This window comes from Diadema antillarum, unplaced genomic scaffold (assembly GCF_040938485.1).
Source record: "Diadema antillarum isolate AM-2024a unplaced genomic scaffold, OU_Dant_1.0 seq00000702_RagTag, whole genome shotgun sequence".
In the NCBI taxonomy this organism is placed as follows: domain Eukaryota; kingdom Metazoa; phylum Echinodermata; class Echinoidea; order Diadematoida; family Diadematidae; genus Diadema; species Diadema antillarum.
Window position 1 is genome coordinate 76,623 of NW_027271607.1, and position 72,089 is coordinate 148,711.

General features: G+C 38.4%; 3 protein-coding genes across 3 annotated transcripts; 2 read left to right on the forward strand and 1 right to left on the reverse strand.

The window, feature by feature from the left end:
* The first annotated feature begins 12,788 nt into the window (after positions 1 to 12,788).
* Positions 12,789 to 41,991, forward strand: LOC139737737 (melatonin receptor type 1B-like). Its single transcript, XM_071648414.1, has 5 exons — positions 12,789 to 13,179; positions 14,599 to 14,735; positions 38,461 to 38,730; positions 41,295 to 41,552; positions 41,872 to 41,991. Exons 1-5 carry the CDS (start codon positions 12,789 to 12,791, stop codon positions 41,989 to 41,991), a joined length of 1,176 nt encoding a protein of 391 aa, XP_071504515.1.
* Positions 41,992 to 42,031: 40 nt separating this feature from the next.
* LOC139737738 (uncharacterized) lies at positions 42,032 to 59,546 on the reverse strand. The gene is made up of 4 exons (XM_071648415.1): positions 59,427 to 59,546; positions 58,481 to 58,549; positions 52,396 to 54,821; positions 42,032 to 42,074 (listed from the first exon to the last, which is right to left on the reverse strand). Exons 1-4 carry the CDS (start codon positions 59,544 to 59,546, stop codon positions 42,032 to 42,034), a joined length of 2,658 nt encoding a protein of 885 aa, XP_071504516.1.
* Positions 59,547 to 65,617: 6,071 nt separating this feature from the next.
* Positions 65,618 to 67,589, forward strand: LOC139737739 (uncharacterized). Its single transcript, XM_071648416.1, has one exon. It carries the CDS (start codon positions 65,652 to 65,654, stop codon positions 67,587 to 67,589), a length of 1,938 nt encoding a protein of 645 aa, XP_071504517.1. The 5' UTR covers positions 65,618 to 65,651.
* The last annotated feature ends 4,500 nt before the right edge of the window (positions 67,590 to 72,089 follow it).

The window sequence follows — 72,089 nt, forward strand, 5'->3', positions numbered from 1 at the left end:
CTTTGTTTGCAGGCAGGTTTAATGATTACAATTTGAATCACTGATAATCAATAAAACGTTAGGCTAGATACATTCTTTTTAGCGACATTATACCTGGTGAAGGCTACAAAAAGTTATTAACTTTTGGGCCCGAAACCAGAAATTGACTTCATAACCAACCCTAGACCTCCCGCCCACCGCCCCCCCCCCCAAAAAAAAAAAAGAAAAAGAAAAAAAAAAACAACGTGCAATGAAAAAAATTCATTTGCACTAGAATTGCTAAGTACATTCCATTCCATTCCATTCCATTCCATTACATTACATATAGCATAAACATATCACCAACACTTCTCGACCTTTATTTTCATTACCTGCAGGAGCAGCGCGCTACACAAGAATCAACGAACATACGAAATACTAACCAACAAAAAAAAAGTTTGCCGGAAGTACTACAGTCTCAGAGCACAACCGATCGTGGTTGCTACAAATTTTTTTTTTTCTATAATCAATTATCAATAATCGATAAATGGAGCCAGAGTTACGTCCACCGATTGCTAGGACACGATTGATCATCACAACATTCTGTCTACCCACTACTAAAATGGGGATGGCGCTTCAGGAATTAGAAAAAAAAAAGACTCGTATGCATACCGTCGAAATTACTTTATGTCTTTGATCTCAAATACTTCAAAACAACTCTGATCCAGGCTTTCTCTGACGTAATTCTCTTGTCCTTACTTGATTGGTCGCTGTTATTGCGGACAACAGTGGTAGCCGCCTTGCTTGCAACAAGATTTTCAGACCGAATAGTAGTGTCAACAGACGCTTATCTATAGAAAGGTTACAGTTTGTTAAACCACTTTGAGAAGAAATCCGACTTGGCCACGCCAGCAAATTTAGATAAAATGTGTCGAGTGATTTCAATGATTTATCGTGTCGGCATCGGTGACAATATAAAAAAAAAAGAGATTTTTTTTTTTTTTTTTTTACAGGAAGTTGCGTGTGTGTGTGTGTATATATATATATATATATATATATATATATATATATATAAGTGTGCCTGTCTGTCTGTCCGTCTGGACCATGTTCGTTTGCCAAGATGAGAGACTTTGTATTTTGCTATTTTTGTTTTGTACGGTTACATCATGAAAATTACTCACCATAAACACATTTCTAAACTTTCCAATTCCATTTGGTATTTTCCTAGTAGATGCTGAAATGCCGATATCATCGTCGATAGAAACAATTCAAAAGATTGAAGAGAGCTGCGGGTAAACTTGATAGGTTCCTCGACGGTGCCTGGTTTTTGGCGTCGACAACTTTTAGGATGTAGCTTCGTCTGCTCAATCGTTGCTTAAACTTAAGTTATTCGCCAAATTTAGCTTGAAAGTTTAGGTGACGCATCATTCTCAAATTCAAAGTGCTTCCGGAAAGAATGAGAGTCCTGAAATGGAAGATGTTTGGAATAAAGAAATTGTACGGGAATAGATAATCACAGTCAAATAGTGGCGGATTAAGGAGAATGGGGCGGGTTAGGCCCCGGCTTGCGGCCCCGGCTTGCCATGTGAAAATGCGATAGAAAAACACTACTTAGACTTTGTCCTATGTTCCTCGGACTCTTTCTTAGGCTCAGCGCAACTTTGCCAGAGTTTTCTTTGTAGCTTGTCAGCTGATTTGTCAAGAGGAGTGTCCTTGGGTCACTCCATCATCCCCCTCCCCTCCCTGACCTTATCAAAAAGCTAGGTCCGTTCCTGTCAGGTTTATAATTGCACGTTAACGAACCCACTTCACTTTCCTTCTTCGCAGAGAGCATGACGAAGTCCTGCAACGCGCACGCATACACTGACGTTCTTTTACGTAGAAATCAGGGCTTCAGACATTTCTTTTTGTTACATCTTGTTTTGAAACGGAAATTAACTTTCATCTCAGTTTCTTGTCTGAACGACATCATCATTAGGTTTTGTGATAGGCCTAATGTAGCAATCATGCGGATTCTGAGAAGCCATATACTGTACTCAACCATTTTCTCATACCGCTAATCACGCTGAGAACAGAATAGCAGAATTAGCAGGAGAAAGTGACTTTTTTTTTTCTTCAGAATGATGTTATCTACAACGAAACTAAGATCGTAAAGGAAGCCATTTTAACAATCGTTATGTCATGGATTCCTAGTACTACGAAGATTGCATTACTGGAGCAAAGTATTTTCTGTTCCTCCTTTGTCCTTCTCACCCCTTCCCCGCCCCCTCCTATTATAGTCTACTATACTGGTCTATACATGTACGTCTTTCTATCTTTTCAATCGATTAAAACAAAAAAAAAAGTTTTTAATATCGTTCAGGATATTCCGCAATATGCGCATGTTTCGTCGTTTATCGATCAAGTTTAAAACATTGTGATTCAGTTTCATGCTTTTAGTTTATCACCAGTTTTCGTCGATTCCAATTCCATTTCGCCGTCCGCGGTAGCTGATAACGAGACAGCAAGAGCAAGATTTCGTCTAATAGCACTCATTTTTATCAAACGTCCACTCAGATCATCTCCCAGATATTCGATCAGGGCCCTGTTTTATGAAGGGTTAAAATTCATTATATAGTTGATTTCAACTGTAAGTCTATGGCAGCCTGTGTGATAAGGAAATTTAAAATCGATTTTATTTTTTGACAAAACGGGGCCCTGATGCTTTAATTATTGACTTTATAATCGAATGCATTCGGTACCAGAAGATCCCCCGATTTCTCCACGTTTTGACCTAAGATCGACCGGCGACCGACCAGAATAAAATCGACAGGGCATCGCTTGGGCATCGTTAGCAGACACTGAGGCTTTACAGCCCGCTCGACTTTTCCAAAAATCGTTGGGCGATGACCAAGTTTTCACGACGACCGAGCAGGCTGCAAATTGGCCAGACGCCGCTCTGACTTATGAGCTTGTGCCTTGGACAAACATGTAGGCCTACAGAGAAAAATCATGCCATTGAATTAAAGTGATAACGACAAAGATAAGGTTAAAGCATTAAATATGTTCGTGGGTTGTTGTTGTTTTCCTCTAATGTAGACTTCACATCTAGAGGCTACTACAGTTCATGACGTCATGTAAGCAACAACAATATTAGGAGAATATAATAACGTATCATCAACATTTTCTCTCTTTTTTTTTCTAGAATGATGAAAGAGCACGTGACTTACCTCTATCAGAAAGCTGGGGGAACAATATCACCATTAACTTATGTCAGTAACAAATTAATGGAATGTCTACTCTTCAAGAAAAAATGAAAATAATTCAGAAAATTCTCCTTATATCTTCATTATATTGTTGTCTATACATGACGTCATGACCTGTAGTAGTCTCCTTATCCAGTGATGTCGGTACCGAGACTTTAAATACTCAGTACATTTGAGTCCCATGCCCAATTTCTCTCAAACTCAGCTGTTCATAACTGGTTTCAGGCAAAATTTGGGTTTACATTTCCAGTCATAACTCTCTAGCTTGTTGAAGACTTATCTGTTTACTCAATCTTAATTATGTTGTTGTTGTTGCTGTCGTTATATGTACATATTGCTGTATTTCACCTCAACATTATACTATTTTTTTTCCCGGATTGACGGGCTTAGAAACATCAATATTTAGCGCTATATCAATGTTATTCATTATCATTATCATTAGCGGCCGACACATAATTCAGTGACAATCGACTACTTAATTTCTAAATTTGCTTGACGATCTGACGATTTGAACTCGAAATCAGACACAGATGTGAACATAGTATGCCCGTGAGGACGAAATTGAAATGAAAGCTGATGAAATTAAATGAAAGGGTGAGGAAAATATGCCCGGTAAATCTATACTAATCATACTGTTATAGAAAGAGTACATAGAAATGGACGTTATCTGCAAACGTATATATATATATATATATATATATATATATATATACATATATACATATATATATATATATATATATATATACATATATACATATATATATATAAACATATATACATATATATATATATATAAACATATATACATATATATATATATATATACATATATACATATATATATATATATATATATATATAAAGAAAATTAAGAAAAGTATAGAATTCCATTTCATTGTCATGCTCATAATATGACGATGAAAGATACGTATACGTACAAAGGTAACAATAATATTAAAAGATAGGAGGATCTGATAAACAAATTTCATGAAAGTGAAAGAAGAGTTGCATCTTTCATTGCTGCTGTCATTGTAGCTGTAATCACGACGTCATCATTATCATATCATTGTCAGTGTGATTTATGCCATTTTCAGTCAAGAGCGTCTTTCCTTTTCATACATCCCATTGCCTTGAATTGTAGATTGCAACACAATGTATCCGTGACACGTGTTGCTTCCCTGAATGCCGATCAATCAAGATGAGAATGCGATTATTGTACTCTCTAAAAAAAATCGAGTGAAAATTTTCACTCTAAAAAGAGTGAATACAAAAAAGAGTGAATTTCGAGTGAAATTTGAGTGAATTTTGAGTGAAAATGCTCATTTTCACTCATTTTGGAGTGACGTCAGGGATCACTCCAAAATCTTCGAGTGATCCCTGACGTCACTCCAAAATGAGTGAAAATGAGCATTTTCACTCAAAATTCACTCCAATTTCACTCGAAATTCACTCTTTTTTGTATTCACTCTTTTTAGAGTGAAAATTTTCACTCGATTTTTTTTAGAGAGTATATTGTGACGTATGGTCCTTGTTCCAGATAAATAGCAGCAGCGGGAGTATGTCAAATCAGCATTGCTTTGCGACGACCTTTAAAGACATCCTCTGGTACCTTTGATTTTGATAGTTTCTACAGCGTGGGATGCAAAAACAATTACTATAATAATACATATGATATAATATCAGAATATTTAAGTGTCGACCTTAATGTTCATTCATGCTGAAAGGAAAAACACACTGATTGTTCAAACTTATGACTGTCGTATGAGAGCAAGATCACATGTATCACGATATGTAAGTAACATTAAAAACTGACATACACAAATTTACATTATGAAAACTTCGAGATTTTATACAATATGCTCAAATTGTGTCTTAATGTGCATATCATATCACTGCATCATGGCTTATCGATTTATGATGTCATATTATAATATAATGCTTTGTTATCACCGTAAGTATCATTATATTACTTCATACTATATCATTGTACCCTATATCATATCAATATCGTTATAATTGTTATTATATTGAATTTGTACCAGATTTAATATATACAAGACTGCCATCCTTTGCTATAATACTCCACACTAAACATGACGTGATGATAGTTTTGGGAAGCATCATAAGACTCTATAACCCATGATGTTATAGATTAATGCGAAAGCAAACGTTTTACAAATATTTCTGTCACCCTGAAGGCTGAAATCATTTCTAGGCGCCCTTTTCATTCCAAACAAGTTAAAGCAATCTCTTAGCATAATTATGCAAACGTTTATTCATTCATTTCTTTTTTTATTCAAACTTTTTTATGACATTCTCCTGCAGTTCAATAGAGTTCCGTAATTTGTCTTTTGAGCAGCAGATTATACGATTCTTTAGTTCGAGTATGCATTAAAGAATCCCAAAACTTCATTGTATGTTATGATGAATAGTCGTATATTTCATAAAGATATTGCCAATACATTTATTGTTTAAATGACTTTGTGTTACATTTGTGCATGAAAAATAAAGGCAGAAATAAAATCAATCAAGAGTCGAAATCTTAAAAAAAATGTCAATTTATCTTGAAAAGAAGTGTTGAGAATCTAAATCTAGATATCAAAGTATAATGCCTACGGCGACACTTCGTGGCGGACGCATAAAAAGTGTGATTTCAGCATTACATACTGTAGGAGAATTTTAACATTTCAACCTGGCCTTAAAACTTTGCTATAGAAGTAATTCATGAATGCACTAAGTTTCAAGAAAGTACCATCTGGCATTGCATAGATATGGAGGGAAATAGAATGCAGTTTTAGAATTTGACCTTGACCTTTTACCTTGATCATCCAGAAATTGAAAAGCACTGCTTCGTCCACTCATACATACATTTGCCAAGTTTCGTTAGGATACTTCAAACCGTTTTTGAAGTTATGCATTCCTCTAATTCATTACGGACGGACAATTAACACGAGAGCAATTTCCCCGGTGACGCTCCCTGGCGGACATGACGGAGGTATAAAGAACAAGGCCCCGAGGAATACATGGTAAGGCGTTTCATAGCAAAGCAAATAAAGGCGAAAATTAATTATTGCCATGATCACACTGACTCCTACTACCCGTCGCAATATACATAAGGGACAAGATCAGGAGGGACAGAAGATCTCTCGACATAGAAAACCAACAGACTGGTTGCATAACGTTTTGTAACTGGTTAGGGAAACAGATCACGATTGTGAATTCTGCGGGGAAAATCATTTCGTGCGAAACGTTAAATCCTTCACCCTGTTAATAATGACTTGAAATATTAACGAGCCATGCCTGTCAGTGCGCATCTCCGCTGCGCAGCGGCCGATTTATTGAATTGGAGATCTATACGAATCTCGCGTTATGTCATCAAGTGCACGAGTTGCATTTGCTTTTTTCCAATGTATCACCTCGCAGGTATGATCCCTGACAGTTTTAGTGGCTCCTAGGTTTCGGAAGAGCAACACAGACAAAGACAGGCAGGCAGACGGGAATCTCCGTTACTGGTAAGCATTTCATTTTGCACTGCAGAAAGGTCTAGAGATCTGTGTGTAATTACTTTTGTTGTGTGTATGTGTGTATGTGTGTTTGTGAATATGTGGGTGTGTGTGTATTGAATGATTAGGATGATTTTGTAGTTAATTTGGTTTATCTGTGCGCGATTGTCTAGTAGATCACATCAGCATATACCTGCCGTTGCCACGGGCCACATTTTTATTAGTATTATAAACCCGAACAAGAAGAGTAGTAGATAATTCGTATTCCCCATATATATTGCAAATGGAAACAAACAAGGTGATTTGCTTCTTTATTTGCTGTTATTGGAGGTGGTAATTTTTTTTGCTTTACTCGTCTTATTTAGTTCTTATTGCTCTTCAAGCTATCTCCGATTTCTACTTACCACTGCTTCCCTTGATTTTTGAGGCGTATAGTAAAATACAAAATCACACTTTATCAGAAATAAATGTTTTAGTCAGGAATTCCTGAAGGAAGAACATTTTTATATTCTTAGAATTGTAAGGTTCGCACAAGGCTCAAGATGACTAATACAGCGTGTACCAGAAAAAAAAAAACGAAACCGAGTTTCCTTGCAACTTTTTACTATCGAAACCATACATTTTCTATATGAGATATACATCAATGGAAAGATAAACTTTTCTTCTTTTATCTGATGTACAACTTAAAGGGATTGTATAGTTTTGGTTGAGACCTAAATTTAGGTTTCCAACCTTTTTGGGTGAGATAATGAGAAACCTTTAATGAAATATGAAAGAGCATGTAATTCTATCAGGAATTCAACGTTTATTTGATAAAAAAAAAATTGGTTTTGAAATGGCTGAGATATCCAAAAAAAAGAGCGATTCTAATAAAGTGTGGGACCCACACTTTATTACGATCGCTTTGTTTTACTTTGTTTTTGGATGTTTCAGTCATTCCAAACCCGATTTCCATCTAAACTTTGAATTCCTCTTAAAATAGTATACTGCTCTGTACTATATCATAAGTGTTTTCTTGGTATCACGCAAAAAGTTAAAGGGGATGGCTATATAGTAACTGATCAGTGGGAATCAGTGGGAATGCTGGGGATGATTGTTCCAATTATTGTGGGATTCATTTAAGAGTACATTATGTATCTATTGTTGTGTGAAAATTGTTTGCTTCAGAACGGTCTCATATTCAAGTAATGTGCAGTTTAATGCTCCGTCACTGTACAGGCATGCTAACCTGGAAACATTAAACTGCACATTACTTGAATATGAGACCATTCTGAAGCAAATTATTTTCACACAACAATAGATATGATTATAATGCACTCTTAAATGAATCCCAAAAGGATTGGAACAATCATCCCCAGCATTCCCACTGATTCCCATTGATCAGTTACTAGCCATCTCCTTTAAAAGCCCGCTTTTCATCTCCACCAATACTGTACCATCCCTTAAATGTTCATCGTTCATGCATAACTGAGTTAGAGCAACGAACAGTGGTGCTATCAAATTTTCATTTGCACGAGCAAATGGTGATTTTAAGTGATTTCTTCAGACTTGTAAAGTTACGTTTCCGAAAAACAAAATGCATAACCTAAATATCCATATTTTCTTCTTTCGTATGAGATCTTATGCGTCAAATATGAATAACGCGTGCTTGAGAAAAATCTGCATAAAAACATGCTCCATTTCTACCAATTCTACGGAGAGACGAAAAACAAGCATTCAGCTCTCCCGACTTAGCATTAGACGATAGGCTCGCCCGCGCCATTGACATGATTGAATTAACACAAAACAACGACAGTGCTACAGTGAATGTTGCTCGGGGGGGGGGGGGGGGGATACAAAGAATGATGTATGAGACGGAAAGCCCTTTGTTGTCATTTATTGAGAATAAGCTATGAGACTTAACCAATAATTGGAGACGACTATAAATCGTGTGTATTCTCAGGCTGCATGAAGTCCAATGGCTATCAGAAATTAACGTTGCAACAATGGTACACATTTTGATGATTTTGTACCTCAAACTTATCTCAGGCTACATTTCCCTCACGAGTGGTTCATCCTTCATCACTGACAGGGTTTTGAAGTTTTTGAAGGGGGCGGCGAAGCAGAAAGAGAGGGTAGGCCTACATCACTTTATTTATCACTGAACTAGCGCTTCTAACATTTCAAAGGTACAAGTGCAGGGCAGAAAGTCGTCTTTTTTTTGGGGGGGGGGGGGGCACGGAAGGCTTTTTCGGTCGGTTACTCCCCCCCCCCCCCCAAACATTCGCTGGTGAACTCCCTTTGCTCTGTATTTTGCTGCATGGTCAGGCAAGCTCATGATCAAGTGCTAATTTACGACCCTATTCCGAACCGTCTGTATCAATCCTTTTAAAGGGGCATTCCAGATGATTTTAATAATTTCACACCATGTAGTACATAAATCTGTTGATTTATGTACTACATGGTGTGAAATTATTAATATCATGTATAGCTTTGTGGAATTTATTGCAGTTCGTGAGCAGAGAGATTTGGATGATGATACATGTATAGGAGGCTCACATATTTCAGAAATGTAGTAGTGTAATTCCATTACAATAATGCTTGCTTGTGAGTTCACCTGTGTATAATCTATGCATGCCTTCTTCTTTTGTGCTGCTTCCTTGAGCCCCAACTCGTGCATGGTGACTCTGCTAATTATGTCATCATCCTTGTTCATTGCAATTTCTTAAAAATTTGAAAAATATTCATATTCTTCATCCCAACTATCATAAATTCTGAAACTCTGTCCTCAGTATAACTAATTTATAGGTTGTTCAAATGTAAAAATCTGAAAATCATCCGGAGGTCTCCTGTATTAAATACCCCCTGCCTTCATGTTTGTGTATATTCATTGAAGCGTGAAGGTCATTGTCATCTGCCAAGTCGGGCAGGCGTCGGGAAAACTAACTGGCTCCCTATTTACTATCTATCTTTCTGGGTAAAATGGAAGTATATTTTCAAATTAAGTTTTCTCGAGCAAGCGTAGGTCATTTTTTTAACGCATGAGATGTCATAATGAAAGCAAAAAGAATGGATATTAAGGCTATGATTTTATTTTTTTTTGCAAAAATTGCCGAAAAAACCTGGAAAACTCATTCAACGTTGTCATGTGCTCGTGCAAATGAAAATTTAGTAGCATTACTGTCTATTCGTCTTTCTCAGTCATGCATGAATGATGAACAATGAGTTGTGCATCAAATGAAAGAAGATAAGTATATCTTTCCATCCATGTACATCTCATAGAGCAAATATATGATTATGAAACATCGCAAAGAATTGCAATGAAACTCGGTTTCGATACCTTGGAACATTGGTTTTTCTATGGAAAGCATTTTTGGGGTTTTTTGTTTCTACAAATCGGCCTTCGTACTGTATTACATCTTCCAACAGAATGAACTCTCATAAGAGGCGTCATCTTATCTTGCTAAAAACTTTTTTTGATGATGATGATGATGATGATGATGATGATGATAATAATAATAATAATGATAATAATGATAATAACAATGATAATGATGATGGTAATTGTAATGAAGAAAATGGTAATAATGATAATGATAATGATGATAATAATCACCATCATCATCATCATCATCATCATAACAATAATAATAATAACAACAAAAATGAATTATGCTTATACTATCATAACATACTTTACATCTCATTAAAAAATGGGAGTCATGACATGTATTCATAATTGAAACCTTATCATTTTGCAGAAGATTTTTTTTTTTTTTTACCTGCATGGTCTTAAGCAAACCCATTAGCTTTAGCTGCTGTTGCCTTATATATAATTATAGTGGAAGATTATTCCAAAATTTCGGAGCAGCACACACTTACATTCTGTCACCTCGGATAGTTTTTGACTTCCCTGAGGAGATTTCAACAGTGTTTGATAAAAAACATTTTGAAGTTCATGACTGCACCAGAAACAAGTGGGCTTGAAAAGGTAGCACGCACAAACAGAGTAAACGACGTACATTTTCGCGCGCTCCAGACATTTTTTTTTTTTTTTTTTACTTCGTCGACAATCATTAACAAACGTGAAACCTCATCAGTCAAATAGAAAAAGATTTGGTATCAGAAATAGTTCTATCGCCGATGAAGTGAGGAAGGAAAATATGATTGTTGACCTTACTTCTCTGCCGTGGCTTTAAAAACGCTTTTATGTTCTAAGTAAGGACCTTTTGGACCTCGGGGCAAGAAATTCTGTCTTAGGTTTGTGAAAAAGAAAATAGTCATTACATGTTGTATCTAAACATCACGTTTCAGCAAAGCAAAGTACAAAGAAAGAGTAGGAGGAAAGAAGGAAAAATGACAAGATGACATAATACCGAATAATCACATAATGGAGATAGGAATAGCCCCGAGATATAAAAAACTGCCATCAGTGAAAAAATAGTGTTATTTTCCCCACATAATTATACCGTTTGCGACGTCACAAGGTAAACAATGGAATATCAAGTCTCCGCCAGACCTTGATTTCCTGTGGGAAAAATCAGTGAAGATGAAGCATACTTGAGATAATTACCGGAGGGGCAGAACGGGCGTGGTAGGTTTATATATATATATATATATATATATACATTAGCATCGATCAAGCTTACAATTATGTCTAGCAAAGAGAAACAAAGCACTGACGAATTGGCCTGGCTTATAATATCACGAATCATCACACATCAACTTTATGCCGAATGTTGCTTTTGGCAGACATGGTCACAGATCATCCGAATGAATAATAGTTAGTATTTATTATCTTAAAAGCGCCTTTTCCACTGGATACAAAGGGCTTTGAGATATCATCCCTGGTCGTCATGGGATATAAAATGAATACATATTAACAGCCAGTGACAGTGCGAGTCCAGTGCTTACATAACAGGGATTTTAGAATGAATAAGTATTATTGTGATGTAATCCAGCGTTGGTAAAGATTTCAGAAGAGGAGGGAGCCAGCCTTGGTGCAGTAGGGAATCATCTGCAACGCCAATTAGTTTGTTCGTGCGCGGTTGAGTGAAGGTATATCTGACGATGAAAGATGAGTGCGGCTAGAATGAGAATGTCGCACGAGACTCTCCGCAACGTACTCTGGAGCTCTTTCGTTGAATATTGGTATAAAACGAAGGAAGAGCAAAATGCTTGTAGACCCGTTAGTCCATTTTTTTTACAGCTAGAAGCTAAACAAAATTTGTTTGCTTTTTATTGGAGATAACTAATAATAATTAAAAAAAGTCTTTGTGATGTACTTATGACGAATGAATAAAAAAAAAACACGACACCGGAAATAAACAAAATGTGGTGGGTAATTCCCAAGGCCCTGTAAACGGGAGGTTACGGGTTCTTATCCAGCCTGAAAAATAAATCAGAACTCGAGGAGAAGAAAAAGAGAACAAAAAAACTCATTCCATCGATTAACAAAGCTTAGTGAATAAAATGATGTTATATTTTCCCAGTACTAATTAAAGGCTATTGATAATTGTTGCCCTTGAGACTGAAAGATTTTATCCTTTGTATGTCTCTCCATATCCCTTCTTTGTCCTTCGTTCGTATACACACACATACACAACAAACACACACACACATATACACACATGCACACACACACACACACACACACACACATATATACACACACATACACACACACACACACACACACACACACACACACACACATACAAAACCAGTTCAGTTTATTGCAGTTTCACTTATTTTGCATCCGACATACAACAAAGAGTCCAATGTAATATACAAAGTATGCTATTACACCATCACTTTATTTGATCAGTTGAAAAATACATAGAATGTAATATGAATCGTAAACTAAATGATAAGACATGAAATTATCACATTATCTCTCTCCCTCCAAAACACATTATCCCTTTCTCTCCTTCCCTCTATCTCTCTCTCTCTCTCTCTCACTTTCTCTTTCCATTCTCCCCCCCCCCCCCCCCCCCGCATCAAACACCTAAAACTGTCCTCTCCTTTTCCTTTACTGTTCAGAACCGGTGCCTCGTATTGGTTTTTGTGCAGTGATGCGGGCATATACTTCGGTTAGATCATGGATCTCTCTACGCCGATCTACCCAGCTACTCACTTCCTTAGTCCGCTCTCTGTCCTGACGACCCCGGCAGACTCCTTCACAGACACCTCCAATCCTCCGTGGTTTGCCACCTCCCCAACCGTTGCCATGGCAATGGAAGACTCGGGCCCTCCTGGAGCGAACGGGACGGACGTCGGGAGCGACGAGGCGGAGAGGGGCGTGGTTCAAAAAGTGTTGATTGCGGCATTCATCACTTGCATGGTTTGGGGCAACGTGGGCAACATCCTTGTGATGGGCGCCATCCTCATTGACCGGAAGTTACGTAACACCGTGGCCAACATCTTCATCTTTAACCTCGCCATTGCAGATTTTTGCGTTACGTCCTTCGTGGACCTCTCCTATATCCTCGGTAAGCGATACACATCCCAAATGGAGAGATCACGTGTCATGCCTGCACACCCAACATACGTACACTGTATAATTATGCCAATATTAAAGTCTAGTAGTAGTAGTAGTAGTAGTAGTAGTAGTAGTAGAAGTAGCAGTAGTAGTAGAAGTAGTAGTCGTATTATGTAGTAGTAGTAGAAGTAGTAGTAGTAGTAGTAGTAGTAGTAGAAGTAGTAGTAGTAGTAGTAGTCGTATAATCTAGTAGTAGTAGTAGCCGTATAATGTAGTAGTAGTAGTAGCAGTAGTAGTAGTAGTAGTAGTAGTAGTAGTAGTAGTAATCCTAATCCTGAACGTAATCCTAACCCTATAACCTAAACTCTTGCCCTGAACCTAACCCTAACCCTAATCTTTACTCTAACCTTATCACTAATTAGTATTTAGCCGATGGTAATTTTCCTCGGGGGTTTATTGCCTTGATACGGACAGAACACATCAGCGAAGTTTAAGGAAAATCGTATAGAGTCAATTCAAAAGTTATACATTTCTAAAGTTTTGATGCTGTCATCACTGGAAAAGAAAACTACTGCGGTTCATGATGACCATGATGACGTCAATGTGTGGATAACAATATAAAGAATGTCGTCAATGAAATGTCATTTATCATAAAAAACACAATTCCATCGACTTGCTTCTGACGAAGGTTAATGGTTATAACATTTCCCCTTCTTTTTGAAAGAGGTGAGAAGAGTGCTGATAGAAAACTGAAATGTTTACATTTTGTTAACATTTCTCTTTATGTTGTTGTCCACACATAACTAGTAGAAGTCTTCTTATCCAGTGATAACGGCAGTAAAACTTTAAAAATTCATAACTTTAGAAACGATTGACCGATTTGACTTAAAAATTCGTTGATGTGTCTTACTTATGTTGCTGCTTTCATTGAATGTACATGTATGTTTGGGATTAGGATTCCTTAACAGGTACTATTTACTATTGACAGATTGGGAACAGTGATTTGAAAATGTTTTAGTTATCACACCTGATGTATATGTGGGTCAGTTGCATCACAAAAAATCCTACTATATAAACAGTTTACATTCAAGCCTAAAATATAAGGAGATATCACTATTTTTCTCAATAAACCATAACTGTAGACGGTTTATTCTAGAAGCGATTTTTATGATAACTATTGTTCATATTTTGTATATTTAACAGTACTTTGCATCGGTTATACTAACTATATTGATTTTAAGTTGGTTGCTTCTATCCCTATAACTCACATTTTAGAACTATTTTGAAGTACTCAAGCTAGATTTTTTGTTTTATCTACATATGGTAAATAATGCCCTTAACTATGCAGCAAGGAGTAATACACGTGTGCAACTTTATGCTGTGTTGGCCTTTGACGTTATACCGGTCCCTTTGTCGCCATCCCTCGCAGGGAACTTTCACCCCCAGTGGTTCCAGGGAAAATCCGTGCTCTGCAATCTAGCTGCGTCGGTCTGCATCGTAAGCTGCACCTGCTCCATGTGGAGCATATGTTTCATCAGCATCAACCGATTCGTCTGCATCACACAGGTCTGGTACAACACAGATTTTATAGATTATTTTATAATATCCTTGATATCAATTCGAATATGACATAAGTATGTACTTATACCTATAGGCATAAGGTCTCTTTATACAAATACAAAATGTATAATATATATACGTATATATATATATATATATATATATATATATATATGTATATATATATATATATATGTATATGAAGAGTTTGTTCGCAAAAACCGATAAACCCTTTTTTGAAGATTTTGAAGTACGGTCTCTGTCATAAAGTACAAAATAATACCTTTTAAATGATATATTGATCACTACATATAAAGGTACATTTTTGAAGTCATGGTCAAAAGAAGCAAACATTTTCTTATTATTCTCTTTATTATTCTTGACCTTTAATCGCAAATATCTCCATTTGGCAAATATGGACTTATCGGTTTTTGACAAAAAACTCTTCATACAAATATATACATATATATATATATATATATATATATATATATATGTGTGTGTGTGTGTGTGTGTGTGTGTGTGTGTGTGTGTGTGTCTTTGTGTATTTGTGTGTTTGTGTGTTTGTGTGTGTGTGTGTGTGTGTGTGTGTGCACGTGTGTGTGAACGTATGTGTGTATGACTCCAAAGCGCACTAAATTGGAATTGATTCAGGAGATTTACATTACATCAAAGACCGACGGTAAAAATGTTTACGTAGCAATCGGTATCAATTTTAATCTCGCATTTTATTTTAAACGATAATTTCAAAATATTCTCTATCTCTTTTTTTTTTCTCTCTCTCTCCGTCTGTCTCAGCCCGTTCAAATGACTTTTTATTGGATCAAAAAATGGAAAATCTAATATAACTGTCGTGACATGTATTAGGTCGCGCTCATCAAACGTTTTCTGAAAGCACTGTACACAGTTTATAGAGATTTTTTTCCACTAACGACTTTTACAGCATTGATAATTCAAGGCTGACAGAAATCTCGCTTAGACGCTATGCATTTCATTTGAATCGCTTTAATTTCACCTTGGTATTGTAAGGTTTGGATGAGTCGAAGTGATTAGATGGTGACGATGGCCTTGGTCTCGTAGACAGATAGAGTTCATCATCTCCGATTGTATTTGAAATCCCTGCTGTCTAGCGGATGGTACGGTTTTGCCATGGGTACTACTAAAACACTTATCAATTCAGTGCTTATTTACGTCAATGTGGGGCAATTTGCTTATCAGTTGCTATATATATACAAAGAAAAACTGAAAGAAATTCATGAATTTGGTATAGTTTTGGTTGAAATGGGGAATTCAGATTTTAAATTTTTCGAGATAATTAGAAGCCACGTAAAAAAGATGAAAAATCATACAATATTTCGGAAGATGAATTCAAAGTTTATTGTTGAAAATGTTTTTTGAAATGGCTAAGATATTTTAAAAAAAAGCAAAACAAAGTTGTCCTAATAAAAGGTCTTTGTTTTTGGATATTTCAGCCCTTTCTAAACCGATGTTCATCAAATCGATTTTGAATTTCTCATAGAATTGTATGCTCTTTCATGTTTCATAAGATTTTTTTTTTCTCGTTATCTTACCAAAAAAGTTGGAAACCTGAAGACCCATAGCAACCAGAACTGTATACAATCATCCTTTTGTGAAGTCCCCTGAAGACCCCCCGACTTCCCTTAACTCGAATCTTTGAGATGGCGTCACTTAACGGACTTCACATTGAATGTAATAGATTTCTGCCAGGGAAATCTCACATACATTTCCTTTATACTTCGCAGGACTTTTTTTTTTCTAACCAGCGGGAAGTCCCGATTCTTTCACCGGAATCAGGACCACATACTGAAGAACTGATTGATCCACACTTTACTGGTGTTGAGAAGTATCGTATAGATGACTGATGCATGTAGTGTTATACACATTTGCGATTGGAGGGGGGGGGGTGAGGGATACATAACATTAACAGTAACTTATTATCAAGATTAGGGTAGATTCAGTAGTTGAGAAGCAAAGGAGAACGTATGGAGAGGAAAGGGGTGGGAGAGGAGAGGGTGTGGGTAGGAGAGGGGTGGGGGAGGAGTGGGGGAGGAGTGGGGAAGTTGGTATATTGGAATGGGGATGGGGTGTCAGTGGTAACTTAGGGAGTAGATCGATAAACGGCATTGTGTGGTGACCTGGATCTGCAGAAGTGATCTGTTTTCTGCCTTTCACCCTTCTCCCTTTCCAAACACATCAGTCTATCTTCTTTATACTATATACTTTTTGTGATAACTCCTCTTACGAAGTATTCCACCCTCTACAGTGTCGCAAAATTCTGCATCGATCTGAAAGGAATGAGAAGAAAGAATGCATTGAAATCGCTGGTGGAAACCAGAACTTCATCTCATGGAGATCGAAATAGCAGGAACAAAGATATAAAAAAAAGAGTGTTAAAAACAGCATATCGCGAGCTATGATTACGCATTCGGCTCTTGTCCACTTCTTTTAACCTTTTAAGTCTTGAGCTACACTGCAAGACCTCACACAGTAATCTCGAGAGCGTGAAAAAAAAAAATAATTGTGGGCCTATATCCTTCATCTCTTTATTCTTCAGTGGCTGAATAAGATTCTGTATCTTTTTTTTTTTATAGCTAATACAAAAGCCAGCATCAAAGGATGGACTTTGCCACGTTTTCCTCAAATAAAAGACTCGTCGTCGGTAATAAGTGGCAATCCGTATACCCATAACAAACATGGGCCCGAGAATGAAGCTGGAAGAGGCCAGGATAAATAAGACCTTATTATTATTATTGTCATTATTGTCCTCCGACTTGGAGAGAAGCTCGTCCTTGCCAGAAGAAACGAATGAGAGAGAAAAAAGCACCATGGAAACCTTCTCAATGTGTTTGATACGTCGATTCTCTTCAATCTTGATCGCGATGTCATCTAATCTAAAGATGTCGCAGGTGTGTGAGATATAACAACCTTTCTCTTGCCCCTTTGTTTTGCTGTTCACCTCGACACAGGAAAAAAAAAAACACCGTGAAACCCTTTTACATACCCTTTTATCTACGTAAGAAGATATCTGTCTGACATTTTGCTGGAGTCAAGTCTTTATGCAGATCACTTTTTAGTCGTAGGTTTTGAGCTACTTGTGTTTCTCAGACTTCCGGTTTCACATGGCCTGCCAAAGAAATGAGATATGCTTTGGTTCTACATCAATTTCACGGGGATGTACAACCAAGGTCTACAGGCATGTTTGTGGAAATGTAAAGCTGTCGCTTTTATTACGTCCTCGTCTATACTTTTCTTTCTTTCTTTTTGCGCAGAAATCATCGATTCGCCTCTGAAGAGCTGCATTTACAGACTTACTTGTTCGTCATTACTTCTGAGCTCTGAAGAGAGTGTAACCTTGGTTGACTGCGATGAAAAGTCTGTTCATCATGGAACTGCGACTATGAGAATAAGCCCTTGTGGCTTTAGTGCTAACCAAATACTACATGTATTCGAGAAAGAGTGTCTACTATTGTGTTTGCGCGCGAGGAGATGTAAACCATTGCGTTGGTGTTCTGTTGTATTGCCTCCCCCAGTCTGAGAAGACTTTTAGAGTATGGACGGATTATTGCAAACATATGGGGATATATTTCAATATATCTTTCTGCTGAGCAGAAAGATACAAACAACTTCAAGTATTAAGACATGTCATATCACTTTAATTGCCTTTCCCTTCCAATCAATGCAGTACGTGTTAGGCCGTGATACTTGTCTCTTACTGTACTCTTCAATGTATCACTAGTACTCACAGTAAGTGATAAGAAATGAAGGACACTGTTAAAACGCATGTTTGTGGGCTAATGATTAAGCACTAAAAAATCTACCATTAAGAAAATTGATAATGTCACTTCATCACGCAGAGCCTCCTCTACCCAATGCCGTGATATTTACTGGGTATCAAGAACTCATGAATTCTTCTACACGAGGAGTATTCAAAGTTAAGCAATTGGATGTGAATATATTACTAGAGGTTCAAAAGAAATTAAAAAAGAATAACATTTCAAATTTACTCCATATCATATAGTATGAAATATTTTTTAATATTATAATCTTTGCGCCACGAAATTAAAAGGCTGGCAATATTATGGCATTTTTTCTTTGCTTTATATAACGATCTTGTCCTTCTCTCGGCTATTTTTTTTAACACTATTACATAATATAACAAGATATATGCCTAATTGCATCATCTGGCGCTAATTTATCAAGACTTTTGTTTTCGGGGGAGGGGGTGGAGGGATGGAAAGAACGCGTCATCAGCCAACTAGAATAAAGTACCCCTTGAAATATGCGTGTAATTATTCTTTATTCATTTATATACACACTGCTATGAAATCATACCGAAATAAACTTACTTCATATTAACGTCTGCCATTATTGCGCTCGTGTTGTGTACGCAGTTAACAAAATACCGCTTGGGGAGGAACGAGACACTATAATAAATGTGTAACCAAACAATATTTGCGCAGAACGTATTGGTTTATAACATTGATTCATATCTTTCATAATGTCTAGATTCTGAAACACGATCCTAGCTCTTGATTACCCTCGCGTTGCTTTGTCCTGTATATGTCACTACGGACCTAATTGATAGAAGTCAACCAACGCGAGCGGATCATTATGGCGCTCAAGAAGTAGAAGAAGAAGATGATGATGAAAAAAAAAATTGTTGATGACATCAGCGATCACGATCCATGCATGTGACGAGGTAACGTATCAATGCAATTGTTCTTTTAGGAGTGTTTCTGGCACTGAAGCAGATAGCATGTGCTCAGGTTATATATTTCATTTCAATCAGCCAATTATTCTTCAGAAAATTCCTAATCGCTTCTTAGGGGAGGTGCGCGCAGCTCTAGAAGTCGGGTTGATCTGAGATAACATAATAGAGATTTTCATGCCGTTGTGTATGACCGCCTTTTTTCCTCTCCCCCCCCCCCCCCCTCCCCACGTGATAACAAAAATAGTTCACGTGATAGACCCGTCTGCATGGATGGATATTGCTGGTCATCTCGGTTGGCACCGTGAACCGTTCTACCTTTACCTTATCTTATCTGTGTCGTCAACATCATTTTGCTCCTCGTTTTGTCACTTGACTTTAATTCCCCCATTTTGAAATTAAAAAAAACCAACAACCCCAAACTGTCTTTTGATGATAACTATATACTAGTAATGCTTTAAAGGGACTGTACAGTACTGGTTGAGGTAGGGATTCATGTTTTGAACATTCCTAGATGAGATAATGAAAAGCCTCTTATGAAATATGAAAGAGCACGTAATTTTATGAAGGATTCAACGTTTATTTGATGAAAATTGGTTTTCAAATGGCTGAGATATCCCAAAAAGTGCTAATAATGAAAGGCGACATGCCCCAACTTTATTAGTATCTCTTTGTTTCACCTTGTTTTTGGATATCTCAGCCATTTCAAAACCGATTTTCATCGAATAAACTTTTGATACCCCTTAGAACTGCATGCTCGTTGACATCTCATAGAGTGGTTTCTGAATATCTTACAAAACGTTAAAAGATAAATCTTCACCTCGACCAGAACTGTACACACCCTTTAAAGGGTGGACAAGTCAGCAGAGTTTACACCTTTACAGGTCAGATTGAAATCTTTATTTCAACATTCCTACCCCTTTCACATTAACACGAATCCGAGCATGCACACTTTTTTGTGTGTGTTTTCATTGATATTTATTGGTTTCATTCAAATCATTCATAAATCCCAATCCCCAAACCATTCTGGGAGTAACAGGAACGGTACAAATGCAATTCAAAGCACAAACAAATCGATTTGTCATACAATTTATACTGCAATTAATCTCTTTTCAACATAGATAACTCTCACTCTCGCACACATACGCACACATTACACACGCACACACACACAAGATACACACTCACGAGACACTATTAATTGGATGCACAAGAGCAGACAAGACCATAGTTACAGCACTCAAGGAACAAAAAGAATGTGTATGAGCGCTGAGCAATGTCACTGGCGGAGTATTAAGTGTCTGCAGAACACCTTAAATTGGCAAAATACAAATATGGTCTCCTAAAACGCCGAAACGACAATGCAGTGGTAGCGAGACACCCGATCTAGGTACTAGTAGTCAGTAAGACGAAATGACTGAATCATGCATTTTGTGGCGTATCCTCATTTATCTAATGTTACCCACTGTGTTCGCGTGTCCGCCGTAATGTAACAGCTTCGTGTTACAATGCACGCGCCACTATGCGACATTGGGCTAACACTGTTGCAATTGTGGTAACACGATAGTCACTTGAATCAACCATCAGCCCACAAAATGTTAAATCTCACTTCAATCGCCTCTCTTCTCTCCCGCCCCTGTCTTTTCTCCTTTTTGTAACCTACGAAGCCTTTGGGGGATTTTTGCTGCAGGAGATGGTGCTCGTGTTGTGCTTGTGTTCTGCTTGTGTATTATTAGTATCAATTCTCGTGACATTATATTTATGTGTCATGATTATGCATTTGTACGAAGTGGGTGTGGCCTGTTGGACCACTTTGGAAAAAGATGGATCCGGACGAGACTGGGACGATGCCGTGTGAGGCGAGGGAAGAATAAAGTTTTTGTTACTTTACGTTTGATATCATTGGTGGTGGTGATTTGTTTTGGTGTCAGAATGTGTGACATGCTTTTTTGGCCACCAGGATTTCCTTCCCTTACGTAATAATATGCTACAACGGTTGTATTACCCATGTATATTGTTTGGAAATGAAAATGAATTGATAAAAATAATTGAATGAATTAAGGTATTGCCGAGCTCACAGACCCAGAGGTATCCCTTTAAAGACCGTATTTTGTCTGATTTCTTCTTCAACGGCTGTATTCAGCGATGTCATAGTAAAACAAACGCGACTCGACACTTCCCCTGCTTGCAATCACTCGTTGGACTTTGCTGCATACTTTGCTAGGAGGGACAAATTTCCTAGCTCTGTGTTTGCATGACAAATAGGGCTGTGTGAGGAAGGTCTCGGAATTCAAGGTTCAAAGATGCTGCGACGGTGGCGACATTTTGAAGGAAGTGAAGAAGAAGAAGAAGAAGAAGAAGAAGAAGAAGAAAACAAAATGCATTGACTGGCCCCTCTTGCTCTTTCAACACTGTGGAAGCGTGTTGCCATGGCAACTGTTGCTAGAGCGGGAGATCAAAGTTAAATGAGCAAGAACATAGCAATGCGGAACAAGCTAAGCCTCTTAGAGCCTATATATAGTACTGTTGCAACAAAAAGTGAGGCTCTGAAGCAATTCACATAAACATTCTCATGTGCAACCGACCACTACTTAACATAAATGAAACAATTATACTTTAAGAAAAAGAATGCTGCGATTTTTTAAAAAAGAGAAGATTAGGTTGAAAACTCATTCTCGCTTTACTTATTAGAATCAAGCAATCTTGCATTACCTGTCAGAATCAAGCTGTCTAAGATGAATATTTTGCAGTGCGTAATTTATTTAGTTTTCTCGTAGTGCATCGCATTTGTGATTGGTGGAATAACTAAAGGTATTTCTACCTCTCTTTATGATGGTCGTAGAGAGATCAAGTATCATAGTTATAATTAAGCCAAGCTTGTGTATGCTATAACATGGCAGTTTGGGTTGTTTTTATTTTCATTTTCTATCAAGATAAGGATATGGATAGCCCATATTACGCTGCACTAGCTGGTCTTCCATTCGGTGTGATTCGGTTAAAACTCACAGTAACCCCCCCCCCCCCTCTCTCTCTCTCTCTCTCTCTCTCCTGCGGTTTTATTGGAACTTTACAGGAATTTTGTTCTCCGGACATTGTCGCGACATTAGCGGTCGCGGTATAAGGTTCAGTTCAGTTCAGTTCAGTTTGATTTTATTTCTGCATTTTTTTTTTCTCAATGAAATCATGATTCGTATGTCAAATGACAACACATGTATCTGACAACATAATCGAAAAAAAGTTTCACAATTATAGTTTAATATTCACAATGTTTTGTGAAACAGAGAAAGGGATCTAAACGCATTGATTTGGGAATTGTGTATTTCTTTAGACATTGTACGAACAGAAAAGCAGGAGACCGCGATCATTTAAGTTTCAAGTTTCAAGTTTCAAGTTTATTTCATATTTCCATTTCCATTTCTCAGTGATGGGATCACAAAATGATTGACAATAAAACAAAAGTACAAAACATATACAACCATATCTTATGTTTGAAGAAAAAAAGAGTAACCATCCCTAGCGCTCGATGGAGACGGACGTGTCGCCATAGCCCTCTTGGTTCTGCAGCCACCGCCCCAATCCCTCACCACCACTCCATGGCTTATTTTCTGACTCCTCCTGCATAATTTTCAGCTCCAGCTCCAGAACAACTTTGCTTTTAACCTGCTGTAACGAACCTTTTGGAACTTAAGCGGTGAAATTCATTAAAACTCGGAATTTGTTTGAAATTTGTGAACGCACAACATCAGTCCAAATGGCGACCCGCCTTACTCGAGCTGCCAGCAAAGACCGGTCTGTTCCCACCCAACACCCTCCGCAACCCAGCCGTGCCGACGCAAGCCAGTCTCACTCAAGGAGCGATGATGGCGCATCTAGTGACCTGACTTTGGCGGACATACAACAAAGTATAACTCGTTCTTCATCTACAGTATGTGCAAAGCTTGATACTCTTTCGCAAGAGGTCGCTTCAATTAACGCCAAACTGTCAGAACTAGAAGACTCCGTAACCATGAACTCTGACAAGATAATCGAGATTGAGAGCAAGAAGCTTCCAGAAATGGAAAGCAAGATGGCAGCCGAAATTACCAAACTCCAAAATAAGCTCACGGCAATGGAGATTTACTGCCGTCGCGCAAACCTGCTCTTTTACGGAGTGAAGGAAACGCCAAACGAAAATGTTGAGCGCACACTTCGCGACACGTTTTGCTACTTCGGGATAAGCGCAGACGATGCCGCCAATATTGCCCTCGTGAACGTTCACCGGCTCCCCCGGCGCGACAACGCCAACGCTGCTTCCGGCCAGACCAATGGAGCCCCATCTCGAGACCCTGTTCCGCGAGCCATAATTGCAAAGTTTGTCTATATCCGCGACAGGAACCGTGTTCTTGAATCGTTCGACCAGCGCCAGCGCCAAACAAGTCAGCCGCGAGCCAGCACCGGCCCCGTTCAGGAATCCAAACGGATCACGGTCCGCACGGATCTGCCCCCTGCCCTCAAAGCCAGGAGAAGCCTTCTCGCGAAAACAGCCTACGACCTCAGAAAGCAAAAAAACGCTTCTACCAAGATATACCTAGCTGGCACAGAAGTTCTCCTTAAATGGAAAGTGAAAGGCTCCGCGACTTGGAACCTGTACCGTGACTGAATCTGTAAGTCGCGAGTCTCGTGTTATCTTCAGCTCCTATGTGCACCTTTAAGTTAGACAATCTCTTGCGACTTGATTGGTAAGCAAGTACCCAAGTTGTTATCGTTTACATTAGTGTTTCTTCCTTGTTAACTTACCCAGCCATTGCTATGAATGCTGAATAACAATTCCAAATCTTCTGCCAACTACGTAAATTTAGTCTGACTTGTAACATCACTCCCAAATCTTTAAAAGGAAGTCTTGCCCAAATGGGTACCATGAGTGTTGATGACTTGTTCTTTTTCCCTTCCATTTTTGTCATTTATATTAGAGAAACATTACACTTAACTATCATACTAAGTGTATAAGGCCGAAGCCACGGCTCAGACAGTAATTCGGTTGAAATGAATTTTGAAGTATAAACCTACACTGTAGTTGTATTTTAACAGTGCGCTCATTATACGCTCATGTGATTGAATAGCAATGATATACTGTTCAACAACAAATCTGCTTTTTATACTGACAGGAAGAAAGTGTCTTCCTCATTTTTCCCACATCTTTTCTAATATTCAGCAATTGCAAAAGAAAAAAAAAATTGCAAAACGTCATATGCCTTCTTTTGTAGTCATTGACTACTATATCCGACATGAAAAAAGAAATGCAAAACGTCATACGCTTTCTTTTGTAGTCATTGACTACTATATCTGACATGAAATAGTTCAGTTCGTGTACTTCGTTAAGAATTAATTAAACATAACCTCTGTCTTTTTTATTTCACAACTTCATGAAAATGATAATATCATTTCATATGCAATGAGAAAAGACGTAGATTGCAATGACGTTCATATTTTGACTGCAAAGGGTTTTTTTTTTTTTTTTCAAGGGTGGGGGAGGGAGGGGGTGGCTGCGGGTAATATCTGGAGAAAACGGTTTATAGAAGACATGTATGTAAGCAATTTCTTTCTGATTATGTATTTTTCTGTGTGCTTCGAGTACGCACACGACACAGTGTTTGATCTTCGTTTCTACTTTGATGTTGTTTTGTGCTCAGTAGTGCTTGCTTTTTGCCTTGACATACATTCCTTGTACGCTACACCAAAATCGATCTCACCTGTGCGAACCAACAAATTGATTTTTCACAATTGTGCCAAGTGCATACTTATGAACGTACGTATAGCCACATGTATGTTAAGATCTAAACAGAGAACTGGTTTGTTATTTTCATTATGTAAAGTACCAGTACTTAGTACACCTGTCTATATTGCTATTTTCACGCACACTGTGCTGTCTCTCTTAGCGAAATTCACAAAAATTTACATAACAGTGTTAATGAACTTCCTATTGCGTATGCAAAAATGTGTTATGCCGGTGCTCTCCACAGCTACCAACTTGTCAGCTTTCAGTAATCTGCCATCCTGTTATTCCGGTGTCTTTGACCGCTCAAACCAACTTACTACCTGTTCTCAGCTATTTGTTATTGTATATGCAGAGATGTATTACCACGGTGCTTCCGACTCCTCTCAGAAATTTGTTATTAATGTTTATGCAAAAATGTGTCACCCTGGTGTATCTGACTCCTCTATGTAAGTTGCCACCTACCCTGAGCAAACTGTTATCCTTGTGTTTACACAAATGTGTTTCTACGGTGTTTTCGACCACCCCCAATAATTTATTGTCTGTTTGCCTTTGCAATTACCTCTCTGAACTGTTCAGTGCAATTGTGCCCTCCTGTAGACTAGTAACAACCACATTCCCTACGCATTATGCTCACGCAGATACCGTTGAATTTCTGACATGCCTTGTTTTGCGTACGGAAACTGAACATTCCTTAACCGTCTATTATCAGGGTAAATGTTCTTTCACCTATTTTCCTTTAAAATCCAACAGCAGATGTATTTTTGAGCACCTATTTTCTGTTAACAGCCTATCTTTATATTCACCTATTCTGTATCATGCACAATGATGAATCCAAATACCACTGTTAACTCGAACGCCGCTGCTGTTAGCATGCTTTATCCTCAGTCACCTGCTGATATGACACCAGTAATCTCAGTAAACAGCGAAGAGGGCGAAGATTCCGACATCGTCACTTTCTTAAATATGCAGACTTCTGAATTGAGACTAGATTTCGACTGTAACGATGCCGCAGTCCAAAATGTATTCACTCACTATCACACAGAGGATGAACTTCTTTCACTCACTCATAATGACGTAACTCAACTTTTTATTTCACATTTTAATATCAGAAGCTTAAATAAAAACTTCGATCAATTTCTTTCTCTTGTGAGCACGTTGAAAACTGAATATAATATTATCGGGCTCAGTGAAACTTGGTTAAAGGAGACATCACCCTCTTCGCTGCTTACAATAGACGGCTTTAGACTCATAACAAATAATAGAACATGGAAGAAAGGAGGAGGAGTCGGATTTTATGTGTCACAGAAATTAGATTGTGTTTTTTTGGAAAAATATAGCGTGATGTCAGAAGTTTTTGAGAGTGTATTTATTGAGGTCAAAACCTTGAATAAAGGTAATATTATAATTGGGGAGATTTATCGACCACCCAGCTCAAACCCTGCTGAATTTTTAGAGTTATTTTGCGACCTTATTTCAAGCAGTTATTTTGATAGTAAGACATGTTTTGTCATGGGTGACTTTAACCTCAATCTTCTTAATTACAACGATAATCTTATGTGCGCAGATTTTCTGAACCTTATGTTGTCGAAATCATTTATTCCCCTTACAAGAAAACCGACTCGAATAACTGATGATGTATCTACTCTTATTGATAACATTTTTGTAAATGATTTATTTTCTGACATCACATCTGGCATAATAGTTTCTGACGTCACTGATCATTTTCCAATCTATGCCCTTGTGTCAAATTTTATGACTACTAATGTTTCTCATACCCACAATCCGGGCATTCGTGTAATGTCTGAATCTAACCTTAATAAACTTAGGGAGAAATTAAGTTCAGAAGATTGGTCCACTGTATACTCTCAAAGCGATACTGATTTAGCATTTGAAAATTTTATGAATATTTTGACCACTAACTATGAATCTAGTGTTCCTCTTCAAAGGCCTCACCATTCAAATTACAAAAAAGTACCTCGACAACCATGGGTAACAAAATCTCTACTCAGGTCCATTAACCGCAAGAATAGTCTTTTTCATAAATATCGCAAAGATCCATGCCCTCGAAATAAATCAAGATATACTCGATATCGGAATATATTGACATCCTTAATACGTGTTGCTAAGCGGAATTATTTTTCGCGACAGTTTGTTAAATATAAACATGATGTGAAGAGTACGTGGAAGGTGATTAACGAGACACTCAAATACAAAACCAATACTGATCTTCCCAAATATATTTTGGCGGACGGCCGGCAGATTAACGATCCGGTTAGCATGGCGGAATCTTTTAATAATTATTTCGCAAGTCTTGGTCCACATCTTGCCAGTAAAATCCCGAAATCCTCAACTGAATATCATAGATACTTAGGTAATAGGAATCCTCAATCAATATTTTTCGAACCTATTGTTAAAGAAGAAATTGTTGATATCGTCAAGAATCTAAACGATAAAAAAAGTTCAGGATATGATGGAATTACAAATTTTCTTTTAAAAAATGTTCTGAATCAAATCATTTCTCCTTTAACATACATTTTTAATCAATCTCTACTTAATGGTAAAGTCCCCAATAAAATGAAAGTTGCAAAAGTTGTCCCTATCTTTAAGAAGGGACAGAAAGATTTGGTGAATAATTACCGACCAATATCTCTATTGACTTCGATCTCTAAAATCCTTGAAAGGTTAGTTTACACGCGATTATTGAAATTTCTCACAAATCATAATATTTTATCAGATTCTCAGTTTGGTTTCAGAAAACATTATAACACAACCCATGCTTTACTCACTTTTATAGACAAGGTAGCTCATGCTATAGATAATTTTGAGCATACAATTGGAGTTTTTCTTGATTTCTCTAAAGCTTTTGATACGATAGATCACGAAATTTTATTTTCTAAACTGTATCATTATGGAATTCGCGGGCCACCTCTCGAATGGTTTAAGAGTTACTTAACTGATAGAAAGCAATTTGTTAACATTAACGGCTATGATTCGCAGTTAAAACTTATCTCATGTGGAGTCCCACAGGGCTCCCTCTTGGGCCCACTTTTATTTATTTTATACATAAATGACCTTCAAAAATCATCGCCAATTTTATCATTTATTTGTTTTGCTGATGACACAAGTTTGTTTTGTTCTCATCGAGACCCTAATACATTAATTGATATGATGAATATTGAGCTTAGGTCTGTGCAATCCTGGATTTATGCCAACAAATTATCCCTGAATATAGAAAAAACTTATTATATGGTATTCAGTAATTCTTTTAATGTTGTCCCACATGAGATCAAAATAAATGATATATGTTTAACGCAGGTCAATAACGCGAAGTTTTTAGGGCTTTGGATTGACCGAGAATTATCCTGGAAAACTCATATTAATTTTGTAAGTAAAATTTTGTCCAGAAATATTGGAATTTTAAACAAGCTTAAACATTTGTTCCCTGTTTATATTTTGCAGAGTATATATTCTTCTTTAATATCTCCACACTTTAATTATGGAATTTTGGCGTGGGGAAACGCAATCAATTTACTATTAGATTCCCTTCTTCGCATTCAAAAGCGAGCAATAAGAATTATAAACCACGCCGGATATTTTGCTCATACCAACTGTTTTTTTCATCAAAACAGAATTCTGAAAATTCCAGACCTATTTTATTATAATCTTGGAATTTTCATGTATAAACTAACAACTAATGAATTACCATCCGTTTTTATTCACATGTTCAAAAGAAATCGCTCTATTCATTGCTACCCCACTCGTCAGAGTGACGCCTATCACCTTCCCCGTACTCGCACTATTTTTGCAAAGAAAACAATTATGTTTACTGGACCCAGATACTGGAATGACCTCCCTCAAGATATTACTTCTTCCTTATCCTTATTCACCTTCAAACGCAAACTAAAACGGCTATTACTTAGTGGATACACACTACCCGGCTCTTAGCAACATTCTCTTTTTTAATACCCCCAGTCTTTTGTCTTTGTCTGCAGCTCCAAGTTACTTCACGATACCGTTATAGCACTTTGTGTGTGTGTGTGTGTGTGTAAACACGGCGAAATATGTACAGTCTCGTTTAAGCGATACTACAGTATTCATGTGGTTCGTTAGTTCGTTTTTAATACTGATTTTGCACTGGTACAATTTAAGTTGGTCGAGATAAACATGTCCGTTCTCCGTATAATTTCACGCCTATAAATTCGGGAACCTACAGTTTTTACAAGCGTCATTGCTTTTATGTAGGCCCCATCATATTTCTGATATTTATTTGTGATATCCTCAGATGAAAATGACCATTTATATTTGTGTGTAATGTTAGTTTGTCTTTTTTTCTTCAAACATAAGATATGGTTGTATATGTTTTGTACTTTTGTTTTATTGTCAATCATTTTGTGATCCCATCACTGAGAAATGGAAATGGAAATATGAAATAAACAATGATATTTAAAGTTTAAATAAAACGACAATGATATCAAAGGAATCGACGATACACATGTACTGTTTCCAGGCAACGAGGAGGAAATACCTGAATAAGAGTCTGTCAAAACAGGTCTTCAATGTGGCTCCACACTGTCCTGAATCTGGAAATTTCAATTTCACACGAAGTTGACTCAGAACTTTAATTAGTTAAAAGCCATTCAACAGACGAAGTAAGTATGATGCCTACAGAAGATTACACAATGACATGCGAACCACATGTTGAAGGCTACATGGAGATATGAATCTTTATCATAAAATGCATCTTCGCAAGATCTTTGAGCTATTTTTTCAATTTTTCTCTTTTTTTTTTTTTTTTTTTTTTTTTTTGCTTGCCGAAGATTTTGCTGCCGCTCAAGGAGTTGCGTCCGAAGCCACAGAATTTCCAATGGCGGTCATAGTCTCATAAGATAGCTTAATGGGGAAATCCAGTCCGAATATAAGCTAATCTGATAAGAAAGAGTAAAATATTACGAGTTCAACGGTAAAATTTGATCAAAATCGGGTGAAAAATAAGGAAGTTATGACATTTTGAAGTTTCCCTAATTTTTGGTGAAACATGCAGTTCTTGAATGGTCAATATGAATATGCAAATGGCAAAGTAAGTAATAATGTAACCCCCTCACAACTTGCCATATAGTTCATGTAGTTTGTAGATGAAATTTTGAAATTTCCAGTTTTTCATTCAAACGCAATTATGCCCGAGGCTCAAATCCTAATTATATCTAAGTGTATACTATTCTGAAGTAAATCCACCAGGAATAGTATAATGTTTCAGACTTCAATGACAGAAACACTGAATTTTCGTCATTTTTTTTTTTTTTTTTTTTTGGTACACGATTAATGGAAAAATGTGAGGTTATGACATGTCAGCTCACTCCTTTGCATATTCATATCCACAGTTACATGAACTGTTTTGCAGGAATTAGCAAAACTTCAAAATTTCATAACTTCCTTATTTTTTATCCGATTTCAGTCAAATTTTAACCGTTGAACTCGTGAGACTTTACTCTATTTTACCTCTCCCCGTAAGAGTCTCGTCTGATCCGACGGTTAATCCGTGGATGCTTCTGTCTTTCTATTAAAAGTCGTCGCAAAGATGAAGAAAAACGTTTTTATTCTGCTTGAGGCGGCGTCCTCGGTGATGTTTACTGGTGATGTTTCAAAGAGCAAATTACACGAGTAAACGAAATGCGGTGATAATGTCTGGCACACGTCCGGGACGTCGTACATCAATATCTTTTTCCCTTTATAGTTTGATTCTCATCGAGGTACTTTCATTCACGTAACTTATACTTTTTTTCCACGACATTACCTCTTTTTCATCAGATTAACTTATTTTTGCAAGTTTATACATTTGTGCGCGTGATACAGATGGAGCTATGTTACAGTTACGTAATACCTCAAACAGAAAAATGAGCTGCACAGACACGTCCAGCGGTCCTCTCATTACCTCTCGCCTTAAGAGTCTCGTCAATCCGTGGATGCTTTTGTCTTTCTATTAAAGGTCGTCGCGCTGGCGCAAAGATGAAGAAAAGATGAAGAAAAATGTTTTTTATTCTGCTTGAGGCGGCGTCCTCGGTGATGTTTACTGGTGATGTTTCCAAGAGCAAATTACACGAGTAAACGAACTTGCGGTGATTATGTCTGGCACACATCCGGGACGTGCAGGAGAGGAACCGCTAATGAACACATTGTCATCACACCCTGTCTCGAAATAGGAGCAAAGATGGACTACACAATAGGAATGCTCAAATCCAGCTCTGATCGTCAGTCTTTGGTTTTTATGTTGCGTTTCCTGAGAAAGTTCCCGAAATTTCAAAGGGTTATGGTTAGTGAACACCTTGATCGGATGCTGGGATCTATTGACATACAGCTTAAAGGTGAAATCCAGTCCAAAAATAAGTTTGGGGCGCAACAACAGCAAAATATCAAAAAAGAAAAAAAGAAAAAAAAAAGAAATAGAGCAAATGTTGACGAGTATCTACAGTCCTACATGATAACGGTCAATATTATGCAATTAGTGCATGCTCTATCATGCACAATACTGGATTGTAGAATGACAAGTACTGAATATTCCGATTGTCGTTTTGTTGGCGGCCTCGGTTATGAATGATAAATTAGTATTTCGAGTTCTAGTCTAGTACTGGTGCATCAACAGAACATGATTATGCACTCTCAAATTGTTATAGTTAATTCTCTTGATCGTAATGCGTTTTCCATAGGTCTAGACCCTATTAGATCTGATACTGATTTCGTGCAAAAACTCTTGCCTATATTACGTACAGCTAGCCATGTAGTGCTGAGCAGACTTGCGGCCAGGTAAACGGCGAGCTTACTGCGTCTACCAGTGCCATAACGCAAAAAGAGGTCTTTACGGCAGGCTTTATGCCCCAGTCACACAGTGCTTTACGATGGGTTACGTCCGCCGCGGATAGATACGGATGAGTGGACGCAGGGGGACGCAGCGTAGACGTAACTGTCCGTACCTCACCCGTATAGAAACGCAAAATGACGGCAACAAGCCTGCGAAGTTTTGAAATGTTCAAAATTTCGCAGAGGGACTCCACGGATGCAGACTTACGCAATTAACCGTAACCAAATGTAATCATCTGTAACTGAACGTAACTATCCGTAGCTTTGACGCAGGCCATCCGCAAAAAGTTTTACCTCCCGTCCCTTTGCGTTCGTTTACGTCCACCGTGAGTATCCGAAAGTAACCGCAAGTCAACGTATAACAACACTTGCGTCCGCTTCCGGATATTTGCGGACAGTTACGGATGCTGCGGACGATTACGTCCTTTGACGTTTTCCGTTTTTTACTCGCATGGGAACACAGAGACTCGTGGGGAAGCCACACAACTCGTGTTGCCAAGCTGCAGCGCCTTTACCTGAAGGAATGCCACAACACAGTCGGAGCAGTGGAGAGGCAGAACCGCATGGTCAAGTTATGAAATTTCTCGCACGAATGATTATTTTAGGTGGCCCCCATATACACATGACGTCGGTTAGCTTGGTGCTGAACTTTTTTTTTTGGCACTCTTTGAATGTGTAATATTTTTTGAAAAGGGCAATATTTTTTGGTAGAGGATTGGGTGACAGCATTTCATTCACTTTTCTGGCCGGGGAAAGTGTTGGACAGCGAGAAACTATAAAAAATGAGAACAAATTAAATATTTCTCTATAGTCTTATACCCACTTTACGCTCGATGGAATGTATATATATATATATATATATATATATATATACATTATATATATATATATATATATATATATATATAATATTATATATATATATATATATACATTATATATATATAATATATATATCGTCGCTTGCCCGGAAGAAGGGAACGAGCGCGCGAATACGCGTAAAAATAGATTTCGAGAAAAGACCTGCATGAGGTAAGATCATAAGCAATATCATAAGATTTGTAGATTATTCATTATAGCCACTTTAGCTAGTACCAAATTGGAATATTATCTGTTCACTTGTGAATTTTCAGCAGTATTGATATTCAAATATCAAAGATATAGTCAATTGAAACTTTAAATTGCGATTTTCTCGAAATCTATTTTTTACGCGTATTCGCGCGCTCGTTCCCTTCTTCCGGGCAAGCGACGATATATAATATATATATATATATATATATATATATATATATATATATATATAATTATATATACATATTATATCAGGGCTCGACACTAATGGTGGCCAGGTGGCCCGGGGTGGCCAGGTGGCCCGGGGCCACCAAAAATGAAAGCTGGGCCACCAAATTTCAAAAAAGGGCAAATTTGGTGGCCCACCTCGGGCCACCAAAGTTTTTTGAAAAGTGTCATTTATTTATGTTAAGACGTTGCAACCCATGTGCCTGTCAATGAACATTTATACTTAGTCTTACTTAGTCTTCAGCAGTTAAATTTGTTTAAAGGATGGATGAAAAGGACTGAATGAGTGCCTCAGAGTGAGTGTTGCGAGTTGTTGAGGTTTATTTATGAGTAGATATGTCCAACTTCCAATTCTTACTATGGTAAAACTTAAATAGTTGACTCATCAAAAAAAGCAGGAATTTTAACGTTTTTTATTTATTTTTTTTTTTTGGGGGGGGGCACCAAATTTTTCTCTCGGGCCACCAAAAATTTGAAATTGATGATTTTGGTGGCCCCATCGGGCCACCAAATAAAAAAGTTTGTGTGGAGCTTTGCATATAAATATATATATATATATATATATATATATATATATATGTATGTAAACGAGAGTAAAGAGGCGGTAGACGTTGCTTAATCCTCACAAGTGAGTTTACTCAAGCTTTCGGGCTTCCTGCCCTTTGTCAAGACTGGGGACAAGATACAAAACATGGATATCATATACACAAATAGAAAATAATAATGATGATCAAAACAATAGCGGAACTGATAACTACAGTGAAAGAGGCAGAGACGGCAGGGAATAATTACACAGGTGGGGGTGAATATATGCGTCAATCTTGCATAATATAACATGCAGATATACAGTCACAAACAAGCATACAAAATATAAACATTTACAAATACAGTGTACGTATGACTAAACATCTGCACACACACAATGGATACGGATGTGTGCGCACAATACGGAAGCTCCTCGCGCATGTCAAAGCAGGCAACCATATAAACAATAACGGCAATTAATGAAATCATAATAGTAATTAAATCAAGGAGTGTGTGTATGAATAAGCGGAACATAGGTACACACAAAAAGAGCACATAAGTGCCGTCACATTATTATACACTCATTCCCGGTTAAGAACGCTACTTAGGATTAAGCAACGTCTACCGCCTCTTTACTCTCGTTTACATACACACTCCAAAAAGATGCGACGACCCAGGGGTTCATCATTAGCTGAAGACACACGACTCACACTTTTATATATATATATATATATATATATATATATATATATATATATATATATATATATATATATATATGTATATTGTATTTGGGTGTGGGAGGGGTGTTCGAAAGTCCTAATGTCGTTTTTTTTTCTGGAAATTCAATAAGCATTGCTTTATTATAACAATCTCCTTAACATAACCCAGTAACTCATGAATATCACTGCACAATGACAGCGTAACCACAGTTTGTCTATTCCATGACTTTAAGTAATATTTTCTTACTCTAATGTTTCACTTTGTCGATCTATATTGTACTTTATCTGTGGTATAATTATGTTATGTATTCTTTACATTTATGATGTTACTTCATATTTGAGTTGCTCAAATAGAATTCAAACTTCAAGTTCAAAATCTCATCTTTTATTACTGTAAAGCAAATTAAAGGAATACGAAAGCTTTTCACAACTTGTACGTAATTCAATTTCAGTTTTCCACAGTGTACAATATAAGACAGTCCAATATGTGATAAACTTGCTGTCATAATACACTGACTTGGCAGGGATCGTCAGAAGAAAACCATATTGTCCATTGTCATGTATAACAATCTGTAACTATCCGTAACATCCGAAAATATCCGCAACTTTCCGTAAATATTAGCAATTGTCCGCAAGTGTTCAGAACTATTCGGAAGTTTACGAAAGTTGAAAGAACAAATTACGCGCCAATCCGTAAGAATATCCGCAAGTGAACACAAGTATTCGCATTTGGTCGTATCTGTCCGTATCACCCGCATTTTTCCCCGTATGTTTTGTGAAAATTTTCTGGTGACGGCAAGGGATCCGCGGGAGTCCGCAGAAAAAATGACTTTTTTTGGACGTAACGGCGGACGCAGAGCATTTTGTGACTGGGGCCTAACCCTTATACCAACAATGTACGTATTGGATACGTCCTTGCCCCATATCACTGGGCAGATAATTCCATAGCCACGATGTAAATGTTTTGGTATAGAGCACAGCTGCGCTACACAGCGAGATTTCATACGAACACGTGATGATTTGATTTGATTTGATTTATTCATTCTCCGTATGGCATCATTTACATCTTTTTTTATCAACATAATCAAACATAATATATACAAATATGAAACTCCTCATTATAGCTCGTTTCTACAATTTCAACAATTTTGATTACAAATACATTTGTGACACAATTACAGTACATGTGTTATGAATTACCAAACAGAACGGTCGCCAATAATAAGCTATAAGCTTGACCCTTTGGCAATCGATGATACAATACGTTAATGCAATAAGAGAAGGGGGGGGGGGATGTCCAACATGATGCTCGTGGATAAGGGGGATAATAGGAGAGACAGAAAGAGCAAGAAAGAGAGGGTGATAGAAGCCTTCCGATACCAGGCTTGCCAGATCAAACTCACAATAAATACATACACGTGCACATGGTTATAGATTTACAGTAATGTATTCACATTTCACGCACAAATAGACATGATACAGCGTTGCTATTGTCGAATAAAGGTTACATGAATTAAGAATAGAAGAGAAATAAGAACATGATGCGATGTAACCAATAACAACGAATGTTATACTTAGTCAAAATCTACTATAAAGGAACGCTGCGAAGTTGCTACTAGGTTTAAATGATATCAACGAAAATATTAATAAAAATTATATTGAGAGCAATCACATATTATGTTATGTATCGCAGGGAGTCAAAGAATGAGGTACGATTAGAATCAACACGGCATAAGACTAGTGAAAAATGACCCCCCCCCCCCCCCAAAAAAAAAAAAAAAAAAAAAAAATCCGACAGAATCGGATTGAAAATACAGAGAAAATATATACATAGGAGGGGAACAAGATAAGTGCATGCTTGTGAACTATACATAATACAGGAAAATGAGCAATGACGTGTTAACTGTAAAAACAAAAAAGATGAGTAATGAAACGGACAACAACAAAAAACCAACATGTTGAGTTAGAGAAACATCGTGGAGAGAGAAGAAAAGGGAACTTAATGTGAATTTATCAAAAAGAAGAAGAAGAAAAAAAAAAGAGATAATGACGAAGAAGACGTATGACTTCTTCGTATGAACAGAGTGTATGGAAAGAAACAGTAAAAACAAATGCAGATATCAACGAAATATGCGTAGCGGAGGTAAACATTCTCGCTAATGAGTGGAATGGTCATCAAGAGTGAAGCAGGCATGTACCATCAGTTCGACTGATTACCGAGAAATTTTATTGCGTCAACTCCGTATATAGTGAAGATGCTCAAGGCTCTGCTACCTGTAAGAAAAGTAACGTTAGATAGAGAGACAGAGAAAGCGTCTGAGACAGACTGACAGACAGACAGACACAGAGAGAGAGAGAGAGAGAGAGAGAGAGAGAGAGAGAGAGAGAGAGAGGGAGAGGAAAGACCCAACTCAAAGGCGTGATTGAACAAGCTAGCATGCCTTGAAGCAGGTCTCATGTATTAATCTGAAGATGAAAATGGTTTGAAGTACTTTTGTGGAGATCTTACTGTTTGGTTTTCTATTATTTCACACTCCCAATACATGTGCTATAATTCAGTCAGATCATTTGATTCACGTTATCCCGAGTGGTTCCCAAATGACGTGTTCTCTTATTCTTTAATCTGTAAATGTATATCTCAGTTTTATATTCAGATGTACACACTGTATGTTCTATTGTCTTGTAAACAAAAAGAAATGACTGTATGTGTTTGTAATATGATAATATTCCATGTCGAAAAATCCTCATAAATGCATTTTAATTTGAAAGCATCAATCATTGTTTTATCATTTTGTAAGAATACTTATAAGATCAAGAAAGAATAATCAACCTACGTATGAAACCACGTGAAGTAACAAAGAATAGCAATGCGCACTTTGGAAGATTGACTACAACAACAAAGTTGAAAAGTGCACTTAAGTGGAATAATTGACTGAAGGAATTAATGCATAATCTGTAGTGTCAAGCAACGTTTAAAATGGAATGATTGACGGCAAGTAGCGACATTCAGTCAGTGTAGGGGAAAAAATCGTGCACGCGATGTCTGTAACAAAAAAAAAAAAACAAAACAAAAAAAAAAGAGTTCCCGAACCAATTTCAGCTTTTTGTATATCATTCCTCCGCCAGGGGTCAATAGATGGCGCCTTTAAAATGTACATTTCCGCACATATTGATATCGGGGATTTTTGATAGCTCAAATCAAAGCATAATTTCCTAAAATTGCATACATGGGACTTTTTTTGATCAACGCTACCGTACAAAATTGTCATTTTTAAATGCTGGAGACACTGTTCAGTGTATGAATGATTGGTTTTATTGTCACGTGACCATTCGCATAACTTGTAAGCAAGGTTGTTAATTGCAATACATTCTATATTTCCAATATTCTTTCAATCGTTTGTTTTTAATGTGCTTCATGGCCGTCACAAGCTTTTTTCGGGGAGGGGGTGCATTTCTGGTTCAACTTCCGGCTCATCAGTTAACAAGCAAAAAAAAAAAAAAAAAAAAAAAAAAAAAAAAAAAAAAAAAAAAAGGGGGGGGGCTTCAGCGCAACTTTGTGATTCGACTTTAGAGTTTCTTCAGCTGCCACCCCCTCCCAAAAAAGGGCCTCTTTCCCGCTCTCTTTTGAAGGAGGGAGGAGGGGGTGCGTTCGCACCAAAGCATCCCCCCCCCCCCCGTGATTCCCATATGTTTACAGGGGTTAACCATTGGAGCCTACTTTATAATATCCTGGCCATCATGTTTGTGTATGAAATTTGTGCACATGTGACTCATAGGCGCAGAGAGGGTTAAAATTTCACCATGGTCACAGAGTGAAGTTGTTGCTGTTGTTCTTTGTGCTATCCCCAGTCAAAGTATTATGGTACCATCTACACGCGTCGCAACACCATTATTATGACGCTGTTCCTCTGGGTCCTCTGCTTCTTCATCGACCTCCCAAACTACGTCGGGCTCGGCGCCCACATCTTCGACGAAAAGAAGATGGGATGCTCCTTCGACCGCATCCACCACTATGGCTACACCGTCTACTTTGTGGCCATGGGCGTGGTCATTCCTCTCTGCATGGTGCTCTTCTGCTACATCAAGGTCTACAAGTTTGTAAAAGAAAGCGAGGAGAGGGTACGTATTAAAGCAATCTCTCTTGTCCTGGACAGTCTACCACATCGTTGATTTTTCTTTTTGTCTCAAAAGCCCTATAAAAGAATCTACACCTGAAAAAAAAAAACCCACAACAACAACAACAAAACAAGAACACTAGGCCTATGTGTGTTGTGAACGATACACGAAAGAAAATTTTGTATTCTGAAATTAATGAATCATTTTCATTATTGTGCCACGCCCTCCCCCAATAATTGGCATAAAGAAGTAAAAGAACAAATCGTGTCTGACATTCGTTCGTTCGTTCATATTTCTTTTGGTTCTCAAATCAAATCAAATCAAACCAAACCAAAAATGAATTAAATGTATGTGACAAATTTAAAGAAAACAAAGCCAAATGACAAAGGAGCAACACAAAAGTGCAGTCTATACTGCATGCGTAACAAAAAAATCTTTGTGAAACATTTATCGTTACATATAATACAAATAATGCAGTACATTTGATTCAATAAGGAAACATGGGTTTTAAATCAAAACTGCAACAATTCATAACTTTTGAAGGGATTGTCTGGTTTTCTGCAAAGTTCAGTAAAGGTGCTACTGATATTGTTGCCACTCACTGGATCTATTATGTATACTTGACTTTGATTGCCCTCGAGTTGGGATAATTATGTGATTTGTGCATAAAATAATGTGATGGTACCTCATGGGGGGGGGGGGGTCGTGCATGTGCAGGCATGTGCATTTTTCGTATTTGCTTGTGTGATGCTTTGTGTGTCACACAGTTATAGATGTTCATACAAAGACAGAGAAGAAGCTGCAATTAACAGATAATTTTGTCAAGGACAAGAAAGTTACCATCAATGTTGCAAGTAACTCCCCTTCTTCCCTTTCCCCCAGAGGTACACTGCAAGAAGTCCGGTGTTAAATAGTGAACACCGAGCTGGTGTTAAATTTTCGGTGCTCATTTATGGTGTTAAATTAACACCTCCGGGTGTCATTTCCAAATATAAAACTGTTTTTTGAAGAGTTTCTTAGTAACTGCACTTCTTGCTGATTTTTAATTTAAACAAGACGATCAAGAATTTTACATTAAAATACTAGATTTTTGAAAAAATGTGAAAATAAATTTACACCACAGTAACACCAGCTGGTGTGGTCTCTTATTGAAGTTGGACGGGTGTTAAACCATTGATATTGACACCAACAAATATCAAATCAACACCATGTGGTGTCATTTTTGAATTAACACCAGTACAGTGTCAAAATAACACCAGGTACAGTGTCAAATTAACACCACGAAGTGTCAGGTGAACACTTTTCAACACCATCACAGTGCATTTTCAACACCTGTGGGTGTGGTCCTCTATTGAAGTTTGATCGGTGTTAGATTTAACACCCGTGGTGTTAAATCTAACACCGATGTTTTTACAGTGTACTCACATGATACAAGCATAGTCTTTTGAGTGGGTGCCTTCCCTTTTTTCGCAGAGTGTATTATATAGAGTGTATGTTTCTTTTTTTTTTGTACTAATCATGGAGACATTCTAACATGTTGTTATCCCTGTCTGGCTATGTATATTTTCAACGACTTGCATGTCAAATTTATCATAATGTTTCTTGCACATTCTGTTGAAAAAAAAAGTGAAAATAAAGTTTGAATTTGAATTTGAATTTAGATCTGATCTCGATCATCACGATATAGTTTAAGGAAAGTAATGATTTCTTTGAGCCTTGTCGACCAAAAAAACGAACAAACAAATAAACAAACAGACAAACAAACATACCAGACCGGGAGATTTGGTAATCCTATAGGGACCCACATGATTTAGAACCAGGAAACACAATGCAGTTTTAAAAAAGAAAAGGCAAGTACCCCAAATTGTTATGGGAGCACTGATTTGCAACCTATGTAACACCAGAAAAAAGCTTCTGTAATTGATTGGAGAAATCTATGTCTTTTTTTTTTTGGCTAATTCTCTAATCTGCATTAGGAGCCATGAAATTAAAATAAACATCGAAAACATAATCATATGCTTTAAGTGAAAAATTTTCAATTGTTTGCGAACAACTCCACACATTTTTTTTTTCTTTAAATAAATATGTTGTTAGTCACACATCTTTCGTTCGTATGATTCTTCTTCTAATATTTATATCTTAAATGATCGCGGTCTCCTGCTTTTCTGTTCGTACAATGTCTAAAGAAATGCACAATTCCCAAATCAATGCGTTTAGATCCCTTTCTCTGTTTTTTTTTAATTTGGTTATTCAAACGACATTACATGTTCAGAATGAATAATTAATCATCATTCAGCTCATTTACAGTTGTTATTTTCACGAATTCCTTCTGAACATCGATGTGATACTATGCTATACGACTCATACATCGAATACTTGTATGCTCATAATGTATGCATGTATTTTGACTTAATTTGTAAGAGAGCATGCTAAACTTATGCGTCGTGTAATAATATATTTTTTTAATGTATGTATTCTGTTGTTTGGTGTGATTCGAAATAAAAAAAGAGAAATAAAACCAAACGAACAAACATAACCACACGTCAACATAATTATGACATCGACAGATTCGCAGCTGGGACGCGCAGACCCGTGGCGCCAATCCGGCTAACCAGCTACCCCAAATCTCGAAGGCCGACCGCCGCCTCATGGTTACCGTCTTCATCATCTTCCTTGTGTTCCTCACGTGCTGGACACCGTACGCCGTAGTCGTCCTCACTGACGTCCACAACGTCTACCCGAAGGAGCTCTATGTCGGGGCCGTTATTCTCGCTCACCTCAATTCCAGCCTCAACAGCATTCTCTACGGTATCTCCAATCGCCGGGTGAGTACGAAGACGAAAACTCATAAAGAGAGACGGAGAGAGAAACACACACACACACACACACACACACACACACACACACACACACACACACAAACACACAAACACACATACAATCATGTTCCATAACCCCATGTCCTTTGATGTTTTAACAGCGTGCCCTCCTAGTGCTTCATTTATGTTGTGACGTCAGCTTGAAACTTTTCTTTATACTTGTACGTGTGTTTTTTCACTTCCTATTTTCAAGGGGGATTTTGAATTGATGGTAGCAGAAAAGAATTGATAACACGCTTCTTTGGTTTTTCTCCCGCGTTTGTAGTATCGAAATGGATACAAGAAACTGCTTTTCCTGGATCGAGTCAGATGCTGTCGCACCACCGTTGGGATCGGCGAGTCGCAGGCGGTGGAAGGCTCCACAGCCGCTGCGACGAAGTCCTAGCCCCGATTCACCAGCTGTCCAAATTGCAGAGTGATATTCTTTATGCATCATAAGAGGCCTTACCACACCATGTGACGTGCCACCTGACCGGTCAGGTGAACAAACACGTGACATGAACATATTTGGTGTTTGATTGATAATTAATTCAAATCGAAATAGGAGAATTCTTTTTTTTTTTGTACACAGCATCCATGAATTCCTATTGACCTAATATGGCTATACAGTTACGTTCTATATTTTTGTCATGGGTTTTATCTTAATCCCTGTGTGATGTTGGGTTACTACCAATTAAGGGGGTCAATTTTACCCATGCACCTAATGAAATTGACACCAAATAAGTGGATTTCATTTGGTTCGGTTACCATTTTCAGTGGAATGCCTTCGTGATTTGTTAGAGTGATGTCTCATTGTCAATTACCACTTCTTCTGAGATAAGTGTTAAGAAAGCTTTCAAGCGTATTTTACTTGAAAGGTATTCTTGAAGTTACCGATATCATCTTCTGAATTTATAAGAGATTAGCATGATAGGGGTGTGTTTGTAAAAATTTCATCTTGTGTATTGTTAATGTGCTGGTGTATGTTTTAGTCTGTGTATGCATGTGTGTGTATGTGTGAGTGTGTGTGTGTGTGTGCGTGTGTGTGTGTGTGCCAACGTTTTTCTCAGTTATAGTTTATAGAAAGAAGAGACATAACGCTGTACAACGTATTTACTTTTTCGGGGTTAGTTTTAAATAAGGCCCATTGCCTTCTCACTCACCCCTTCACTTGATATATTTGGTTGTTTGTTTGCTTTGTTTGTTTGTCTGTCACATTGTCATGTTATACTTGTCATGCCGTTGTCACATTTTATGTATGCATATCTTATTAAGTGAAAATAAATTAACATTGCGGTTCTCTCTGCACATTAATTTGCACATTGATTGTTTTCCGAACAATTAGTATTTTGAACTTGCCAAAAAAAGAAGAAATTGTAAATAATTTATCGACTCGATTATCATGAATGTCGTGTGTAATCACATCGTCCCCTCTAGTAAGAGGCAAAATAATACTCTGTCCCTCGGACAGGACATAAAATTGAGGTCCCGTGTGAGAGAGTCACAACTCAAGCACGTAAAAGATCCCGGTTCATTAGTCATCGCAAAGAGCAGGGCTTTGAACCCGGTGAAGTGGTCACACCTTACATACAGCTGGACCTAGTGAAAACCAGCTATTGAGCTATCCATCCATCCATCTTCTCAGATGGAAGAAAAAAAAGATTAAAACAAAATTAAACTAACTGCTCATGGATAAACATATGACAAAATCTTCTTTATAATACATGTAAATGCTGGTACAGAGATGTCAGGAATAGGTAGTCTAAATCATACAGTGAGCGTCATAAATTGTCATTTACGAAACGGAAATTATGGTACATTATTCAAATTAAATAAGCATTTATTTCATTGCTTGGATTTTTTTCAGTCTTTTGTTTCACTTAATCTCAAGCAAGACAGTTCCATTGATTTTCTTTTGTGAAATCAGGTTATGTCATGTAAAGAGAGAGAAAGAAAGAAATCCTGCAACGAGATTTCATCTCAGAATTAATTGACTGACAATCGTCAATTGTTTTTAAGGAAAAACTCTCGAGTACTAAAGAGGAAATCCATCCGAAATAAATGAATTTCAAAAGAAAGAGAACAGGCATTTAGTTGTATAAGCTATAAATAGCAGTTTTCTGAATTTCATATATAACATACATGCAAAATTTGAAGGTATGACATCATCAATTCGCTCATTTGAATATTCATAAGGACTAGTCAAGAAAAGTTTCGCCATTTTTTGTTTCATTCTGTAGGGAATTTGTTCTCTGTTTTTTGATGTCGATTTATTTTTGGGATGGATCTTCCTTTTTAACCCTATTAAGCCCAAGCTATTTTGACCCCTCGCAGGCCCAAGGGGGGGGCACATTGTGCCCCCCCCTATATAACTTTTTTATTATTTGATGTATCATCGTCATATTTGGCACGTGGGTAGAGTAACTCATACTCTACATGACGGTACATTTGAATTTTCACAAGGTCACCCATGGAGGGCGCTATTTACAAAAATATAAAGAAATACATAGTAAATATGCTAAAAACGTGATTTTTTGGTATAATTTCTTTATCCCCATTATATATGTCTTATTATAGACCAATCATTTTCATATTTGCCACAAATGATAAGCAAGTAGAATTTTATCATTTGCTATGTTTGAAATTTCTCAAGGTCACCACATGGGGGCGCTATTCATATCAACATAGTGATACATTATGAAACCTTTATAGATGAAATGTTTGGGATGGGTACACGTACAGTTATGACATTTCATATTTGCATAATAGTGGAATTTTGAGATTACAAATTGAAAATTTGACAAACTAATGATATTAGAGGCATAACTTGGGTGAAGGAATCAAAATAACTCAAAATATAAGGGCAATCAGTAGAAAATATTATTGTTTTCAATTATCTCTATTATATCTATTGTTTTATGCCTTTGTCACATAAAAACAAAGGAAATAATAAGAAAAACTTTCCAGGACCATGATTACTTCAAATGTTGCTTCTTCAACAAATTTCAGCCAAGAAACACCCATTTCATACACTGTAATGCTGTTAAATGAAATGGGAACAGAAAAAAGATACAAAATCTGACTGACATGGTTGTCAGTTTATGGTTGCCATGGCAACCACCAACATCAAATATAGCTAAATTATATATCAAAATGTTTGCAATAAGATTTTAGGAAAAGTCACCAAATTTGGTTGAAATCGGATTAAGGATGAAGGAGTGGCAAACGAAAATCTGGTAGGGGGGGCACAATGTGCCCCCCCTTGGGCTTTATAGGGTTAAGTGTTGTTTGAGTGTCGTTGCAGCTGGTATCAGTGACTATCGACTTTAAATTTGATTACCTTGAAAGGAGACCTGAGAACGATTTTCAGATTTTGGCATTATTGAAGAGCTATAAATATATTATACTGGGTGCAGATTTACCGAATTCATAATGATTGTAATGAGGAATCAGAATTAAAGTTTTCAAAATCCCAGTGAAAACGGATGATGGCGTGGCAGCTTCACATAAGAATGCAATCGGGTGGTCATTGCAGTGGAACATGACAGTAATGCATAGTATTACATAGATTATACACAGCAGGTGAAGCTGTAATAAACTGTGGAATTGTAATGGAATTACATTGATACGTTACCGGACTATGTGAGCCTCTTATCGCGTATGTTATAATCCTTGTTCAAATGTTTGGGGTTTTCCAGAGCATTGGTTTCGCTGCTCATGGACCCTGATAAATTCCACAAATTCATAAAGGCGCTATCGATTTATGCACTTCATGATGTTAAATTACATGAAATCTTCTGTAATTAGGTTTTGTGGTCCAGTGGGATGCGCACTGCACTATCGAAGAGGTATACCTTGAACTTTATACCGATACTTCTTGTTATACATTAACGGATTCGCTGTATGTACAACAAAGAAATATAGGGAACTTGTTTGTTTGTTTGTTTTTACAACTACAATAATTACTCCCTCCACTCAACCCACATGCACGAAATGTATAATCTGTTATATAAAGTGGGGAGTTAGTGTTGGTTACAGCAGGAGTACACATTGTGACAGGCCGAGTGGAATGTTTCGTTGTTCGTTTTTTTTTTTTCGGTCTGTACTATTTCTGAATCAAACTATACCAAAGCAGCACAGGGTGTATATGTCAAAAGAAAGTATTCAGAAATAAAGATGAAAAGGGAAAGACGCATATTCAGTTCGTTCTCTTCCTTTTGATTCAATGAATTATACCTGTTCTTCATTGGAGTCCGCATGAATGGAGTGAGTGCAGATAGATACAAGTTTTATTAACAGTAGGCTTTAAGCTTTATTGTAAATGAATGTGCTGCCGCCATGTTGTGGAATTTTGAATTCGAGTAAGAATTACATCCGCTTGAAAGTTTTGAGATTCAAGCTACTGAGAACAGAACAGAACATAAACTATCTCTGATACTTTGAAAAATATGGAATAAAAATACAAAATAATAATACCTGAAAGTATCTCTGATACATTGTGAAAATTCGCACTGTCATCCCTGAAGAAGAGGAAGGATCCTCGAAAATTCAGAGTATTCATTAAATCAAGATTGGCTATTAATGCATTCCCTGCATTCCTCTGTTGTGACTTTATTATTGCTATTTCTAGTACTGCCAATACGCGGTACAACTACAATATAAATATATATATATATATATATATATATATATATATATATATATACTTCCAGAACCTGGAGCTTGGATTTCCATAACCCGATGACGAAATTGACTGCTATTTGATAATATGAATTCGAATTAGAGAGCCAAGTTAAAAGCTAAGCTCGAGAAAATTTCTCAACCCAAACTCGGGAAGTTTTTGAAATAGCGGGATGATGTGCGAACTCACGAGCTATTTGATATTGTTAATTCGCCTCAAGATATTTAAATAGTGCAATGCATCCCATCATGCCTAGCGTTTGTGACTCGATCGATCGAGGCAACCTGCACACAAATCGCGTGTAATTTTTCGAAGGCGCGTGCTCTACCGACCATGTTTGCGCATGCTCAGCTTTCGAATTAGCTCGGAAAGAATAAATCGGGGTAATTCTCTTCGAGCTGATGTGAATAGAAAATCAAATAGCGCACTAATTTGCGATCGGAAAAAAAAAAATCTTGAGCCTGGATTTTCATCGGACTGATGTGAAAACGCATGTTGTCTGCATCGAATACACCACCAATGTTTTCTATCAAAATGGACAAAACAACAACAACAACAACAAAAGCAACAACAACAACAACATCACTTTGTTGCTGCCAGGTGGATGTGCAGGCAAGTACCCTTTATAAGAATTACATGAATAATTACTAAATCGCAGATTTAAACACAGCATGCTGTTACAATAGTACAAATTACCTTTTTCTGATCATGCGCAAAGTACAACTATGAAATGGCTTATTGCAAGCTTTAATAGAATCGGTATGTTTTATTGATATTTAAAAAAGATACATGATATTGCACAACTTAACCCAGACTAATGTGACACGCTTGAAGCTTTGATAGTCAGCCATAAAAAGCAACGGTTATGTAGACTGATTATCTAACTTTCCTTGCCGAGGCACATATAGACTAAGAGGGAACATTGAAATCTTCAGAGTTATTAGTTTTGTAGAATTAAATGGTATTGATAATCTAATAATGATAATGATAACAACAACAGTAGTTGTTACAATGATAATGATGGCAATTTTAATAGTGTAAATGCCTAATGGTAGCAATGAGGGACCCACAAAAATTGTATTCTGTCTCTCCGAGCGATTTTCCTGGCAAGTTGTGATTACAGTAGGCCTACTATTTTATTGTGGAAGTCGTTTTCCTTAAAACGCATCCGGGCCAATCAATTAGATATATAAATGTGTATAAATATATATATATATATATATATATATATATATATATATACATATAAACTTTTTATTTCTTCGTTTCTAATTGTTACTATACTCTACATAATTATTCAGTTATAAAATACCGTGATGCCGTGGTTATACTACGGCATGATGGTCATTACATGGCATTTCCATGGTCATTCTATAGGTAGTAATACCACTGTGGTGCTATGGTATATTTGCTATATATATAGGCCTATATCCATGGTTATTTTATGGTACCTGTAGTAATGAGGGAATGCCATATCATGGTTATTTTATGGTGCTAATAGTAATACCGTGGGGGTGTGGTGGGGACGGTGTGACAGGAGTGTTTGCCAGACCCAGGGGGTGGGGTGTGGTGGGGTGTGACTAGTTTGCAGGCACAAACCCTTGTTGGTCGTATGTAGGAGTCTGCGTGCGCCAAGACTAATACACGCACCACTACACTGCGGCTTGTTGGGAGAAGCTAAAACACAGGGCCTATGGGACAGTGCCGAAGTGGTGCATATAGTAGTCTTGGCGCAGACTCCTTTACGACCAACAAGGGTTTGTGCCTGCAAACTAGGGTGTGACAGGAGTGTTTGCCAGACCCAGGGGGTGGGGTGGGATGGAGTGGGACAGGTTGGAGTGTGTGCCAGACCCAGGGGGTGGGGTTTGACAGAAGTGTTTAACAGACCCGGGGATGAGGTGAGACAGGAGTGTTTGCCAGACCCATGGGGGTGGGATGTCACAGGAGTGTGTGCCAGAACACCCCCCCCCCGGGGGGGGGGGGGGGGGGAGGTGTGACAAGAGTCACGTGTGTGGTAGACCCTCCCAACTTTCTCTTAACCAGCCCACTGCGAGTGATTAAATGGTCACCTACGCGTGAATCGGTGCGGATCCTGCGCCTGTAACTTTGTTGTGCGTATATTGACATATTGCTGGAGAAGCTATACAACGCAGTACACTGATATTGCTTGAGCTGTGTGGAGATAACTTTCATTTCGAGACGAACCTATCCCCATGGTTGTATGATATCACATCCTGGCCGCTGTGATCTTCTTCTGAAGGTAAGATCTTTCACATTGCCGATTGTGTAGTTTTGAGTGGCAAAATTCAACCAACCTTCAATGACGTGAGTTACAAAATAGACTTTAAGTTCTTTTTTCTTTTTTCTTCAGAATATGAATACAGCTCTCACATTATTCACATAAAATTTTGTGTTCCGTGATTGTTTATAGTTGTGTTAGAATTGTTATATACGATATACTTGTGTGTATACGGGTAGGCCTGTGTGCATTCAATATGTCTGGCTCCATCGGGGTGCTCTTGGTGAGGAAAAACTTCTGCAGTATGAAATTGCATGTACTTAATGTCTACAACTTTACATATCATGCAAATTTGTTGCAACTGTGTGCAGGCTATTAATGATCAATCCTTGCTTTTCATCGCATATGCATGCAAAAAATTGCACTTCACTTTAAAGACGTAACGATATTTCTAGTACGAACTGGAAAATGAGAAAAAAAAGGTGTAACGTTCCTGTCGTTTGATACTGTCCTCTTGGCACATTCAGGTTAAGCTGAAGATTATATTCAATCCTTTTCGAAGAATAAAGCAGGCACGACGACTTACTGGTGATATAGTGTGGTTTGAAGTTAATATTCAATTACCAATGTCGTTATTTTGTGAATATTGTTTATGTTGCCATAAATCATTTGACGAGTTTTTATAGCGTAAAGAACCCAAGTGCAACATAGAATTGCTGAAACAGGATTCATTGATTGCCTGCAAAGGAGCTATTAGGTTTGAAATACGTACTCTGGTTTATCATGCCATTGATGGAACAGCTCCTGATTCTGGTCTCTTACATACTCCGGTGGAATTCTCTTCCACGTGAGCTGAAAGACTCCAGCTCCATAACGTCTTTAAGGATTGACCTGAAATCCTATTTGTTTGACAGTGCGTTTTGAAGACAGACATTCATGTCTTCTTTTTCATCTTCTCCTTCATTTATGGTATATGCATTTTCAGCCTTTTTGCTCTGGTTGATAGCGCCTTGAGCGCTGTCTTACAATGGAAAATTCTCGTTTTCGGGGTCAATTATTGTTATGGTTCAAAGATTAATTAACCAACAGAAAACAGTATGTTCCTTTCAATGGGTTTGATTATGATTGTCTTTTTTCCAAACCGATGTTCCTCAAGGCTCAATCTTACATGGGCCCGTTAATATTTCTTCACTTTGTCAATGATAATTAATATTATCATCAATTTTCATTTCCTATTATCTTTTGATTTTATTTGCTGACAATACTATTGACATATCTTATTCTCATTGTGAGGTCTTACATATTTAAATGATGCTTGCAATTTTGAAATTGATAAGGGATCAAATTGGTTTAAATCCGATGATTTTTTTCTTTAAATATAATAAAGACTCGATGCATGCATTTGATATCCATTCTAATAATACAGAAACGCTGATACATATTAAGATTGACATCGATAACTTTCCATTAGAAAAAAATTCTAATTCTTAGGGCGTACTTCCAGATGAAACTTTGACTTGGTTTATGGAACGAGCATTTCCACTACGTTGTACTGTCTATTTCTAAAAACATTGATACCATTTCAAGGCTAACGTTTCTTTCTATCCGTTGTTATTGTTGTTATCATTATCATTATCATTTTTATTACTGGTACCATTCTTATTATCCTGCTGGTTACCACCATCACCGATATCATCTTGCGTCAACTTCAGGTGACGCAAGAATTCAAATGAGGGGGTATCTAATGCATAGCTTTGATTGGAGAAAGCCACGAGCTTCCCGAAAAAAAAAGATATGTTTGCAGTAATTTCGCGCAGTAACTTTGAGTTAGAGTTGCAATGATAAACCGTTGGTAATTGCACTTAACCCATTGAGGACGAGTCCCGAGTATTCTCGGGCAGTTGTCTGTGGGAAATGCGTGTTGTAGCAAAATCAGTCCGTCCTCAACGGGTAACTTTTTGTCAGTTGACGTCGTCATTGTTTTTGTGAAACCAAACGCAGTTTATTCAGTCTACTAGTAACCATGAGTGGATGGCGAAAAATAATAATGATAAAAAGAAATCCAACAACCTGCAGAGGCTTCGACTTGAGGTTCTCTGGGTATTACACAGGCAAAAACGACAGCAATGCTGCAGTCAGTAAACTGACAACTCAATTAGTTCCAGCAAGCCTTCCGATATGTGCCCAACGTTAAAAGGTATGACATTTACTAATTGATTGATTTTTTTTTTTTTTTGTAGCTAAAATCATCATTCTTTTTACCTGTTTACGGTGAAGCAATTCCATTCTGATGTCGGCCATGCTTGGTGTGGTATAATTTCGAGATTGAGTGCGCTGGAATTATACAAACGAATGAAAGCGAAAATGTATAGATCCCTCTCATGGTAGAGGGAAAATGCAAGGCCGTCTGATTGAACAGTGGCAACACTGAAGAGGCTACCCTGGATAAAGAAGACTTTATTATTATAATCCCTGTAGATGTTTGCTGATCTGTTACAATGGTATGATAATGGTGATCAACTCTGTAAATCACGTGAATCTTTATAATTATGTGTTTGTAGGTGCGACAGTACATAAACTACACTTTTGTAATATCATTGTTTGTATTTCTATCAGTCTTCATGTCATTTTGACCTTCTCGTATAAACTGTTCATGCTACTTGGCAATTGTTTGTATTATTTTGGTATGGAAACAAATAAGCGAAATGAAACGAAATAATACTGGATATTGCACTCTTTCTGTTGGATTTTGCTTTTATTTCTTACAGCAACAACAAACAGCTCAGTCAGCGAAACATGTATGCTATTGAGGAAGAAAGATTTGCGGTGACACCATGTGTATGTAGTCCTTAATCGGATCGCTGTTTGGCAGAAGAGCCTAGAAAGAGGAGAAACGAAGAGGGAAGCGACATATGGGGGTTGTGAGGAGGGCAGAAAGTGAAGAGTGGGAGACAGTAATGGGCTAGAGGTTGAAGTTGCACTAGTGGAGACGGTAGAGAAAGGAACACAGAGAGTGGTAAGGAAGAATAGTGTGAGAATCAAGTAGGATGTTCGGACATCGTTAGAAGGGGAAAGATGAAATAGAAGGGAAGAGGAAGAGGAAGGAGTTGAATGTTGGAGAATCATGGAGATAGGAGAGAGCAGTAAAGATTCATCAAACCAAGAGAAGAAAAACGAAGTCGGCGAACAGTGTGACTATGGAATGCGGAATCAATGGAGAAAGGACGAATAATCCCTCGAAGGAAGGGTAAGTAGAGGAGAGATGAGAATATGTTGATAGAAGGGAGATAGAGAGAGAGAGAGAGAGAGAGGCGGGGGGGGGGGGGGGACAAAGAAAAGAAGTAGAGAAAAGAACAAATTGAAATTCAATACGTAAATCAGAGGGAGCTAGTATGGATCCTAGAATGAAATGCTGCTGAGAGGGAGAACAAAAAAATGGAAAGGAAAATTGATGACAGTTAAGTCCTGAAAAGGTTCCTGTGGGAGAAAAGCAAAAATAAGAAATCAAAATGAGGTTAAAGTGTAGACCTGAGGAGAGAAGACAAGAGAAATAACCTGTGGAGAAATGTGTAAATTAAGTAGTGGTCCTGAAAAGGACCGTTGGGTTGTATGGAAGGAAGAAATAAAACAAAAAGAAGAAAGAAGAGAAGAGAACAGAAAAGAAAAGAAAAGATAAGTAGTGTAGAAACAGACAAAAGTGTAAGAGAGAGAGAGAGAGGAAAGAGAAATGAAACACTGAGTAAAGGTGCTAGTGAAAGTAGCGCAAGAAATCTAGTTATAAGAATAACTAGGAGAACCGAGGAACTTGACGTTTCGGGCAGATTGACTGTCCTTCGTCAGAAGTGAAGCGTGATCGGAGAAGAGGCGGGCTATATATGGAGAATGCGGACCTAGAAGGAAGTGGTCGGTTGAGGCGGGCTCGCAGGCGAGCTGAGCGTCGGCTGTTGGTGGAGTGTTGCGGTCGTTGATGCGTTCTATTGTTCTCGGAGTGTGTTGATGGCGGAGTATATCTGTGAGAGCTAACTTGGCTGTTAGTAGGTCGTGGCCGGAGATTGGAGTCCGGGTTAGTGGTTGGGGTGGACGCCGGTGGTGTGGATGACTTGTGTCGGTGAGGGCGTCTTCTCGAACCAGCGATAGGTGTGGTCGTGGGTGGGAGGCGCGGTTGACGTCGTGGGCGCTGTTGTGAAGAGGTGGGGGAAGAGATATGAGAGGAAGAAGTAGAGGGGGGAATGTGCTGTGGAGAGAGTGTGTTGTTGTTGTTGTCATTGCTGGTGTTCGATGGTTTGTTGATGAGAGGGAGCCAGGTGTTGATGTGGAGTCCAGTATCCTGTGTAACAGTGTCGTGTGTGTGAATTTCTATGGCTTCTCTGATGCGTCGTGTGTTCCAGTTTTTGATGGATGTGATGAGTTTGCTGTCTTCCCAGTTGATGCGATGTTCCGACTGTTGAGCGTGTTTCACGATGGCTGACTTTTCCCATTCCGAACGTCTGTAGCATGTTTTGTGTTCTTTCAGTCTGGTCTCTAGCGATCTCCCTGTTTCACCTATGTAGACTTTGCCGCATTCGCAAGGGATACGGTAGACACCTGGTTGTTTGTGTTTGGGGTGCTTGTCTTTGTGTGAGTGCAATGAATTGTGAAGTTTGTTGGAAGATGTATGACGGACCTGGATGTTGGCGGACTTGAAGATGCGTTGTAGTTTGTGCGAGGTGGCGCCGAGGTAGGGAAGATTTACAGTTGTGATGGGCTGTTCCTTGGCTGCTTGGTTGGGATGAGAAGGTGCCTGAGTGTTGATTTTGTGCTTGGGGTATTGGTTGATAGTGGTGAGTGTGTCTGTGATATGTTCGAGTTCTTGTCGAAGATGTTCTTTGTCGCTGATTTGATGAGCACGTCGGACGAGAGCGTTCGGTACTGACTGGCGGACTGCTGGATGATGGAAGGAGCGGTAGTGAAGATATCTGTGAGTGTGAGTGGGTTTGCGGTAGACCTGGTGAGAGAAAGTGCCAGCGTTGGTCTTTGTGACGAGAACATCGAGGAAGGGGAGAGAATGATTGTGTTCCGTTTCCACTGTGAATGAGATGTTGGAGTGTTGTTCGTTGAGGTGTGAGAGGAAGTCGTCCAGTTGATCTGCTTGGTGTGGCCAGATGGTGAAGATGTCGTCGACATACCGGAGCCAGAGTGAAGGTTTGTGTTGTGCTGTGGCTAGTGCGTGGCTTTCGAAATGTTCCATGTAGATGTTGGCAATGATCGGTGAGAGGGGGGAGCCCATGGCTCCGCATTGTTGCTGTTTGTAGTGTGTGTCCCTCCATCGGAAGGAGGTAGAATTGAGACATGTGAGGAGGAGGTCGTGTATCTGTTGTGGTGTGAGTTGTGTTCTGGAAGAAAGAGAAGGGTCATCGGTGAGACGTTGTTTGATGATGTCACAGGCTTCGTTGACAGGAACGCTGGTGAAGAGTGATTCTACATCAAAGCTGACGAGGGTGTCTGTAGGGTTGATGGTGGTTTGAGAGAGAATGTCAATGAAGTGTTTGGAATTGTTAATGTGGTGTTCTGTGTTGCCAACGAGTGGCTGTAGAATGTCTGACAGGTGTTTGGCTGTTTCGTAGCAGGGGGAACCTCGTGTAGAAATGATGGGGCGGAGAGGCACTGATGGCTTGTGAATTTTGGGTTGCCCGAAGAGGATGGGACATCTGCTGGAAGAGGCACGGAGTCTGAAATAAAGCTGTTGAGGAAGGGCATTGGATCGATGAAGTTCGAGGAGCTTGGCGTTGAGTTTCCTCTCGGTGGCAGGAGTCAGGTCACGTTTCAGTTCGGTGTATGTGGGGGTGTGGAGGATGTCTTGTATCTTTTGTTCGTATTGTGTTTTGTCCATGACGACCGTGGCGTTGCCTTTGTCTGCTTGAATGATATGGATGGATGCGTTGCTTTGTAGAGTCTTCACCGCTGTTCGTTCTTCTTTGTTGAGGTTGGGCTGCGGTGGCTTGGCTGTGGAGAGAGCTTGAGTAACAAGGAGTCGAATGTTGTCGGCTGCGGCTTTGTTCAGGTATCTGAGCTTGGGTTCCGTTTGTTGTATGATTTCTGTGAAAGGAATCTTCTTGGGTGGTGTTGCGAAGTTAAGCCCTAGGGATAACACGTTGTGTTCGGCTTGTGTGAGGTTGTGCTGGCTTAAATTGACAACGATGTTACGGGCGGCGGGCGGCTTGTCTCGTGTGTATGTACGGGTATGGCTGTTATGTAGTGTGTTGAACTTCCGTATCTGCTTGTCTCTGGTGTGGAGAAATGTGGTCCTTGCTGTGTGAGAGTTGAAGGTCTGTATCTTCTGGAGGTCAGCAGGATGTAGTGTTTGTGACAAGTGTGTTTGTGAGGTGTTGATTTGTTGATCGATTGTGTGAAGTTCTTGTCGAGTATGGGCTATGCGTTCTCTGGTGAGGGAGAGGCCGGCTTGGTGAAGAATACGTCGAGCACGTGGAGTATGTATGGTTGATTTCAGCTGTAGACCAGGAGGGATGATACTGTGATCTCGGCATCTTTTCAGAAAGGTGAGATGATTGGAGAGTTTAGATTGTTTGACTAGGTTCCGTTGAAGTAGGCGAGAAGATCGTTGAGTTTGCTCCCCGTAGAGCTCGGTTATGTGTTGTTTGAAGGTTTGCATGGTGAAGTAAATGAGGAAGAAAGATTTGCGGTGACACCATGTGTATGTAGTCCTTAATCGGATCGCTGTTTGGCAGAAGAGCCTAGAAAGAGGAGAAACGAAGAGGGAAGCGACATATGGGGGTTGTGAGGAGTGCAGATAGTGAAGAGTGGGAGACAGTAATGGGCTAGAGGTTGAAGTTGCACTAGTGGAGACGGTAGAGAAAGGAACACAGAGAGTGGTAAGGAAGAATAGTGTGAGAATCAAGTAGGATGTTCGGACATCGTTAGAAGGGGAAAGATGAAATAGAAGGGAAGAGGAAGAGGAAGGAGTTGAATGTTGGAGAATCATGGAGATAGGAGAGAGCAGTAAAGATTCATCAAACCAAGAGAAGAAAAACGAAGTCGGCGAACAGTGTGACTATGGAATGCGGAATCAATGGAGAAAGGACGAATAATCCCTCGAAGGAAGGGTAAGTAGAGGAGAGATGAGAATATGTTGATAGAAGGGAGATAGAGAGAGAGAGAGAGAGAGAGAGAGGAGGGGGGGGGGGACAAAGAAAAGAAGTAGAAAAGAACAAATTGAAATTCAATACGTAAATCAGAGGGAGCTAGTATGGATCCTAGAATGAAATGCTGCTGAGAGGGAGAAAAAAAAATGGAAAGGAAAATTGATGACAGTTAAGTCCTGAAAAGGTTCCTGTGGGAGAAAAGCAAAAACAAGAAATATAATGTATGCTATTGTCTCAATTTCTCTCTTGACAGGTACGTTTCTTTTGCCTCTTTTAACATTATGGCTTTCCATCTATTGAATTTGGTGTGTATCAGTACAACCCTTTGACATATTCAAGATGATAAAAATAATAATTACAATCACTACGGATTTTTACCATCAAATATATAACAAAATTCCGATATTCCATTTCATACAAGTGGCACCAAAGTGTATTGCTGCATTTACTGAATCCTTTTACATGTTCTATATACATTTGGAATTACTGATTTAGATTAAAAGAAATGACTACTCGAAAAGTTGAATCCACAAAAGTGATTGTCAAAATGAAGAAAATGTTTCTCTAATCTAAGGCTTTTTTTTTTAACAATTGCATGAATGGAGAAAATATGAAATCTTTATGTATATTTTTGGACAGTTAGACGAATTATTCTGTGAATTTGATGTTGTTATTTGGATGATGTGTAAAGAAGAATGTGGGTTACGGGGCTTTGTAGGGGTCGGGTGAGAGTGCTAGGGTATATGTTATGTGATAATCTCGTCGTCAGAATGAAATTTTGTTATGAAATATAAAAACAGTTGATTTAATTATATTGGGGGTTGTGCAATCACGTTTCTAAATATCTGTTATTTATTAGTCATGCAAACCTGATGTTTTGTGTATGATGTTTTGTAGTTTTATTGGAGTAGAGGCAAATCAGTCGTCACAGTATTTTTTGTATATAATTCTTTTTGTTTTGATAAATAAGGAATATGGTTTTATCTTGCATGATGTATATCGGATAATGCTCAACTTATTGATTTGTGTAATTATGATATTTTCCCACTCATTTTCATCACAAGTGTAAATGCTTTACTCTGTAATTGTCTGAATGTTGGAATTTGTATGTACACTGTATACTCAGTATGTTTTATGTAATATCATACGCAATTTAGCCCTTGGGCTACGAGATGTGATATGAATAAATAAACCTTTCAATAAAATAAGCAAAAGATAGCGAAATCCAAACCAAGATGTAAATGTGGATCGAGTGAAAGCAGCAATGTTATATAGTATAGTAAAACACATTGATCAGTGAAAGTTTGCGGAAAGCCAGGCAAACCACTCAGAAGTTTTACATTTTTTAAGTTTTTGTGTCGTCATCGCCTAGGTCAATGAAAGAGCGCTTGTTTTATCTGGATCAGAAAGAAGGGGAATAATACCCTTATTTATGTCAGTAACAAGTCGATGGAATGTGTGTCTTCCATGAAAAATTAGATTTTGAGGATTCTCCTCCTTATATGATTATTCTTTACATTGTTGTCGAAAATGACGTCATTAATTGCAGTTATCTTCGTATGAAGCAATGGCGGCACCGAAATCATAAATTTTTAATAGATTGCCTGATTTTCCTCAAACTTTTATTGCTGATGCGCTTTATATCGCTGTTTTCATTTAAACCACCCTGACATTTGGGGTTAGATTTCCTTTAAATCCATGCATGGTTGATATCGGATATTATTTTGTTGTCAGAGAGAGAAGAAAACTGTTCCTCATTAGAATAAAGAACGGTATCCAATGAGATACATATACAAACTCCAGCTGACGAATAACATAAACGATTGCCAGACAGAAACATTCCCAATTCATGACGTGTCCTTATTTTTCTCCTTGTAGGTCCTGTATTACATACTTATCCTTTTCACTTTATATCATTTTCCCAAGCAATTCTCTTCTTCGTCATGTCTTTTCAATCTTATTTGATTTACGTTTCCTTCTTAACTTTTCCTAAACATTGTTCTTTAATGTATCAGTTTTAAGTATTCTTCTCTTTTACCCTTCTTGCTATGCTATTTCTATTCATATTGTTCTCGTCATTCTCATTTTCTCCCCTATCCTCACATTCCCATTGTTATGTATTTCCTTTCTGCTGCTTTTTTACTAATTATTTTTTTCGTACTTGTCACTCGTATTCGCATTTCTTCTTCTTTTTTTACTTGCCTATCATCTTCCTCTGTTTTACATCTTTCTCCTTTTTTTTTTTTTTGCCTGACGTCATGATGTTGAAATTTTCATACATGGATTCATGGCTGGATCCTGCGTGTTGTCCTGAGGTGGCTTTATCTCCTATGAGTAATTCACAATATTTACGAATTATCATTCTTTTGTGAATTACTCTTTTCCATAATTCTACAGTTAAGAATAAAATTGTAGTTACTTATTATAATTGTTTGTTCACTTATCGAAATTCAAAGATGATATATGTACTATAATTGTATACAACTTATTGTTGAAGCTTGTCTGGTTTGAAATTCTTTAAAAATCCTTTCCTCATGTAAGCGTTGTGTATATCGAATTGAATTACTTTATATGGAATAGAATTACTTGAATTTGAATTCTTTGTGTTTTCCATTAAATCCTGATTGTTCTCGCTTTTATTCCTGTCCCTTTAAATTCCTTTTGTTCCCTTTTTATTTGTGCTACTTCTATTCCTGTTCTCCCTTTCTTTCCTCTGTCTCTTCTACTAATTGGTCTTCTACTCTGCTTTCCTTTTCCCCTCCTGATTGTCTTGTATTTCCCTTTCTTCTTTCCCCTTCGATATTCTTCTCCTTATCTTGATTCTTGCCCCGCTTACTTCTCTTTCTCTGAGATCCTGCAGCATTGGCGGGAAAACTGTCATGTCTCCGGCAGACGACGTCCCTGTCTGCAAATTTTACGCGAATTGAGTCGCAGATAGACGTGAATCCTTGTCGCCCAATCCGACTGAAGAATGGAACAGTCATCGAACTTTTCCCTGTCAATGAAACAATGCCATTTTCACTTCCTGGAATAGATGACAATATTGTTTGTCGACCCATCTCAGTTGACGGTGAGATCACGCCATCCTAGTCATTAATGTTATAAGACCTTATATGAGCGATAGTGAATAAGCCATTGTATCATGGTATCGTTCAATCAGAGAGAAAAAAAGTTAACAATGGTTAATACACTTTACCTGCGGGATGAAAATGATTATTTCCATCAAGCATTGGCTTTAAATCATCTGTTGCTATGAAACATAGCTTTTAAGCCCCCGGCACCACTGGAACTCGTAATATATTTAGATCGTCAATAAAGGTTCTCTAATACAAATAGGTGAGTTGAGTTTATTTTCATATTGCTAATTTTGTCAAAAGAAAGTGCACAATCATTGCCAAAATAGGAGGACTTAGATAAATTTGGAATAAACTTTTTTTTTTACTCGGTACACACGCACACACACACACACACACATACAAATTAATAATAATAAATGGAAATAGAAATATAAGAAAAAACATCTTAAGGAAAATAAGAGCGAGCCTATCTAAAAAAGAATAAAACGTGGTGGAACAATTCGATACACAGGATAACACAATGAGAAAGAAAACTTGAAGATAAATAAAGTTTCAGCAGGGACAATCATATATTGGACATGTAAATACACAGAATTACGTGATCTTTTTCTATAATTGATAACGTTTCTTACAACTCCTTTTTTTTTTTTTTGGAAACTTGATAGAGCTAAAACCGGTGTCCAGCGTAGACAAGACCAAGGCTACCGCAAGGACGAGCGTGGTTGCCGCGCTCAAAGACTCGTCGGCACTGGCTGCGATCGAGACTACATCATCAACGAGCATGGATACGACTTGGAATACCTCTCGAAAGGGCGTGGATACCATCGAGGCAACTTCGAGGCATCCTTCTCCAACGAATCTTATTATGAGTGAGGCTATCGTGAAGGACGTGGCACACACTAGCATGAGATCAGAATCAATGGAAGATGGGACCCCAACAATGTCATCAGACCCATTAACAGGTAACTATAAGCATTCACAGCATGTGACAATAATCGGGATGTAGGTAAGTCAATAATTCCTTTAGGCCACCTGATGTCTTGGAGTCGACAACCATAGAACTTGACAGTCATTGAAATTTTCCCAAACACAAACTTTTATTCCATGGAGTAGATGAGCTCATTGTATGTCGACCAATATAAAGGTCCATAAGGTCGAGCCAATCTCAAGTCATCGTTTCACAATCGTTACTGCAAGGTGACAATGTGGCTGAGTTGATAGCGCGTCTGCCTCGCAATCAACGGACTTGAATCTAGCTGACCAATTTTGAGTTTGATCATGCCGTCCCCTGTATAGTAGGGGATCAAAACTGTCTCGGGTTGGACATTAAATGAAGGTCCCGTGTGTGAGGGTATAACGACTCATATATACGTTCAACATCCCATTTCATTCATTCTTAAAAACCGCTCAATCAGAGAGGAGTGTGATGTTGCACTTTCTATAAAGATTAATATTTCCATCGAGATCCGGCCATTTTTTTTTTACTGTTATACAATTAACACGATGTGTGTCAACGAGTTAAATGTTCACTGGTCTCACACAAATACGAATGAACAAGAAATTAATGCGGCAAGCGGAGGGTTAATAGCCACCATTCCTCATTCCTCACTACACACTACTGAAACAGGAAAACATTTTGGTCTTCCGGTTGCCAAAACGTTACCATACTGGTTGTGCTATATTGTTTCACATCATCGGATGCTAATAACATGTTCATATTTTTCTCTATATCTATATTTCATCTTTTTATAGCACAATATTCAACTAAATCTTTCCTTCTTTCTCCCCTACTATGATAATAATTTTTTTTTTTATCAGTCCAATTAAGAGGCTTCGGCTAAGTGAAAAAGAAGCAAAACGGGAAGTAATAATTATGTAGGCCAAGTTTCCATTGAATAACATGTAATCATCAAAAGATAATTATCTCAGAAGACGCAACCAGTGTACGCTCCTGCCGTCGGTGTCCGATACAAAGCAGAGTCGTAATTTTGCAATAGATTTGTTAGGTCAGGTCAGGTCACTTCAGGTCAGGTCAAGTCAACCCTTCACACCCCCTGGCCTGTCGTGTAGGGCAGCAACGAAGGCTCTCCACCCATCTCTGTTTCTGGCCTTCCCCTGAAGAGAAGCCCAGGACTGTCTGTGGTCTGATATTTTAATCCCTACTGTTCTTCTCCATGTCTGTTTTATTTCTTCCATCTCCCTTTTCCCTCAGGTGTCCAACGAAGTGCCCTAAGACATGTCCAATCCATCTCCATCTCTCCCTGCTGATTAACGGATCTCCAGTTTCTCATTGAGCCACTGCTGGAAGAGGTTGCGGGTTGGAGATCTTGTTGGGCCAATAGATGCGCAGGATTTCCCGCAGATATGTGGTGTTAAATGCTGATAGTTTGCCAGCATCACATTCGGTCATTAGCCCGCACTCAGATCCATACATTAAGAGTTTACAGCACACAGCTATAGTGCGTTTTTAGTTTGTTTTTCAGTGTGTACTGCTCTGATTTCCAGATTATGTTCATACTTCTCAAAGCTTTTCTTGATTTGTATACAATCTGTTCCAGATGTCATTGTGCTCCACCGTAATGTATCACGCTTTCCATTTATGTGAACTGTTCTGTCTTGGGAAGCTTAGTACTATAAGCCTTGTCAGGTCTTGGGCTGTAAGTGTTAAAGACTCGTAGTTTCAGTGTTCCTTTGTTTCTTTTTTTTTTCAGTCCAACCTGACCTCCAAATGTAGAAAGACGCTCAGTCTCTTGGATGTGACCACGCGAATGTGACAAAACAGCCAGATCACCTGCAAAGTCCAGGTCATCCAAAGTGGAGAAGAGAGTCCTGCGGATTCCTTTCTGTGATCCCTCATTGTCCAGTCAATGACCATAATATGTTAAACAACATGGTAGACATCACACATCCTTGCCTCACGCCTGTTTCCTCCTTGATGTATTCTAGGATGCTGTTTCCAACAATGCAAGAATCATGTTTTTAGAAACCTTTTATGAGCTGGACATTTCAATTTTTCTAATTCCATGTTTTCGTAGTATGGTGTCAAAGACTCTCTCTGTGGATTCTGTCGAAAGCCTTTTGAAAGTCAATGAAGTTGACATACAGTGCCCGTTCCAATCTGTGCACTGTTCGATGATGTTGGGTATATAGCGTGAAAATCTGGTCGATGCAACACCTGTGTGTTTTTCCCCCTGAAACCTGCTTCTTCTGGTCTGTACAGAGTTCCGTCCACAGCATCAAATTTTCGTTGTATGATGATCTTTCTACGACTTTACTATAAACAAACAGACACAGGGAGGGGAGTTATTCCAGTTGGTGCAATTGTTTGGTGCAGTTTTCTTGGGTTCTTTGACAATGATCCTTTTGTCCAGTCTTTCGTTACTTGTTCTCCCTCCAAAATATTACTGGAAGAAAGATTTCAAAAGGGTTGCCGCAGCATCTTGGTCAGTTTTGAACAGTTTAGCACTGAAATCATCACCTTCGATGTGTGGCCAGGTGCTTTATTACTCTTCAATGAACCCGCTTCCTGTTTCTATTGGCATCAATCATCACCTGCTCAAATGCTCCTCAATTTGTAATCCTTATCCAAAATTTCAAGCACACCATATTTCAGACACAGTTATTTCACCATCAAAACATCAGACAAAAATATTCAAGGTGGTCTACATCAACCCAAGACAGAAAGTATCGCTACTTCCGAATTTGAACAACTGTAACACCATAAACATTTGATATCTTTAAATGGGAAATTCTAAGCACAAGATAGTTTTCATCTCAAATGTAGCTATATCTTGATACAAGTTTTCAACATATAATTCCTGTAAATATTAGTCCCTCAATAGCATTGATCTACAATAACATGTACTGCATGTCTGATAAAAAAAAAGAATTAATCATATTCTTCCAAGGATGTGGTAGTGTTGGTTCTCTGGGAGGATATATGACTGACCTTGACCAAGTCACTGTCTGAACAGTAAACAATGGTTGAATAAAGACTACTGCTGGCACACACTACCTGAACCTATAGACAAGGTGTAGGCTGTGACCTCTTTCCAGACAATGCTTTGTGGTTTATAAGACCTGTATTTTATCTACGCACAGCAAGTGAAACATGTCATGTTAAAACTATCAGAGCATGAGGTTTGATTTGATTCAGAGAACATCTAAAATAACAGAAATAGGGAAGTGCAATCATTTTTTTCTCGATTAGGCGATTCTTTGCTACTTCTATAACCGGTGTTTCTTCATGTGTCTATTCACGAGTTCTTTGAAATGTTCTATCCCTCTTGTCTCTATGTGTATTCCTATGTGAGGATCATTTCTTGTTTATTGTTGATTAATCCATTACCACGAGTATAGAACTTGCCGCAGTGGATCTGCACCAAGTGTAGATAACTGTCAGGAGAGAAATTTATCTTTGATTTGTCAGTGAAGTGAAATTGAACTTGTTCTAGAAAGCCACTAGGTCAAACTACAAGAAAGTGACTGTCTGGAAATTCATATTAAATGAGACAAAGTAAAAGTAAAAGAATAAACTGGCATAGCAACAGCGTGTCTAGATCAGTTAAATTTAGACAAGGCAGTCACATGAAATGAGACAAAGCAAAAGTTAAAGAAATAGCATGGCAACAGCATACCCGGTTTGTAGTATTATGTATTAATTCAGACTATAGAAATTGAGTGAATAGAGGTGTTATGTAATAGCTCCCATCCAGGTGGTGGCTAGGAATGTTCTCTAGCTCAGTCGAGACTCAGCTATGTCAGTGTCACTAGGGTGTTGGTTGTAGTTTATTGTTCACAAGTTCATGAGTAAAGATGTTATGTAACAGCAGTCTAGACGATGGCTAGACATATTGTGTAGAGTTTCAATAGGGCTATATTTAAGCATGATGATTGGATGATCCTTTTTGTGTAGAAAAGGCATGAAAAAGCAAGTGTATGGGAGTGTAAGGGACTTTAGTGTTAATCTCTATGGTTAGGGAAGCTAATAAAAAGCTCAGTAATGTAGAGGATCGAGGAGAAACACTTTAATCAGACATCCAGCATAGATCTCCGCTTAGGCAGCAGTCGTTTTTCTGGGGGTTTTCCACGTCGGTGAGATGCGAGCTCCAGCTGCTGATAACTTGGACAGTTATGATCCGAACTTTGGTACGGAGCTCAATCTCCATTCGCCCGCTCGTCGTCGCTTGAGATCGGGCATCGCAGATCAAGGCATGAGTCTGCGTGGTAGCAGGGACTAGTGAAGGCCGAGGAGCTGAAAGGACCGCCGATAGGGTAGCATCTAGCTGAGTGGCCAAGTCAAGGGGTGCTTCCGAGAGACAAGCCAAGCGACTGTGCCGAGGTCGACGACGAGTGTATCCGGCATCGATGGCGACTGAGCCAAGCTGAGGGGATCACCAGTTCAGGTCATCCAAGATAACCTAAGTTATGTATTTGTGATTTGTTTCATACTATCTTTTATGTTCAATGTGTTGTTATGAACGAGAAAGCTACAAAGACTTGAAAGATTAAACTCGAACATAACTGTATACGAACAGTTTGAATTTCCATTATTTCGGTGTCAGAGTAGCAGAGAAAAAAAAAAAAGTCACTCACGTGACAATTTGGAGGTCCCACCGAGACACTGCTACCTGATTAGAAAACGTTATTCAGATACTCTTTTAACATGCTTTAGGCTTAAATGCGATGTTTGTGTTTGATTCATGATTGAAGTTTCATTGCTCAATCGTACGCATTACCGTCATATATTGCATGTTATTATTGTCGATATGATAGCTGTTTCGTATGTTTGATCGGAAACATTACCCCAGTGTGAATCGTACGAGTATGTCGCCTTACGTGACAGTTTGATTGAAGTTTTTCTCCCCAAGGTTATGCCCTTGGTGTTGCCTACTAGAGGCACATGTGTGATGTGGATTCGGGTATTGAATCTGTGTGGAGTGTTGCTCCGTTTTCAAGGTTACGCCCTTGGTGTTGCATGTTATATGCATGTTTGATAGATTCGGGTTTGTGTGCATGAGTCTATGTGGAGTGTTACTCCTTTTTCAAGGTTACGCCCTTGGTATTGCCGGTTAGAGGCAGTGTGATAGATTCGGGGTTTGCATGCATGAATGAATCTGTGCGGAGTGTTATTTTATTGCAAGGTTACGCCCTTGGTGTTGCCTGGTATAGGCATGTTTGGTAGATTGTATTGGGTTTGTACAGTCCCAAATCAATTGTATGCTCATTGGGAGATACAGCTTTAGTATGCTTATTGACAGGGCATGCTTGGTATGTGGAATGTTTGTTGAGTGAACTCGTGTCATTTCACATTGCCTGCATTCCAGTACGCTTTTGACAAGGTACTAGCGGTTTGGTATGTGGAATACTTGTTGAGTGAATTTCAGCTGTTTGTCATTTGCAATTGTACGCTCGTTCGGAGATACAAATTGTTGATAAGTATACGCTGGCTGCAAGGTAGTACTTTTGTCGGACTTTGATAGCTAGGTGCTAGTCAGCTGTTGTTTTGTGCGACTACACGTTTGCTTAGTCTGGAAGTTACATAGTCAGTATGGCTAGTGTTGAGCAAATCAGAGAGTTCTCTTCATTAGGCAGAGAAATGGGCCTTAGTGGTGGTGAATTGAGTAGCTTTGTTTCAGAGCGATGCCAGGCAATTGAAGCAGAGCTTAAAGCTGAACGCGAAATGCGTGAATCTGCCCAGGAAGCTGCCCGTGCAGCTGCCCGTGAAGCTGATCGTGAAGCACGCAAAGCTGATCGTGAACGCGAAGCTCTAGAAAAGGCGCGCGAACATGAAATAAGATTAGCACAGTTGCGTATAGAGGAAGGAACAGCGAATGTTGGTAGGCCCCAGTTAGCTGGCTTAAAGCTGAAAGTATAGGTCGATTTGATGACGCACATGATAAGTTTGATGCTTATGTCACAAAGTTCGAAATGTTGATGAAAAGTCAGAATATCCCGGTAGACATGTGGGTGTTGTATTTGATTTCCAATCTAACAGGCAAAGCGTTAGATGTTGTGAATCGGATGAGTGCTGATGATCGCCAGAGTTATGCTACAGTGAAGCATGAGTTGATGTCATATTATCATCTCACTGAAGAGGGGTATAGGCGGAGTTTTAGATCAGCAAAGCCAATGAAGTTTGAGCGCCCAAAACAGTTTGCTACTCGAATGAAGGGGTATTTTGATCATTGGGTGGAAGAGGCTGAGATTGGGGATACTAGGAAGGATCTAGAAGATTTGATTTTGCAAGAGCAATTTCTGATAGATTGTCCCAGAGAAGTAGTTAGGTTTGTCAAGGAACGAAAATGTAAAGATTTCAATGAGGTAGTTGATTGTGCAGAAATCTATGTAGAAGCTCACGGTCCTCATGCATTTTCGGGTGTACAGAAATCGGAAAGAAACCGATCAGATTCAAAGCCGGAAAGCAAACCGCCCCAACAAAATCAGGTCAAAAGGACTAGTACGTATCAGAAACCGGTTGATGCTCAGTCAAAGGCGGGAAAGACTATGGGAAATAGGACTTTTCAGGGCAGAGGTTGCTATATGTGTGGAAACCCAAATCACATGAGAAGAGATTGTCCCATGTTGTCTAGGCCTGCATCAGCTCAAGGTTTGATGGGTGCTGGGGAAGGTACGGCCCCAAAAGTAGACATGAATGTGGCGAATGAGGTGTCTCGGGGTGATTCTGAGCCGGGAGTTGTTGGCTCGACGGCAGGTTGTTTCCTCCTTGAAAGAGTGGTCAACGACTTTGAGTGTGTAAAGAATGAAGTGGTTGAAAAAGGTGGAATGACATACAATGATGTCGCTGCGAAGGCGAATCGTATGCCGGTTGTGTCTGGAAGACTGATGCCAGATAATACACCCGTGTCTGTTTTGCGTGATACAGGTTGTAGTACGTGCGTGGTGAAAGAGAAATTGGTTAGAAATGACCAACTAACAGGTCAACATCAGGCAGTGAGGTTAATTGACGGTACGGTTAGGCGTTTTCCCGTGGCTAAGGTAGCTGTTGACTCGCCATATTTTGAAGGGGAAGTTGAAGCCGTGTGCATGCCTGATTGTTTGAGTGAGGTAGTTATCGGGAATGTAGAAGGGGCTCGTGAACCGAGTGACCCCAATCTACATTGGGTCCCAAAGAGTGTTGTGTCTGACCCGGATGTAGAGGTCATAACCCCGGATATGGGTCTAGAAAGTTCAAATGATGGTGTAGAACAGGACGTCGAGGTCGCATTCCCGGTTGAGCCGGATGATACAGGGATGGCTGTTCAAACTCTTGCACAAAAGGTGAAGGATTCGAGGCCTAGTAAAGGTTTGACTGTTGCAGATCCTGTTGATAATGTGCGGTCGAGTGAATTTCTAAGGGAACAGAAAGATGATGAGTCGTTGCGCCCTCTATGGCAGAAAAGAGGACATGTTGATAATTTCAAGTGCGAGTTTGACTATGACTATGTGGTCGACGTTGATGGTGTTGCCAAAACGTATCACATCAATTTGTTGAAGAGGTACTATAGTCGAGGTGAAGAGGTACCAGTGGCCAGTTGCTTTGAGGTTGAGGGGGTCGAAGGTAATGAGGAAGTTGTTGAGGTCATGGCTGACGAGGAAGATATGGCAGAGGCTGGTTCTGATTGGAATGGGGAGATGTCCAGTATGCCTAGTGTAGTGCAGATGGAGTTTGTTGACATGGTAACAGTAGATCCAGTCCAATGTGGAATCTCGTTGACGACTGAACGACCAGTGCAATCTCCGCCTCATAGGGTACCTCAGGCTATGGAAGAGGAGATTAGCAAGGAAGTTGATTCCATGTTGAAATTAGGAATAATCGAGCCTTCTAACTCTCCGTCCATTGTGCTAGTCAAAAGGCCGAACGGCTGACCTCATGAGTAGACTGCTGTAACTGTTTATATTGTTGTTGTTTGTAATGGTCCTTGCTTTTCCATTACATGTTGATGAGGTAAGGCTCAAAGAAAGAGAAGAACATAATGATGAAACACATATTTGTTGAGTTGTCATGAATAAAATAATGCGCATGTAACTTCAAATGCTACAAAAGCCTTTCTCTCTCTCTTATTTCTCTTACAGGATCAGCGAATCGCGATTATAATGTAGATGTAAAGGGATTAAGAGTAGGGAATAATGCTTAAGGCTTGGTTAAATTTCACAGTATATGTATTCAAGTATACATGAGGTATTAGAACACTAGGCGTACTAAGAGGTAGCAGGTGTTAACCAGGTAGCAGGATTATATTTTAGTAGATTTTCATCCAGACAAACAGGTAAATAGCAATTATATTATTTTGTTGTAGATAAGATTTGTGCAACATGGAAGTATAGGGAAATGAAAGCCAAAGTACAGACAAACATATTAGGATATCTGAGCAGGAATATGTGATAGTAGAGATATTATCGCTGAAAGGTATCATTATTAGAGGCAATGAAGATTTTGTGTATACATGTTTGATGGTTCTATTTTAGTTATAGAAGACTTAAAGCTTATGCATTTGAAGATGATGTATTAAGAAAGCTATAAGGCCTTTATTAGGAATACCAACAAAGTAAAAGTTGGTTGTTAAAAGGCTTGGGAGATGATTATGAATTGTTTCTTTTCAGAACAAGGATGGCAGAAGAGAAAAGGATAGTGTAATGCATGATGCATATATGCTGTTGATATTGATGTCTATCAGTCTCTCTTTTGAACATATGCATATTGACATACACTGTGAATAGTATGTTGGTTGATTGAATAGCGTGTACCATAAATTTCTTGTAGGATATAATTTTGATATCCCAATTATATCTTAAGGTGGGGGATATTGTCAGGAGAGAAATTTATCTTTGATTTGTCAGTGAAGTGAAATTGAACTTGTTCTAGAAAGCCACTAGGTCAAACTACAAGAAAGTGACTGTCTGGAAATTCATATTAAATGAGGCAAAGTAAAAGTAAAAGAATAAACTGGCATAGCAACAGCGTGTCTAGATCAGTTAAATTTAGACAAGGCAGTCACATGAAATGAGACAAAGCAAAAGTTAAAGAAATAGCATGGCAACAGCATACCCGGTTTGTAGTATTATGTATTAATTCAGACTATAGAAATTGAGTGAATAGAGGTGTTATGTAATAGCTCCCATCCAGGTGGTGGCTAGGAATGTTCTCTAGCTCAGTCGAGACTCAGCTATGTCAGTGTCACTAGGGTGTTGGTTGTAGTTTATTGTTCACAAGTTCATGAGTAAAGATGTTATGTAACAGCAGTCTAGACGATGGCTAGACATATTGTGTAGAGTTTCAATAGGGCTATATTTAAGCATGATGATTGGATGATCCTTTTTGTGTAGAAAAGGCATGAAAAAGCAAGTGTATGGGAGTGTAAGGGACTTTAGTGTTAATCTCTATGGTTAGGGAAGCTAATAAAAAGCTCAGTAATGTAGAGGATCGAGAAGAAACACTTTAATCAGACATCCAGCACAGATCTCCGCTTAGGCAGCAGTCGTTTTTCTGGGGGTTTTCCACGTCGGTGAGATGCGAGCTCCAGCTGCTGATAACTTGGACAGTTATGATCCGAACTTTGGAACGGAGCTCAATCTCCATTCGCCCGCTCGTCGTCGCTTGAGATCGGGCATCGCAGATCAAGGCATGAGTCTGCGTGGTAGCAGGGACTAGTGAAGGCCGAGGAGCTGAAAGGACCGCCGATAGGGTAGCATCTAGCTGAGTGGCCAAGTCAAGGGGTGCTTCCGAGAGACAAGCCAAGCGACTGTGCCGAGGTCGACGACGAGTGTATCCGGCATCGATGGCGACTGAGCCAAGCTGAGGGGATCACCAGTTCAGGTCATCCAAGATAACCTAAGTTATGTATTTGTGATTTGTTTCATACTATCTTTTATGTTCAATGTGTTGTTATGAACGAGAAAGCTACAAAGACTTGAAAGATTAAACTCGAACATAACTGTATACGAACAGTTTGAATTTCCATTATTTCGGTGTCAGAGTAGCAGAGAAAAAAAAAAAAGTCACTCAAGTGACAATAACCATATCAGCCATTGGTATACCAATAATGAATGTTCATGAGTGCAATGTACAAAATATTTAATTAGGTGAAAGACGAAAATGTTCCATTCAACTCTGCTGCGCCTCGTTAAATGGATTTAAAAAAAATCTTTCACCTTACACGTATATTCTGTCCATTGCACGAATTAAAAACATGTATTATTTGTTTTATGTAACGGCTAAAATAGATCATTTCATTTTGATATTTTATTAATGTAAAAACAAGAGAGAATCTGAGATCGAGAGAGTGTTCACTGAGCACTTTACAAACTGTTTACGCTAGCGCGGTGTCGCATACACACACTGCAAACGCGCAAAAGTGCAGTGGAGAAAATTGTACGGATCCAAAATTGCACTATAAATATGGAGCCACAATTGCACGGATGATGACGTCATAGTGAAAAGGGACGAATGATCAATGTCATACAACCAATCAAATGACAAGGATCTCTTCAGGCGTTATATAAAGTACATTATATAGACAGGGTGTCAAATATACCTGCCATAAAGTCCATGATTAGTCTGTAGTGAAATATCAAAGAGACGCAATGATCAATAACACATATGTAGCAGTAAAACACCTCCAAGCGTTGTGTCATAGCAATCATTTCATGCTTCCCAGTGGGTCTCTCGCGTACATATACTCCATACATTCTCTTAGATCACTGAATTATTCAGTGATAATATTTTCGCTCTCATTTTTCATCTATCATTCAAACAGGTGTTCTGGTATTCATTGCAGACTTCGGTAGAAATATGATCTGGAAGGTGAATTCGTCAAGGATCAGCATCTTCCGGAACTACACCCCTCGTCCGTTTGACATCACCGCTAATATGTGGCGGGAAAAGATTTACTGGACAGGATTCAACTCCCCAAATCATGGAATATGGCGGGCCAGACTTTTTAACAACGACACTGAGCGTATTCTCTTGAGTGGAAAAACGCGTATCTATGAATAACATGATGTATACAGTATGCCCCCCCCCCCCCCCAAAAAAAAAAAAAGAAGAAGAAGAAGAAGAAGAAGAAAAGATTCAATCGGATTTTCGCATTGATAACTTCCAAAATGATCAACCTTTCTGAATGCTATTTCAGTCTCTAAAAATATAACATCTTACCTATATTTTGCAGAAAACCCCATGAATTTGGTTAAATGATCACAGAGAAATGTGGATATTTGTAAAGCATGTCATGGGTCTTATTCTTCCAAGTTTAGCACATGGATGCTCTTGGAAGTGCATATTAATGTATAAACACAATAGACAGAACTTGGAGGGAAGGGATTCCTGATGTGCTCTACAAAATCCTCATTTCTCTTTGACCACAGAAGCAAATCGGAAGGGGTTTTCTGTATTATTAAGATGTGGGTAATAAGTTATAGTTTCATACCCTAAAATTGTATTTGGATTGATTCAGCGGAGGTTCCCGCTGTATTTTTTTTTTCGGGGGGGGGGGGGCTGACATACGGTATATATATCACTTTAGATCACTGGATAAGGCTACCTCATCTTCTGCAGTCTTTTCGTTTCTTTCTTTCTGTTCCGTAGTTTTGTTTGCCTCTTGCTTGTTCAAACTTTTTCCATTCAAATTACATTTCTGCGTAGTCCATCACTCAGTACGCAGTTATTGTAGTTAGGGCAGTTTCTCGTATCATTTCATGTCAAAAAAGAGTGACTTGTAAAAAAGGTTTTCTTTATGTAATTCATTTCAACATTAAACCTTCACTGATCTTTTTTTTTTTGAAGGACCACCTATATACATTATGTTTCTGCAAACATGTATGTTTCCTTACAATGATGACCACAGGGAGATTAAAATAAACATGCTAGGGGGTGTATGTATTTAGAGGTTTACAAAATAACAATTGCTCATACACTTATATTTATTTAATACGCAATTATGCATGCGCGTGCATTTATTTTTCTGTTGTCCTGGTTACTGTGTTTAGCCGTATCTTCTTTGTTGCAGGACTTGACTGGATTACCATTGACAAGATCTCCTCTACTATTTACTTCTCATCTCCTAAGAACGGCACCATCGCTTCTTTGAGTGAACTTAATTTCTCGCAGAAGATAATTGTATCTGGAATAGGTTTCCCGCGTGCGTTGGTAGTGGATGAGATCGGACGGTGAGTGAAGTATAGTTGAATAATTAAAGATTTCGAAATTTAAAGTAATATCCCACTGTATAGATGGTAGCTGGCAGCAATAAGGAATACTGACTGATAGAAACAGTAATATATACATTATATAAACAGATCTGCAAACTTTAATATCAAAATTTCATAAAAGGTAAGCAAATAATGACTGTTCATGTTTTGCTTTTTTGTGTG

What these genes read in the sequence shown, in the direction of transcription:
- LOC139737737 (XM_071648414.1), top strand. Translation starts at nt 12,789, where the DNA reads ATGGATCTCTCTACGCCGATCTACCCAGCTACTCACTTCCTTAGTCCG. An exon ending in GATTCGTCTGCATCACACAG is followed by an intron (nt 14,736 to 38,460) that starts GTCTGGTACAAC and finishes TGCTATCCCCAG; the next exon opens with TCAAAGTATTATGGTACCAT. An exon ending in ACGGTATCTCCAATCGCCGG is followed by an intron (nt 41,553 to 41,871) that starts GTGAGTACGAAG and finishes CCGCGTTTGTAG; the next exon opens with TATCGAAATGGATACAAGAA.
- LOC139737738 (XM_071648415.1), bottom strand. Translation starts at nt 59,546, where the DNA reads ATGGTATCCACGCCCTTTCGAGAGGTATTCCAAGTCGTATCCATGCTC. An exon ending in CAACCACGCTCGTCCTTGCG is followed by an intron (nt 58,550 to 59,426) that starts GTAGCCTTGGTC and finishes TAAAATTTGCAG; the next exon opens with ACAGGGACGTCGTCTGCCGG. An exon ending in AACCGACCACTTCCTTCTAG is followed by an intron (nt 42,075 to 52,395) that starts GTCCGCATTCTC and finishes CTGACCGGTCAG; the next exon opens with GTGGCACGTCACATGGTGTG.
- LOC139737739 (XM_071648416.1), top strand. Translation starts at nt 65,652, where the DNA reads ATGTTGATGAAAAGTCAGAATATCCCGGTAGACATGTGGGTGTTGTAT.